The sequence below is a fragment of the Bidens hawaiensis genome, unplaced genomic scaffold, assembly GCF_021521415.1.
Source record: "Bidens hawaiensis isolate Kalapana, Puna unplaced genomic scaffold, B.hawaiensis_p1.1 tig00004817_1, whole genome shotgun sequence".
NCBI classification, from domain to species: Eukaryota; Viridiplantae; Streptophyta; class Magnoliopsida; order Asterales; family Asteraceae; genus Bidens; species Bidens hawaiensis.
In genome coordinates, this window is record NW_027491300.1 from 1799009 (window position 1) to 1871097 (window position 72089).

The 72089-nt window shown below is 36.7% G+C and overlaps 2 protein-coding genes across 2 annotated transcripts; both read right to left on the bottom strand.

Annotated features, from left to right (window-relative positions):
- Positions 1-27871: 27871 nt before the first annotated feature.
- On the bottom strand, positions 27872-30628 carry LOC143628123 (mitotic checkpoint protein BUB3.2-like). Its single transcript, XM_077097789.1, has 9 exons — positions 30473-30628; positions 29652-29782; positions 29389-29471; positions 29049-29315; positions 28896-28971; positions 28730-28810; positions 28576-28654; positions 28393-28493; positions 27872-28207 (listed from the first exon to the last, which is right to left on the bottom strand). Exons 1-9 carry the CDS (start codon positions 30575-30577, stop codon positions 28120-28122), a joined length of 1011 nt encoding a protein of 336 aa, XP_076953904.1. The 5' UTR covers positions 30578-30628; the 3' UTR covers positions 27872-28119.
- Positions 30629-44412: 13784 nt separating this feature from the next.
- LOC143628130 (vacuolar-sorting receptor 3-like) lies at positions 44413-48544 on the bottom strand. Its single transcript, XM_077097796.1, has 11 exons — positions 48479-48544; positions 47190-47971; positions 47023-47092; positions 45933-46016; positions 45768-45844; positions 45605-45686; positions 45407-45489; positions 45261-45327; positions 45062-45190; positions 44871-44980; positions 44413-44774 (listed from the first exon to the last, which is right to left on the bottom strand). The coding sequence occupies exons 2-11, from the start codon at positions 47877-47879 to the stop codon at positions 44676-44678; spliced, it is 1491 nt and encodes a 496-aa protein (XP_076953911.1). The 5' UTR covers positions 47880-47971; positions 48479-48544; the 3' UTR covers positions 44413-44675.
- Between the last annotated feature and the right edge of the window lie 23545 nt (positions 48545-72089).

Consider the following 72089-nt stretch of genomic DNA (forward strand, 5'->3'; position numbering starts at 1 on the left):
CAAGGTTCTGGAAGAAATTCCATGAAGCTATGGGGACGAGGTTGAACATCAGTACGGCGTATCATCCTCAAACCGATGGACAGTCTGAAAGGACGATCCAAACCCTTGAGGATATGCTGCGTGCTTGTGTTTTAGATTTTGGTGGAAGTTGGGATGATCATCTGCACCTGGCAGAGTTCTCCTATAACAACAGTTACCATTCAAGTATTGGTATGCCACCGTTCGAGATGCTTTACGGTAGACGATGTAGGACCCCGGTGTGTTGGGGTGAGATTGGTCAGAAGGAAATGGGAAGCCTAGAAGTGGTTCAAGAAACGTCTTCAAAGTTCGATCAGATCAAAGCAAGAATGAAAGCCGCTCAAGACAGACAAAAGTCTTATGCAGATAAGCGGCGACGACCAATTGAGTTTAACGTTGGCGACAATGTGATGCTTAAGGTGTCGCCTTGGAAAGGGATTATCCGTTTTAGGAAAAGAGGGAAGTTGAGTCCAAGGTACGTTGGACCGTTTAAGATTGTAGATCGTGTGGGTGAAGTAGCTTATAAGCTGGATTTACCCGATGAGTTAGAAGGAATTCATTCAACCTTCCATGTTTCTCATCTGAGAAAATGTCTAGCTGATGACACATCCCACGTGCCATTAATGGACATTGAGGTTGATCAACAGTTGAACTACATTGAGCAACCGATCGAGATAGTTGACCGCAAGGAGAAGCAGCTTCGTCACAAGGTTATACCGTTAGTGAAGGTGATATGGAAGCATCGCAAAGGTTCAGATGCTACTTGGGAAGCGGAGGATGAAATGCGCAAGTTTTACCCAAATTTGTTTATGTAATAGTTAGGTTTCGGGGACGAAACCTCTTTAAGGAGGGAAGACTTGTAACATCCTACTTTCGGTTATTATAATAAAAATAAATTTCGTTATTTCATAGTGGATCGTTATCGGTTTAGATAAATAGAATACGATTTGGGCTAGTGTTGGGTAAATGAATATGGGTTATGGACTTGGGTTAGGAAAGAAAGAAGGAAAGACCATGGGCTTAAGCCCATGATCTATAAATATATAAACCCTTAATATCCATTTAATCCTCATTCACACATATTCCATACACCACCCAAAACACACACTTAAGATTTCTCTAGTTCTTCCTTATCTCTAGCCGAAATCAAGAAGGAAACCGAGCACCGACCTGAGGTAATGATAGTTTAATATTGTACGAGCCTAAACCGTTAGTTATAGTCGCGTAACGACGAGCTGACACCATTAAACCGTTTAAATCACAAGATCCGGGTGGAATCGGGTATAAACCGGACCTAAGATGAGTTTAGGGATCACCCTAGCTCAAATCTAGATCAAACGGGACGAAAACGATGAAAACGGTGGAAGAACGAGTGAGATCTCGTTTTTCCGGCGAAAACGCGGTTTTCCGGCGATGACGGCGCCGGAAAGGCGGCGCCGGAAAAGATAAAGGTGTCAGAGAATGTTCCCTGACCTAACCCTAGTTCGCTAAGGAAACTTAGAGAACTAGAGGGTGATTCGTTAGCTAGTTCGCTAAGGAAACTTAGCGAATCAGAGGGTGATTCGTTAGCTAGTTCGTTATGGGAGCTTAGCGAATCAAAGGGTGATTCGTTAGCTAATTTGTTATGGGAGTTTAGCGAATCAAAGGGTGATTCGTTAACTAGTTCGTTATGAGAGCTTAGCGAATCAGAGGGTGATTCGTTAGCTAGTTCGTTTTGGGAGCTTAGCGAATCAAAGGGTGATTCTTTACCCAATTCGTTAAGGGAAAAGTAACGAACTAGGAGTTTAATATAAAGACAGAATGGTCCCTGGACTTAGAAAAGAATTATATAATTACATAACAGCCCTTGGAGTTTGGCAATTTATGAAAGATACCTTTAAAGGTAAATGAGTAACGATTAACTAACCAGGTAATGATTTAATGAAGTAAAACAGCTTAGACGTGTAAGACTAATTAAGTAGCAATGAAATGACTAGAGCGGTACTTAATACTGTAATTATTATACAGTTAGTCGTGCACAGCTCAAGAAGAGAATAACCGTAAACGGTGAACGCAACCGCATTGAGGTGAGTTTCTAGCCCCAATTATGTGTCATGTTTTCGGGGCTGTGTGCATACTCAATATGTTTGTTAATACGCTTATCCTAAGAGATAAGTGTATGCCTTATGTGAATAATGTGAAATGTATGAATGATTGCTTGATGGTACGTGAACGATCTTCGGATATTGCACGTACTGTCAGGTTGTAACGCTATGTATAAGGTAAGTATGATACGTATGCTTATGTGTATGAACGTGATAAAGTTAATAAAAGAAGGAAAGGATGGTTGTATGGTTGTATGGCTACGAAAAGGGTACCGAGCCCTAATAATACTCGAGGTATGATGTATGGTTGTATGGTAACGAAGAGGAAATCGAACCCTACTAATATTCGAGAATTAAGGAACCGAACCCTACTAATATTCGAGGAAAGAGGGTACCGAGCCCTAATAATACTCGAGGAAGGAGGGTACCGAGCCCTAATAATACTCGAGGAAGGATGGTACCGAGCCCTAATAATACTCGAGGAATGTAGGGCGTAATGCTCTTTATAACGTAAGATATGAAAGTAAGTTAGTACAAAAGAAAGTATGAAAGTATGAATGAAAGAATATAAGTTTGTGTGTATTGTATAATGTATGATTAACTAGAACTCACTCGGCGTAACTGACTTTTAGTATGCACGCAGGTGAGTAGGATGAGACAGCTCGCTTGAGGAGACACGTGGCACTGAATAAGAGGCTGACATCGGAAGACTCAAGACGTTTAAGTTTAATGTTTGTTTATTTTGAAAGACAAGATGACGTTTTAAGACAAGATGTGTTTTGTTATGAAATATTTTATGAAAGCTTTTATATTCCGCGAATGTTTTAATTAACTCTGATATTTAGAACTGCGTTTATGAGTAAATCCAACATGAAAGTAGAGCTACCGGTAACGAGGCCTTACAAAAAGTCAATATGTTTGTTTGAATTTCTTTATGTATACTGAATTATTATTTTAACTAAAGGGCTCACTATTATTTTATTATATTATTATATTGTTTTTCTTTTATTTAGCTTATTATAAGGAATTGTACATCATATCCTCTCTCGATTCATTTCCTTCTATCTAGCTTATTGTTTTTCTTTTATTAAATTTTATTTTTATCATTGTATTAACTTTGTTTAATATATTAATAGCATTTGGGTATGAGCTTTCTCTTTTTATGTTGTACTTTATAATTTTATAACAATTATATTATTTGGTTTGATAACTAACTTTAGTTTGTAGAAAAAAATAAAAATATAAATGACTTTTTTGAAAAGTTAATTTGTGAACATCCTATTATTATCAAATCGTGAAGTATACACAAACAAAAAGTATATTGTAACTCATCAATTAAAAGTTTTTTGTTTCGATATTGAAAGTCGCAATAATGATAGTGGCCCGAAAATACCAGTTTATCATCTCATTTGCCCCCAAAAGTTCATTCAACTACGGGCCATTAAATTGGTTGGTTGGCCGAGTTCTCTTTGACCCGGCCTATTTTTTACCCTATTCATTTTGTGCCCACCCTAACAAAAATTTCTAGATTCGCCACTGCGCGCATGTCACGCGGGCCTATACCCTAGTGACATAACATGTTATTAATCTCTTGGTCATGAGTCTGTACACGTACGTGGAACTTCAACTATAATGCTAATTATTAATTAAGGAAGGTGCACGTGGGACCATAACTAAACTGAATTGCAGTATGTAATTTTATAAGACAAAATCTCATAAAGGTAGCAAGTAGCTAGCTACACTCAATCTTTTAAATATATTGATAACAATTAAACAATCTTCCAAAAAGTATATCTAGTTTGCCTGTCTCAAATATATGGTCCTTCTACATGCCTCATAACTTGATACACGAATACATATATAGGTAAAAAGTGTATAAAAATACAAAAAGAAAATGCTCACATTTTTAATACGAATCAAACATATTTATTATTACAAAAATATGAATACCTAACTAGACATGGATTTTATACGACTTTCAACACATTTGACGAGTATTTTCTAACTTGACTTGTCCAAGAAAAGACTGTTGGAAATATGGACCGGTCCGTTTAAGTCAACGCAGCCGACCGGGTTATGACCCATAAGAGTTACACCTTGGGTAACGGATATAGACCGCTTACACTAGTTAACCAGTTATGACTAATAAACGAGATATGGACTTTAATGAGATTGGGCTTGATATGGGCTTGGAGGCCCGACATGATTAACTAGTTAATATGTCATTAGGTCATGATTATTATTATTATTCAAGTAAAAAACCCTAGCCACCATCTCTATCACCTCTCTCTCTCTCTCTCTCGGCTCCATTAACCGCCGCCGGACAGCAGCAGCCGGACAACAACCGCAGCCAAGCCGCGACCTGCCGTAGCAGGCCGCCGCCGTCCCGGGTTGTTCCACCACCGCTGTCGGTCCACTCGTGCACTGCCACCGCTGTTCGTCCGTCTCGTTTGGTCACCTAGCGTCTTCCGTTAGCCCTCGGTGTCTCAACCGGTTATTTATTAACCGAGGTAAACTTAAATATTGTCAGTTAATATTTATGTTTCTTTGGGTGTTGTACTCGTACTCGTAACGTATGTAACCGGATCCTGTACGGTTCCGTTTTTGGTGATTACTCGTTTAATATTCCGCTGTGTTTTTCTTATTTAAGAAACCATTAAAACCGGGTTTAATCGTTAAACCGTTGACTAATCACCACTGGAACCCAACAGTGGTATCAGAGACGCGGTTACAACGTACGAATCGATCCCGGTTCGTTTAAACCGGATCTACATTTCAAACTTTACATCGTTTAAAGTTTGTAGATCTAGATTAGTTTTCGGGTAATTTTAGATTTGGTCAAAATTTTTGTTTATTTTATTTGACCAAGTCAAAACGACCCGAAATTTATTTATTTTTGAATATGTAAATCCGGCCCCGACCTATGTTTGTTTGGTTGTGTTTAGATCTTGAGTTTGTTTTTTGGCCATATAGATGGTTCAAAATTGTAATCGGTTATTTTTTATTTTCGGTTTTCTTTTGGCCATATTGGATGGTTCAAATTTGTAATAGGATAATTATTGTTAGTTTATAAATTTGTAATAAAGAAGACGCGATGATAACCGAGGACGAGCTCAAGGATTTCTTAGAGTTAGTAGGAGTTCGGACAAGATGACGGGATGCACCTAGAAGTCCATCCTTATGGTTGTTTTGTGTTATGAACCCCTTGACCCGATCGGTCTCCCTAATTGGCTCTAGCGAGACCGATCATCTTTTGGCCATAAGGATTTACATATTATGATTTCTTATTTTGGTTGCTTGATTTGTTTATAATAGGATTATATTATCACCAACTTAATACCAAATAAAATTGGAAAATAAACATTTTTAATTAACCATTTATGTTTTGCAAATTAAAAGCGTTTTGATTTCCAAAACTAATAACTTAATAGTTTTCTATTAATTTAAAATTGTTTAGTCATATCACGACAAACTTAGTTTTATTAGGTTATTTAAAACTAAGTGTCCTGAGAGATGAAAGGGTTCATCAATTCGTCCCGATAATAAATACAGTAAAATTTGACTTTTACTCTATTTGGTAATTTAAAATTAATCCCAATTTAAAACCAATAGTTTATGTCAATCCTACTACAAGTCACACTTGAGGCATACTGCGAAATTTCGAGTGTTTGGAGCTACAGCACCGCACTTGTTTTCTAGCCTATCCCATCAAGGTGAAAGCGTTCCGTTGACACATCCGACCCTTTTACACGTCTCTATACTAGGACAACTATTACTTTACTCTCATGTTACGTGCTAAAGCTGTCTGGAGACTTAAAGTGGGCAAAGATGAGGCTAAACGTATCTATACAGGCAATCGTTGTCTCTATAGGCCTCATAACCGAGAGTTGTGCTCTATTCACAATTGACAATCGTTGTCAATCTGCCTAACCACTTATTAATGTTGTGTGCTACAGCTGCCTTTAATAACTGGAAGCCAAATTCTCAGACTCCTATTTCATTAATGTTATTGGGTCATTAATAATAGGATTACAACATCAAAAATACTAATTAAATTTACTTTTGCTTTATTAATCAGATGTCTTCAAACAAAAATTCACCCTACGCCCTTAAGTCTATCCTTGAGAAGGAGAAACTAAACGGTACCAACTTCATCGAATGGCACCGCAACTTAAGAGTAGTTCTTACAATGGCAAAGCGCCTGTATGTTCTCGATGGACTTGTTCCAAGCGAGCCTAAAAACAACACAGTCGCTTCTTGAAAAGATCTTGACAAGCATAGGGATGACTCGGCTGAGGTCTCCTGTATTATGCTAGCCACCGTGACTTCTGAGCTTGCTAAAGGCTTAGAAGACTTTGGTGCCTATGAGATGCTGGAACAACTCAAGGGCATGTTCCAGAAACAATCCCATCAGGAACGGTTCGATACCATGAAACAACTCATAAGTTGCAAGATGGCAGAAGGGTCTCCCGTCAGTGCGCATGTTCTTAAGATGAAGGGGCACATCGATCAACTCAAGAAACTTGATTATCCCATGCTTGATGAGATGGCATCGGATTTCATCCTCAACTCTCTCCCCAGCTCTTACGACCAGTTCGTAATGAATTTCAACATGAATGGCTGGGTAAAAGACAGTGTCGGAGCTGCACAACATGCTCAAAACGGCTGAGATGAACATTCCTTCAAGGACCAATCAAGTTTTGATGATCCGATCTGCTGGTGTAAAGAAGCCTAAAACCAAGAATCAGGGTTATAAGGGAAAAGGCAAGAAAAAAGTTACTGTTGCTGCCAAATCTGCCACCAACACTAACAAGAAAGTTGCAAAGGCACCACCGCCGCCTCCTGAGGAGCGCCAGTGCTACAAGTGCAACAAGATGGGGCACTGGATGCGTAACTGTCGCGAGCATCTAGCTGAGCTAGCAAAGAGGAAGGCCAATGGTGAAGGCCCTTCTCGAGGTATTTCCATATACGTTATTGAACTTTTCACTGTCTCTAGCAACACATGGGTATTTGATACCGGATGTGGTTTCCACATTGTTAATGTCTTGCAGGAGCCTGAGAAGTGGAAGAAACTAAATAAAGGCAGCATGGAACTCATCGTTGGAGATGGGAAGAGAGTACCAGTTCTGGCAACTGGAGTTTTTCATTTTACTTGTCCATCTGGCCTAGTTTTTCTTGAACAATTGTTTGTATGCTCCTGGTTTGACCAGAAACATCATTTCATTTTCATTGTTGCTTGAACAAGGTTTTAAGTACGTCTTTAATGGCATGGCTATTTCTGCTTACTTAAATGATATCTTTTATTTTGAGGCTAAACCTCGAAATGGTATTTATGAAATTGATGTTCAAACTGATAATAACGTATATCATTTTTCAAAACGTATCAAGACTAGCATCAATGATACTTTTCTATGGCATTGCCGACTTGGCCACATAAGCAAGGCAAGAGTTAAAAGACTCCAATCCGAAGGGATTATTGAATCCACAGGACCGGACTCATTTGATGATTGCGAATCTTGCTTAGCTGGCAAACCCACCAAAGACTCCTTCACTCATAAAAGTGAACGAACAAGTGATCTGTTAGGACTCATACATTCTGATGTATGTGGACTTTTCAGAACCATGACTAGAAACCATGAAAGATACTTCGTTTCTTTTATCGACAATTTTAGTCGATACGCTTATGTGTATCTTATGAAACACAAGCACGAAACTTTTGTAAGGTTCAAAGAGTTTCAAAGCGAATTGGAAAAACAACTTGGTAAAACCATTAAAATGCTTCGATCAGATTGAGGTGGAGAGTATCTCAGCTCAGAGTTCATCACTCATCTAAAATAGCATGTAAGTGTTTCACAGCTCACTCCGCCTGGCACACCCCAACATAATGGCGTGAGCGAGAGGAGAAATCGAACTTTGCTAAAGATGGTTCGATCGATGATGTGTAGAACTAACTTACCTCACTCCTTTTGGTGTCACGCCCTTATGACCACCGCCCGCATTATCAATGTAGCTCCAACCAAGAAGATAGACAAAACCCCATATGAGATATGGCATAAGGGAAAGAAGCCCAAATTGTCTTACCTTAGAGTATGGGGATGTGATGCTTACATCTCAAGTGAGTCTGATGACAAACTTGATCCCCGCCGCGTAAAAGTTGTTTTCGTCCGATACTATAGCCAAAGCGATTATTACTTCTATCATCCTGATACAAATACGATTTCTATCAAGAGGAAAGACCACTTTTTTGAGAAAATCAAGGAACTGGAGATAACATTGTCGATCTTGAAGAAATTCAAGAACCAAAAACAACCGCTGAGGAAGTTGGAGCGTCTGATCTACAAGTTGTTGTTGCTGATATATCAGACGTGAACACGAGCGTTCGCAGAAGTAGCAGGACTCCCGTACCAAATTCTAGATACCTATGGCATTTAGATGGTCCCGAAGTCTTATTAGTAGCCGAGTCTGGCGACGAGCCTACTAACTACAAATATGCTATCTTGGATCCAGAATCCGATAAATGGTAAGATGCTATGAACGCCGAGATGCAATCCATGCATGATAACCAAGTTTGGAACTTGGTTGAGCTACCCCCCGATAGTCGGGCAGTAGGGAGCAAATGGATTTTCAAGAGAAAACCGACATGCATGGAAATGTGCAAACCTATAAAGCACGGCTAGTCGCGAAAGGTTTTACTCAAACTCAAGGTGTTGACTATGATGAAACCTTCTCGCCCGTTGCTATGACTAAGTCAATAAGGATATTGCTTGCCATAGTTGCGTACTATGACTATGAGATATGGCAAATGGATGTCAAAACCGCTTTTCTTAACGGGCATCTTTCTGAAGATGTTTATATGGTTCAGCCTGAAGGTTTTGTCAATCCTAAATATCCTAATAGGGTTTGCAAATTGAATAAGTCCATTTATGGACTTAAGCAAGCATCTCAAAGCTGGAATCTTCACTTTGATGAGAAAATCAAAGAGTTTGGTTTTGTCAAGAATGAAGATTAGCCTTGTGTTTACAGAAAGGCTAGTGGGAGCACTATATCATTCCTCATCTTGTATGTGGATGATATACTGATCATTGGAAACAACATTCCTATGCTTAAGGAAGTTAAGCACTGGTTGGAATCTTGTTTTGCAATGAAAGATCTTGGAGAAGCCGCTTATATTTTGGGAATAAAAATCTATAGAGATAGATCTAAGCGAATTCTACGGCTAAGTCAAAGTACTTACATAGACAAAGTAATGGCACGCTTCTCAATGGAAAACTCCAAGAAAGGAGCTGTCCCAATGACTAAAGGAACAGTGTTGAGCAAATTGCAATCTCCGGCAACGGACATTGAATCTAAGCATATGCAAGTAATGCCATATGCTTCTGCGGTTGGTTCTATCATGTATGCTATGTTATGCACCATACTTGACGTCTCGTACGCCTTGAGCATGACCAGTCGTTTTCAACAGAGTCCTGGCATGGCCCATTGGACTGCTGTAAAGAATATTCTAAGGTACTTGAATAGGACCAAAGATATGTTCTTGGTGTTTGGGGGAGTGGAAGAGGAGCTCACTATAAGGTGTTACACTGATGCTAGCTTCCAGACTGACCGAGATGATTCTCGCTCACAGTCAGGTTTCGTTTTCACTCTCAATGGAGGAGCTATTTATTGGAAGAGCTCCAAGCAGGGTGTAGTGGCGGATTCTACCACTGAATCCGAATATATAGTTGCATCGGATGCTGCTAAAGAGGCTGCTTGGATGAAGAAGTTCATCACCGATCTCGATGTGGTTCCGAGTATTCGCAAACCAATCGAGGTATTCTGTGATAACACATGTGCTATTGCTCAGGCCAAAGAGCCCAGATCTAATCACAGAGCCAAGCGCATTCTAAGGAAGTTCCACCTCATACGGGAGATACTGGAACGAGGTGACATCACAATAAGCAAAGTAGACACAGATCAAAACCTAGAAAACTCGTTCACTAAGCCGATGACTCAGGACAAGCATGACCATCACAGGGATGCTATCGGTCTTAGATTGGCTAGTAATTTGTTTTGATTTAGTATTTGGATGTATGAACATTTAAACAGTTATACTTTTGAGTTCACTTTTGATTTAATGGTTAAATGCAAACGTTGAATATTATAACTGTGTTCATTTTAATATGTTTAATCCATGAATATTGTATTCTAAATTATCCGTAGTCGGTCAGACTCGTGGGAGCGATTCTGAATTAAGACTATTCTGACTTTGGACTCAAAGGGTTGACTTCCAAACTCACAGACCTCTTTATGAATGACGTTGGATGTAACTCGCATCAAATCATCTTCATGGATCTTAGTCATAAGATGCATTTTGATATTGGTATGCTCATTTAGTATCCTTAGACCTGAGATACATATTAGAACTTTCGTTTACTAAAGGTATTCTTTGATCAGTGTCAAACGCTGTCGCGTAACTGCCAGTCATAAAGACATTGGTTGGGAGTATTCTGAAGTTCAGTGGGAGTTGTATGTAATCAATATGGGATTCTGTACTCTTACATGAAATGTAACAGTTAGACATCATGGCGCCTTCGTTGATTCAAACTGGTAAAGTGTGAGGCCTCACCCAAACTTACTGTGTGTTTGATTGGACCACTTTGACTCGAGAACGAAAACGATAATGATTGAACACCATATGAGATTGATATGATCCATGTCTCATTGTTCAATTGATGTCTTATACGGAAAGGATAGATGACAACGATTACTATATTTTCATTATCTTGCAATAGTGTATTCCAAGATCATTTGGTTAATGAATTTAAAAATGTCATAACCTGTTGGGGGCATCCATGTGTAGCTAGAGCACCGCTGGTTGTCAGCGTTGAGAAACTTAACCGAATCCGTCCAAGTGGGAGACTGTTGGAAATATGGACCGGTCCGCTTAAGTCAACACAGCCGACCGGGTTATGACTCGTAAGAGTTACACCTTGGGTAACGGATATAGACCGCTTACACTAGTTAACCAGTTATGACTAATAAACGAGATATGGACTTTAATGAGATTGGGCTTGATATGGGCTTGGTGGCCCGACATGATTAACTAGTTAATATGTCATTAGGTCATGATTATTATTATTCAAGTAAAAAACCCTAGCCACTATCTATATCACCTCTCTCTCTCTCTCTCTCGGCTCCATTAACCGCCGCCGGACAGCAGCAGCCGCAGCCAGCCGCCGCCGGACAGCAACCGCAGCCAAGCCGCAACCCCTGCAGCAAGCCGCCGCCGTCCCGGGTTGTTCCACCACCGCTGTCGGTTCACTCGTGCATCGCCACCGCTGTTCGTCCGTCTCGTTTGGTCACCTAGCGTCTTCCGTTAGCCCTCGGTGTCTCAACCGGTTATTTATTAACCGAGGTAAACTTAAATATTGTCAGTTAATATTTATGTTTCTTTGGTTGTTGTACTCGTATTCGTATCGTATGTAACCGGATCTTGTACGGTTCCGTTTTTGGTGATTACTCGTTTAATATTCCGCTGCGTTTTTCTTATTTAATTATTAAAATGATTAATAATTATGAACCATTAAAACCGGGTTTAATCGTTAAACCGTTGACTAATCACCACTGGAACCCAACAAAGACAACCTCAAATAGATTTGCTCATATACGTAGTAGGATCAAAATTGTCACCTCTAAAATTAAAAAATGACTATATAGTTCTTCATCCTTTGAGTTGTTCTGACAGATTTGTCACTAAAGATATTTGATGTCTATTGGACCCTCTCAAAAAAGTGGTTTGGGAAAATGCTTGAAAACCTAAAAAAGGTCAAAAATGAAAAGAAAAAAAGTAAGACAAGTGTTGTTAGAGGAGTTTGCGTTCGAACAATGTATCGACTATGGATGCATGTGTTGTGCTTCGTTTGAAAACTGACTTTTTCATATTAGTTAAGCAAGCATTATCCCCACACTTGACTTCACACTCTTTCACATTAACATCCTAGACTTTATATTCCAAGTGATTTCCAATTTCTTTAAATTGATTTCATATTAGGACAGATCATCTACTAGCAAAAGAAGTGGTTCATTGTATAATTTCTTTAAATTGATTTCGTGATTATGAACAAGTGGATATAAGATGGCTTAGCTAACACTCACTCGAGCAGTCGGGCTACTATACATGATACATTTTTGTGTTTTGTTTGTTAATTTTCATAGTGTTTTCACACTAAAGTTCTTTATGACGAATAAACAATCCCATAGGTTCTAACATATTGACGAATGGTAACTTGCAGCTTGAAAGACACGGTTAGCTTGGCGTTGAACTTAAGCCAAACTAAACTTGGATTGCGCGAGCTGGGGTTTTCAATTCGACATTCACATTCGATCTTATTAGGTTGCAAACATGCACGATTAATTTAACTACCACCTCGTTCTTAGACAAACTTGCGCCCATTTACATATTTTTTTAGATGTTATTATAAGCACCCAACTTTATGCATTAACAACTCAAATCATCTTTAACTCTATTTGTACACAGTAAGTTGGTGTACACTAAAAAAAGAAAATATAAACCCATAAACTATTAATTTCACTCGAGCTCTCTCTTATAATTTATATATTCAAATTTCAAAATAAAAATGTACTTTTCCTACTAATTTTCATACATGCACACCAAATAATACTAAAAGACCACAACATTATTACCTTAAGAAGTAAAAGAGAAAGATGCAGAATCCCATTTTTTTTATCCTACTCAAATCACACCTAATAACTAATGTGTAGATGAATAAGAAGAAAAGTGATTCACCTAATAACTAGTTCATAGTTTTTTTTTTATTATTTAGTTAATTTCTTTAAAATGGATTTGATCCAAATTTATGCGAGACACGTGTGGTGTTTTTTAGGTGAAAGGATAAAATACTTTACAACAAACCAGTTGTGGGAAAACACTAGACGGAATTAAGGATTAAATTATAGTGCCACGTAATATATAGTTTGGTACAACGTGGATCGATGTAAAATCAATCACAACTATTGTATGATGTCATGTCTTACGTTGTCTCTTCAACTTAAAGGCTATAGCTTATCACTCAATCTCACAACTATTCGCCTTAACTTAAAAGCCAGTATTCTATTCTATTATATTCTTATGTATATGATTTGAGTTGGCATAACTACATCCCCAAACATATTAAATTTTCATTAATAATTAAAATTGATCCATTTTTGAGTTGGCATATAGGATAATAATCAACCTTTTGGGACGTAATGTATAACTCGTTTAATAAACATATCATGTTCGGGTGACCTGGTTAACTTAAGTACTTAACCAGTCTAACTAAACAAAACTAAACTGGATTGATTTGTTTAACTTGTTTAATTAAGCAACTCGACCCGTCAACTCATTTAAAGTTAGAATAAAATAAATATTTATGTTATAAGCTCAACATGTCAACAACCCGTTTACAATCCCTTTTAAAACATTTATTACAACTTGTTTAATTAATCCGTATTCGACCTCTTTAGGTAAATGGAATACACGGGTCATGTTTAGATTACACGATTTCAAGATGTCTTCGACATGAATAAAGTTTATATGAAACGTGTTCGGGTTAATCAATTTACACGAAATAAAAGTATTAATTTTGTCGTATTATTGTAACTCATTTATATAAAGTTGGTTGAGAAGTTATTATGCAGTTGCACCAGACGTGCAGACAAAATAGAAGTTTTAAGTGATATAGCAAAAGAACACAACATGAATTGGGATCCAACTTCATTTAAAAAAGAAAAGAATCCAGTCCTCCTGATATAATCTTGTAATTATGTTTACATTCATGCATGATAACTGATAATAGACCAACTTTTTCTAGTAATGACTTATAGAAACTCAGACCGTGACAACAAAGTCAACTATTAGCGAGTCAAAAAAGTCAACTTCAAAATCCCGAATCGAGCTGAATGATACTTTGGTAACGAATATGATGATTTTGATACTGGGAAAGATTTAAAAATTTAGAACATTGACAGGTTGCCTTCGAAATAAAGGTGGTCTTAAGTACCCGCTCTACACGAAAGTCCGTTAGAGTTGACCCGACAACAACACAGAGTTCTTTCAATTCGAGAGCAAGTAGTCTAGAAAACAAAAATATAAAGAAAAAATCATGTGTTTCGATATCGAGTTATAAATCGGATCCGGGTGATTACAATGCAACTTTACGTGTACAATGAAACCGACTCTAAAGAAGAAGTTTCACCAGTTTCAAAACAAACGTCCACGGGTAAGATTCATTTGGGCCCGTGCTTGTCTCGCTGTCTGTGGGCAAACCTGTAATTTCCAATCATCTACTTAATTAGTATATTTGATACTAGGTTATTGACACGTGAGAGAATATACAAAATATCAACCGGTAATATGAAAGTGGAAAACAAAATTTCATACATACATATGGAGACGATAAGAGAATATACAATTGTTAATAACGTTGGTAACAAAATAAAAACTTTAGTAAACATAACTTTCAAACGAAAATAAAATGCATTTTACAATGATTCGATAGATTAAAAATAACAACTTCATATATTACTAAATAGTTCCTTATAAACCACATTTGTAGTTTTATTTGTAACTTTACTCTCCTTATCTAATATAAGCATTTTAACACCGCTTCTACTCTTCACTCGGGATAAAGCCACATATAACTGACCATGTGTAAATACTGGCTGTCGGAGATATATTACAACTCTTGCTATGACTGGCCTTGACTTTTATACCCTGTTACATTATTAATATGACAAACATTATAATCTATATCTATATTACATTATAATAGGGATATGCAACTTTTCACCTCACTGTATTCTCTCTAATGAGACGCCTTAAAATTTATTGCCGCCTGAAAAAATTGATTGTTCTCTTGTCCGGCGACTCTTACTCTCTGCCTATTGTAACGTCCTCCCATCAATACTCCATTCATATCCATTGATTGATATTAACAATTGTATGTCGTTATAGTTGTTGTTCATTATCCATACCCCCACCGTTACCTTAATTATCTGCCTCATTAGGGATGGCAAAAAAGCCCGAGCCCGACGGGTATACCCGAAACCCGAAATAAATGGGACGGGTATACCCGAAACCCGATGGGTATGGGCCGGGTATGGGATTAGGATTTTAAAATTTTCGCGGGTACGGGTCGGGTATGGGATTAGATGAAACCCGGCCCGATTACCCGAAAGCACACACCCGTTTACCCGAACCTTATAGCCGAATCATATACCCGAAAAATTCTTTATATTTCATAGGTTGTGAAGCATATATATATATATATATATAATTATATACAAATTATAATTATATTTTTTATTTATTGTCACACTTATATATATAGAGTGTAATTATATTTAAAATTGTAATAATTTTTATATGAACAAAAGGTATAAAATAATTATAATGATAAAATAAATGTACTTAAAACACCCAACGAGTATACCCGATATCCGCGGGTATGCTCGATACCCGACGGGTAATGGGCCGGGTATGGGACACAATTTTACAAACAGGTATGGGTATGGGATTACCAATACCCGGCGCGTTGCCATCCCTATGCCTCATCTACATCGCTATAAAGCCTAGACGTGCACAAAAAAACCGGTTCCGGAACCTAACTGGTGGAACCGAATCGGAACCGGTTCCAGTTCCAACCCGGTTGGTACAATACCCGGTTTGGGTATTTTTGTACCCGAAAATCGTACCCGGTTCTCATATTTGTATGTTAGTATCAGTTCCAACCCGGTTCCTACCCGGTTCTTAATTGTAACCGGTTCGGTTCGTACACGGAAAAACCGGTTCCGGCGGGTTTTTTTTGAAGAGTCAAACAAAAGTCAAACTAGCCGTTGGAACCGGTTCCAACGGTAATATAGCCGTTGGTACCGGTTTTTTAGACACCAATTAGCCGTTGGAAGGTTCCAACGGTAATATAGCCGTTGGAACCGGTTTTTGAGAGACAATTGATCCGTTGGAACCGGTTCCAACGGTAATATAGCCGTTGGAACCGGGTTTTGATGCCCAAACCTATATATAACTTGTTTTCCACCACTAATTTCACCACCAAACTCAAAAACAAACTAAAATACTACTCCTTTAGCAAACCCGTTCCGTTACCCGACCATCCAACTAAATATTATTATGGCACCCATCAAAAAAACTAACAAGAAGGCTAAGAAGAGTGTTTTTGTTGCCCCCGTTCCTGTTACGGAGGACCCAAGGGTTGTTACGGTAGTCAAACATAACCGCAACCAAGACATATGGAAGAATTGGGATTTGATTGTGGATGACGAAGGTTATCAAAAGGCTCGTTGCAAACTATGTGGTTCAATATTAAAGCACGATTCCAACTCTACTTTGAGAAAGCACATCGAGAAGCCATATTGCAAGGCGTTGAAAGGGATTTGCGCGACCGATCAAATTGACTTGGGTAAAGATGGTACACTATTTCGTTACAACACGACTCAAGTTCAAGATAGAATGGCAAAGTTCGTTATTCAACGAGGTTTGCCGTTTAACCACTTTGATGACCCGGAGTTGACGTCGTTGATTCGCGAAACTCTACAACCGAGATACACACATGTAAGTCGTACTACCTTAAGACGTCATTGTATCAGGTTGTGGGAGTGTGCTAAAAAAGAGTTAATCGAGTCTTTTCATTCTTTAGAAGCCATGGTTAGTTTAACTACCGATGTTTGGTCGGCACCACACGGGTTGCCCGAATCATACATATGTGTCACCGCTCATTGGGTTGATCCGGTGACATGGCAATTGATGAAACGCACCATCGCTTTTGAAAACTTCCCGTTCCCACATACCGCCGAAAAATTGTTTGAATTACTTGATGAAGTTATAACGACTTACAACTTGAGAAATAAAATATTTTCGATTTCGTTTGACAACGCTTCAAACAATACTAAGGCGGCTGAAAAATTTATCATTAAATATTCACCACCTTGTTTCGGGGATTTTTTTCATGTCCGATGTGTTGCACATATCATCAACTTGGTTGTTCAAATAGGTCTTGACAATGAAAACATTTATAATGATTTAAAATACTTTAGACTTATGTTACAAGATGTCTTCAAAAGTGGTAAAAGAAGACATCTTGAATATAAGAACTATTGCAAGTCGGTTGAAAGAAAGTATTTGGGGCCGAATTGGGACGTTCCAACCCATTGGAACTCAACTTGTCATATGTTAAAGTGTGTTTTTGCCCAACGCCAAACTTTACAAGCTTTTCATAACAATCTTGTTGAAGAACGCGAGGCCGATATGTTTCCGGAAAGTGTTTGGGTCCAAGTCGGTTATTTGTTGGAGTATCTTGACGTGTTCAAAAAGTCAACAACAAAATTATCGGGAGTCTATTACCCTACTAGTTGTTGGGTTTTGCAAGAATTGTACTATATGTCTTGTGTTTTTAAAAGCTTTGCGGAGAAGAACAAACTCTTCGAAAATATTGTTGCGGTGATGAAAGAAAAGTTCATAAAATATTTTGAAAACATACCGCCGGTCTTTACTTGTGCCGCCGCATTAAACCCCTATTGGAATGTTAATGGGGTTGAAACAACAATTGAGGAAATATTCGACAACTTAGGTATGGTCCAAGTTGTCGACGGAAGCGAAGGACAAGTTCAACAAAAACCTTCAAGACCTTTATGACCATTATTTTCAAATGTATGGTCCAAGCACGAGATCGTCTTTTGTGAAAAAAACAACAACTAGTAGGCCGTGCAATGACCCACTTATAAACTTGATGAATGGGATTCGTGAATCGGCATCTAAGAGGCAAAGAGGAAACACACCAAGTAGCGAACTTGGTCGATATAGTGGAGCAAACTATGTTGAGGGCGCAACGGTCGACGAAATTCGCAATATTGATTTGTTGGCTTGGTGGAAAGGTAAACAAAACGAATTTCCCATTCTATCCGCCATGGCTCGTGATTTGCTTGCCGTACAAGCCTCAACGGTTGCTTCCGAATCGGTTTTTTCTCTTAGTGGGAGGGTGTTATCTATGCGAAGAACAAAACTAACTCCCGAGTCTCTAGAGGTTTTCATTTGCCTAAAGGACCATTTGGATGCGGTGGATCGTGTACAACACAAGGCGAACTTTTAAGACGAAATACCAATAGAGCGTCATATTCATGATGAGGAGGCGGAGGACGGGGTTTCTTCCGATAACGAAGACGAGGGTGAAGACGAGAATGAAGACGAAGAAGAGTTATAATTATTTGTTTTGGTAAAATTATTTGTAACTTGTTCAACTAATATTTTTGTTACTTTTTTAATAACGACGAACATTTTATTTATTTAAAAAATAACTATTACAAACATTATTAAAACATAAACGATACTAAACATAACAACTAAAACATAAAAAACAAAGTCCGTCGTTTTAATCCGGGAATACTTATTTTTGGGTTGTAGAGCCGGACGACTCTCCCACTTTCGTTTTTTTAGCATTCAAACTTCTTTTCTCTCGACAATACTTATTCGTATGTTTTCGTAATGTCGAGTTGGACCCTGCTTTAAGAAACTTCGAGCAATATTTGCAACGTGCCAACTCATGTGAGTCGGTCATGAGACACAAATCATAATGAACCCAAACATCGGGGCATCTTGTTGTTTCGATAACCATAACAACGTCATCATTAGTTGCCATTTGTTGTCGGTTTAAGGTTAATTGTGGTTTGGAGTGTGTTTTATAGTTTTGGAAGTGGTTTAACAAGTACACAAACAAACCTTGCTATTTAGAGTAAAAAAATAACCTATTTATAGTTAAAAAACCGGTTCCAACAGTCAAAAACGGCTATATAGCCGTTGGAACCGGTTCCTAACGGCTATAATATTTAAATTTCAAAAAAAACCGGTGGAACCGGTTTTTACGTAAAAACCGGTTCCGGTTCCGGTTCCGGTTCATACCCTACCCGGTTCTTAAAAGTTAGCATATCTGGGCATCGGTTCGGGTCGGGAACCGAACCGGTTCTTGAATGGAACCGGTGCCATTTTACAACCCGCTGTGAAAAAACCGGTTTCGAACCGGTTTGGGTTTTCCGGTTGAACCCGATTTGTGCACCTCTAATAAAGCCCTAACCACAGCAGCATATGCAAATCACAAAACCCTACCAACATCCAACATCTCTGAATCATTCAAAATTGGTGCTCCATGATTTAGGATGAGGATTGGGGAATTCTCTTCATCCTTCAAAACCCACTTCCCAATTAACCAATTTATCGTTCTTATGGGTCCGGAGCCGCCATTGCTGTAGAAGAGAAGAAAGATTCGGATGAGGGTGGAAACGGAGCTCCGGTGGCGGCCGACGTAACGGAATTGGGTGTGAAATTTGAAGATCCGAAATGGGTTTCGGGTACTTGTGACTCAATTCTCAATTCTACCAACTTTTTTGTATGTCTATTTAATTGACCAATAAGTACTGAGTTTCTTCATTAATTATGTTCACCAAAGGTTGTATTTTAGCCATAATTTACCAAACACATACGTTATTCATGCTAATGCACATGTAATTTACTACTTTTTAATGTACCAGTGATGCATCGAATTGTTTAGATCAAATTTACAATATCACAGAACGCGTTTAAAAATACAAGTAAATTGTAAAACGGGTCAGCCGACGAACCCACAGGGCTGACGGTTTAGCTAAACATGTAAGCGAGTTCGACACGAGGTTTGGTATAGAAAAAATTTAAATCGTGTTCATGACTAATGAAGAATAAAATTATGCATGGAGATGGTAACATTATGCATTTAGTACAAGCGAGTTCGACACGAGTTTTGGTATAGCAAAAATTTAAATCGTGTTCATGACTAATGAAGAATAAAATTATGCATGGAGATGGTAACATTATGCATTTAGTACAAGCTAGTTCGACACGAGTTTTGGTATAGCAAAAATTTAAATCGTGTTCATGACTAATGAAGAATAAAATTATGCATGGAGATGGTAACATTATGCATTTAGTACAAGCGAGTTCGACACGAGTTTTGGTATAGCAAAAATTTAAATCGTGTTCATGACTAATGAAGAATAAAATTATGCATGGAGATGGTAACATTATGCATTTAGTACAAGCGAGTTCGACACGAGTTTTGGTATAGCAAAAATTTAAATCGTGTTCATGACTAATGAAGAATAAAATTATGCATGGAGATGGTAACATTATGCATTTAGTACAAGCGAGTTCGACACGAGTTTTGGTATAGCAAAAATTTAAATCGTGTTCATGACTAATGAAGAATAAAATTATGCATGGAGATGGTAACATTATGCATTTAGTACAAGCGAGTTCGACACGAGTTTTGGTATAGCAAAAATTTAAATCGTGTTCATGACTAATGATGAATAAAATTATGCATGGAGATGGTAACATTATGCATTTAGTACAAGCGAGTTCGACACGAGTTTTGGTATAGCAAAAATTTAAATCGTGTTCATGACTAATAAAGAATAAAATTATGCATGGAGATGGTAACATTATGCATTTAGTACAAGCGAGTTCGACACGAGTTTTGGTATAGCAAAAATTTAAATCGTGTTCATGACTAATGAAGAATAAAATTATGCATGGAGATGGTAACATTATGCATTTAGTACAAGCGAGTTCGACACGAGTTTTGGTATAGCAAAAATTTAAATCGTGTTCATGACTAATGAAGAATAAAATTATGCATGGAGATGGTAACATTATGCCTTTAGTACCTGGTTGATACATCGATCTTTGCTTATCATTTATGCTTGTAGAGATTGTGTATTTTTGTTTGCAACAATACAAACAAAAGCCTCTCAAGAGTTTTTTATGACTTGAAGAATGGGCAAACGCAACAGTTTAGGGCTTGCAAAAACTTCAAGTTGTCATAGTTTCATATTTGAAGAGGGTTAAGTTTCACATAACCAAGATATTGCGGAGCTCTAGCCTGCTTCTGAAGGGAGTCCTTTGTTATGGTACTTTAATTATTATTGGTGAATTTTTTAAAGAATTGATGCTTTTTTTATAAAACAAGCAACGAAACATAAATAAACTATCTTTTGTTTTAATGCTGGAAGTGATGAACCTCTCCCTGTATGTTTTTTGATGAAGTTGTCCCTAAACTGTATCATAATTCTGCAAATCCGCTTTATTTGGTAATTCATTCGATTTGTCACTGCTGGAAAATGCACACTCTTTTTAGCTCTATGCATATTCTTGTTTTTGCCATAACTGATTTGGAAGACACTGAATTTTTCAAGTAACATTTTGGTGTTAAGCGTTAAGATATTGTTAGTAAATCGCGTTTCTAGGTTTGCAATTTAAACTTGCAGTTTGCTTTGTTTATTTTATATTGTTCGAAGTGTGGGTGGCTTTGGGTGATGAACTTCATGTGTTTGTTAACGTGTTTAACCACACTTAAAACCCATCCCAATTGTTGCTTGATTTAAACTTTTTATTAACTTACGTTTTGACTTGATTCATTGCCTTGTTTGTTCGTGCAAAAAATTGACAATATTGAAGATGCAAGTAATGATAATCTGCTTACATATTATTCTACTTGAACAAGTGATTTGACTCATTTTAGAAAATGGTTGTTACGGAAATTGCCCTGGTGTGGGAACACTGCTTGCTGGTGGTGCACTAGCTGCATATGGAGTTTACAATATGAGTATATGACATAGGGTCATGGAGCTCATGAGTTAAAGATCCTCATTTTTATTTATGTAAAAAAAAAAATGTTACATTTTCAAGTTTAGTTTCAGGCCAGAGAGCAGTTAATTAAAAATATATATAGCAGTAACATAATGAAACATTTGTAGGGGATTATGTTAAATTTACATAAGCTTCAAGTAACTGTACCATGATATCGAAGCTTCAGTTGGCAATCGAACAAACTAAAAACAAAGCCAAAAGTACTAACTATAAAACTCATCAATAAAACTGAAGCGAAACAAAACCAACAGCCAAAAACCTGAAACTGAATCGAAACTAAAAACCATAGAAAACCGTAAAAAATTGAATTCCAACCGAACTGAAGCGAAACCAACAATAAAAAAAATCAAACCTGAACGAAAAAAACCCAAAGAAAACAGAAAAAAATTAACCGAAACGAAATCTAACATAAAAAACTAAATCCTAAAATCCAAAAAACTGAAATCACATCAAAACAAAACAAAAAATCGAAAACCTAGAGCCGAAGCAACACTCGATATGGGTCAACACGGTATGCAAATTGTAATTTTAGTTAATTACTTATTGTAGTTATTTTAATTTACGTTACATCTAATCAAGTGATTCACCATTTGTTTGTTTTCATGGCTACATGAACAAGAGGAAATCTGAAGATGAAATTTTGGAGATTCGTGTGGCAAAACGCACCTGTACATATAATAAGAAACAAATACATTTGAGAAAGATGGCAACAACTTTTCGGAAGATGCAAATTTGGTCATGTCACCACTAAATCATTGATAAAGACTTTGAGTACTATTTTCAATGCTTATGCTACAGGTACCCCGGCCTGATGAAGCTTTTAATTATAACTCATTGTTGTCACTTTTGTTATGTTTCTATTTGTTGTTTTGTTTTTGTATAGTTTTAGTGTATATTTCCCCCTTGCATTAAGCCTCTATGCTACAGGCATGATGTGCAACATAATGTGTCTTGTTGATAATTAATATTTGGTATTTTAGTGAGAAGAAAGTATATTTATGAAGTTATATTTTAAATCAACTATATTTACCCATTCTTTCTGCTTTATTAACATGAGCTGGAGTCAAGATTGCAACAAGGAAAAGGAATTTACCTGCAAATATGCAACATGACAAATTAGTATAATGTTAATAGGTGTTTGTTATATTACGCTTTGAGATCTTTATCATTAATCGTGATGCCTTGTCTTTATCCATTGTTATAGTGGACTCGTAATGTTGTTGAGTTTCTCTACCAGGTGACACGTTTTAGATAATAAAAGTTTTTTTTAATATGCATTTCCAAAGTGATTATTGCTACTTGGAGATTCAGAATAACATATTCAAAGCTTACTGATGGATTTACATTTATCTTGATAATAACATATGAATTTGTGATGTAGGTGTGATTCTTTTTCAAACTTGCTACGGCCTCAATTCAATCAAAATGATGAATTTCATCAATATTTTTGGCAAGTTCATATCAACTTTCTGATGAAATATCCGAATGAAGTGATGTTTGTAATAATCTACTTTCTTGATTAGCTGATTGTATAATGTGCTTTGAATGATGATTTAATTGTGTTGGTATAAACATACTATGTAAACATAAATAAGTTGCTTGTATTTATGGATCACTTACGAGTCAAACCATGTTTTTCAATAACGAGTCTAATTTAACCCCTGGTTACACTTTTGGTAATGTTAAGGGGTTACTGATCAAAATTTCTTCAGGTTTATCATTTCGTTACAGGTAAAAACCGTGTTCTTTAAAAACGGGTCTAAGTTGATCTATAAACGGGTTACAATTTTCTTCGTGTTTACTCGTGTTATATTTCACACCCGCTGCAAAGCGCGGGCTCTTTGCTAGTTATTACATATATATAATGAGGAATAAAAAAAAGGAATAAAAACAATTATATTTGTATATAATAATACCATCTCATTTTGCAAAATTATTTCTATGGAAAATCCTCTCCGGGTTTATTGTTGTCATTCAAATGTCATAGTCTCAGTATACGAACCTTCAGTACACAGTCGTTGTAAGTTACATCCAAATTGTTGAGCATGGTAATGTTTGATGCTTCTATGTTGCTATTTCAGAAACAATCAAATTCAAGCAAGGATTAAAGATTCAATAATTAATATTTATACTTTGAACAAAACAAATAAAATTTAAAATAAAAAAATTATATCCATATGAAGAAAATTATAAACCTTGAAAATGACACAAATATGAATTTTGAGTAAGGAAGTGAGAAGTGTGAGAATTTGTGTATTCGGATTATAGTATATATAGATAAACAGATTTTGTTAGAAAGTTTGAATTGTACTATAATAAGGAAATGTCTAAATATAGTAAATTTAGGGATTACAATTAGGGATCTTTGATAATTGATGTAAACTTATATTGTTAGTAATAAATATAGTAAATTTAAAGAATGTAATTATGGATTTTTGTATAACCGAATAATAAATATAGTAAATTTAGAGAATTTAATTAGGGATTTTTGTATAACCGATTAAGAATAACTAATATAAATTAAATTATATTATAATTGATATTTATAAACTTAGACACATTAAGTTGACTTTGAATTTAAATTTAAATCCGTAAAAAGTTGTTAGGTTCTAATAATGATATGAATCAATACAAATCAATCACAATTCATCTAAAAATAAGCCAAATAATGATCACTTCAAAATTTAAATTGTAATCAGTGTTTAGGATCTTTTATATTGAATCGTATATATGCAATTTCAATTTCAATTAAACATTATGCATTAAATAAAAGATTAAACATACATTACACATTAAACATTAAATGCATATAAATATACTAACCTAAGAATGTAAAATACTAACATAAGTTACTAATCTAAAATACAAATATTCCAAATTTAACAAATACTATAAATGAAATTTGAAATCAATTAAACATTAAATATAGGAAACATATCAATTAACAACATGAATTAACATTAACAATTAAACATTAAACATACTAACTTAAGAATGTAAAATATTAACCTAGGTTAATAATCTAAAATACAAATAAAATTTTTTTAAGATATACTGTAATTGAAATTTGGATTCAATTAAACATTAAACATAGGAAACATATCAATTAACATTAAGAATCAAATATTAAACATACTAACCTAAGAATGTAAAATACTAACCTAGGTTAATAATCAAAAATACAAATAAAAAAAATTTAACATATACTGTAAATTGAAATTTGGAATCAATTAAACATTAAAATCAATTAAACATTAAATAGTAAACATAGGAAACATATCAATTAACATTAAGAACTAAACATTAAACATACTAACCCGAAAAAACTTCGATTGACGGGAAAACAGCCATGGATGTGAAGATATGATTAACAGTATACTTCCACATGCTGAGCAAATGTACATCATTATGGATCTACTGAAATCAATTGCCGGATCTAATCAAATCAATCGTTGTCTTCAAATAATGGAGCCTTACGCTATCGTCGATCACACTTATTTAGCCAAACTCCGGTGTCGATTACATTTGCAGGATCTAATGAAATCATCATAGGATCGATGTAAAATAATGGTCGACTGAAAGAGGGATTTGGGTGATTAGGTTAAAAGGAATTGAATATGAAGGAAACCGGGTATTGAAGTTGAAACAATTGAATATTGAAAAGTTGGTTTTGAAACTTAAAGTTAAATGCTTACATTAATTATTAGTAATTTAATTTCTTTTTGATTTATTTAATTGTTAAGAAAATTAGAGAAGTATAAGATATATTTGGAAACAAAGGGAATTGACCAATAGAGAAGGGTCATGTGGAGCCAATCTCATTTGTTTTAATAGTATAGTAGGATAATTTATTTTGTTTGTTTCTTGAGCAGGAGATTCCCTCTTTTATTATACGGATGGGGTACCCAGGCCTATGGCGAGCCCGAGCTCAGACCTATCACTCCAGATTGTGAGTGGTTGGACTGAGATTGAGCTTTGCAGGGTTCATTTGGTTCAAGTCATGTAGCCTTATGGTATTTGATGACTATAAGTTATTAGTCTTGTATAGGGCTGCAAATGGTACAATTCTCAACTTTACTAATACAAATACTGGTGAATACACTCAAATTATTCTTGTGGGTTGAAAGTTGTTAATCTTATAATAGTTGTTAACGACCATAACCGTTGTTTGCTGCTACCACCACCACCTGCCTCACCTCCTCCGAACCAAATTTAAACCTTTTAAAACATTTTGTTTTGACCCAAACTTAGGTTGCTCTGAAACTGTTTAAAACAGTATTTTATAAACTTAACTTATTTAGCTAAGAACATATTCTTGGTTAGTATAACACTCTCTAGCTTTCTGAATAAAATAAACTTTTGTGAATCCCAGTTAAGTGAAGTAGCAATTTTCAACTTTATTAATACAAAACCTACAGTTTCTTGCAAGCCATAGTGCAAACTGCAAAGCTATCATACAAATCCTTAAAACAATACGAACATAAGTTATGTAACTTATACAAGGCAAAATACATAAAGTTTCACTATATCAGATATTTGTAAAGGCGTCAATCCTGACTCGTCTTTATTTAATATAGTTCTTATGTTCATAAACACGCTAGATAACTACTTCAGCAAACACACTCTTTAAAATCAAACTTAACACGAGCATTTATTTATTTATATTTAAATGGAAAACCTTACACAAGAAACTAAGTGTGAGCTCAACCCAAGATATTCTGGCATGAAATTTAAATTCAACCATTTGAAGCGATCTGATTTTAAAGGGTTCCCCATCGCCACTTCAAGTAACCAAGGCCAACAAGCCATACATTGGTCCAACAAATGAGAAATACAAGAGAAAGTCGACGACAGCCCAACTAACATCAAATATCCACAAACGTCCCCCTCCCAAAAAAAAAAATCCAAATTGTCCCAAGCTTCTAGATCCAAATAAGCACATATCAACACTATATTTGGAATTCTATAAAACTTAATATTCTAATTTCTTAAAGTTATAAAGTGAAAACCGATTTTTAAGTAAAATTAATTATAATGATATAACATTTAGGGCATGTTTGGCTAAGTTTATGGAGAGCTCTTTATAACTTATGGAGGGGTAAAAAGACAAAAATGCCCCTCCATAAGTCACTATAATTTACAAATTTGTAAATTATAGTGACTTATGGAGGGGCATTTTTGTCTTTTTACCCCTCCATAAGTTATAAGGAGCTCTCCATAAGCTTAGCCAAACATGCCCTTAGTATTTAAATTTCAAAACATAAAAGTGGTCAGGGACGCCTACTAAAGTCCAGACACCAACTTGTTTTTGAGGTTTTGTTCCATTTTGGTGACATGAGGATTATGCACATAGACAAAATGCCATCAGTCATCGGGTATAATAAACAAGTCGTCCCATACAATAAACAAGTCATCAGTCAACACCGACACGTTTTGAGGAGACGACTGGAATTACGAGTTTTTGAAGATAAAAGTGGAATCTCTCATTTAAAACTTAAAAGAATATTTTGGGAATTCTCCCTTAAAAAAATATGATACCCCGCAAAAGAGAAACACTTACCTATGACATAAGTTACGTAATATTGAAATAGTAACATCAAAGCCAAATTCAATCTCAACATTTGACCAAATAGATGCATCAAACATCATCATCATCGTACTCAGTATATCCCACCAATAGCAAAGCTATGTTAGGGTCTGAGGAGGGTAAGATGTAGACAGCCTTACCTCTACCCCATAGGGATAGAGAGGCTGCTTCCGGTGAGACCCCCGGCTCGATAGTAGTTTTGCATCAAGCCTTGTACATAAAGCACATAGCACTCAATCATCGGGATACCGGCTGATTGGTACATGTACCCTCGTCTTTCGGCTATCAACGCCACCACATGATGCCTGATTAACCTTCCGCCGCTTTTAACGTTATTTTCACGAGATTAGTAAAATAACGTCAAAATTAGTGCAATTTCACTTTTGTCCACCCGAGGGTTTACACATATATACATAATATGCGCGCACCTCAAGCAGAGCGTATAGATGCATCAAACATAAATCTGCTTAAGTATTAAACCAGAGTCCACAATCTTTTGATGATGCCAATTCAATCTAATAGATATAAACATATTAAAAAACATCACAAAAAACAAACCCATTGAGTTTTTAGACATCTTACACTAGTACCAATTGCACAAGTATCATAACATCCAAGACTTGAATGACACCTGACATCAGTCTGCAAAGATGTTTTACTAAACACGATGACAGGTTATATTCAAATCATAAAAGAGTTTCCAATTATGACGCGGGATTCAGGTAAACTTTAGGTTTTGGCTTCACTTCAACTTCATTCACACTACGAACAAAGATAGCATCCGGCTCATGACTGCAAGATAAGTGAAAAAGTTACACAAAAGAACATATAAAAACGAGTGTTGACCCAAAACACATTTATCATGTTTTCCAGCTGACCCTTTTTTCTTTTAACAAAAGGCTACCAAATTCATAAGTAAATGTGTTAAAATCATAAAATGAGTTTAATAAAGTAAAACTTTAAAAAAAGAGAGTTACGGTTTGTCTCCCTCTTCATAAGTATAACTCGATGCAACAGCCAACAGTCGACCATCTCGGCTAAATGATAAAGCAGCAACGCTTGTTGGGTACTTTGAGTACTGAAAAAATAAACAAAAACAAAATAAGAATCTTGAAAATAATAATCTAACCAATAAATATTTGTGGAGTGTTAAAATATACCTGATATAGTCTCTTTTTGTTGTTTCCATCCCAAACATTGACAAAACCGTCACACCCGCCAGTTGCAAATGTCCCATAACTGCAAGTAGTTGAATAATATTACAAAGCGAAGTTCTTTTTCATAAAAACATATGTAAAAACAAAACAAACTTACACAGGGTGAAACGCAATGGTGTTTACAGGGTAAACAATGTCTCTTCCAGCTTCTGACTTTCTGTGACACTTGAATGCATATCTAAAGATAGCATAAACGCAGCAACAATTAGAAAAGTATATTTAATAATGAAACACATAGCCATATAATTTTTAAAACTGCATACTTTTTGGATTGACCAGCCTCAGAAAGATCGAAAAACTCCATTGCAACACGACCCTCCACAGAACTAATAGCATATCCTGCAAGTTAACATCTTTAGTTAAATAAATTAATAACAATGTCAATAATAACACATGAAACGAGTCTACAAACATACCGGTTCCATTGGGATAACATTGAACACATCTGGTTTGGTACTTTAAGGAAGATTCTCTTTGTTGTTCGGGATGAGACATGTTCCTCAAATCATAAACATTAACGTGTCGGCCAGCAGTTGCAACCACCACACGATTCCCAACAAGAGACAGAGAATACACGCGTTCTGGTTGAGTGTAACTTCCTACTAGAGTCCGCTCCTGTGAACTTGCACCTCTTGGATCCCAACATTTTAGAGTTTTGTCCCAACTGCCACTTATCACTTGCCCTACAAAATGTTCACATAACATATATAAATGTTCATATAACTAATTAACCTTATGTATATGTAAGCTTTGTACCTGTAGCATAAGAGTATTCAATGCATCTAACAGGCGCATCGTGGCGACCAAGAATATAGTCTCTCTCCTGGTTGAAAACAAGCCTGTGATATGTGTGCAGGACAAATATAAATCAGTATGTTTCTATATTCAATATGTTTTGACAAAATAAGTAGCAACAGCAACAAAGTTTATGATGTTGCTTAATTGCAACCAAGTATGGTTTTTTAGGCACTAAATTTAAACTGGTAGACCACAATTTGAAATGAAACAATCAAACTCACCTCCTGACGGTATTATCAGCGCTAGCACTGAATCCAGAATTATCATCATGAAAGCAACAATCAAGAACAGCGCCTCCATGTGTGAATTCACCTCTCAACACATTTTCACTTGCGTCATACAATCGAACAATCTGTAAACAAAATTCCACATGATGTATATTAAACTATTAATCTCACTAAGGATGCACAAATCTAGCTGCTCGTGAGCTACTCGAGATCAGATTGATAAAAACTCGAAACAAGCCGTGCCTTATCAAAGCCGAACCTCAGATAAAGCTCGTTTAGTTATCGACCCCAGTCTCGTGGGAAGATCATTTAGGCTCGCCATTTCGTCAAGCCTTATCAACCCTAGTGTATTTATAATTTGCAATTCTTTTGGCTTTCTATGTATTAATTTCACAAAGGAAAACCGAGCTTTGGCTAGTTGATTGTACAGCACACGAGCTTGAGCCGAGCTTAGCTTGGTTAGAATTTTTCTCAAAATGTATAAACGTGTATTGGAATAAGTACTCAAGATCGGATCAATCGAAGCTCAAAACTATCCAAGCCTCAAAGAAGCTTGTTTAGTATTTGAGACTTGTGTGAGAAGACTGTTTATGGAGCCTAGTGTATTTTTTTAAAAGTTTTAGACTTGTATGCATTAATTTCACACTGCACAACCGAGAATTGGATCGTTTTAAGACATTGCACAGAAGCTCGTTAAGGTTTTTCTCAAAAACATATACAAATAATTAAAGTTATATAATAATAATAAATCAGAGCTTTAAAAAATGATGATAACTAATAAGTCAAGTAAAAATGAGGTAGGAGTGAAGAGTTACTTTGTCCCATGAGGAAACGAGTAGATAGTCGGAGTGATTGGAGAAGCGGAGGTTGGAGATGCCGTCGGACGGAGGATGAGACACTTCCCTGCCGGTGGACGCCATTCCAATTAATTAATTAATTAATTAGGGTTCAGATGTTTTGCCTTTGGGGGGATTTCAAATTTATTATTTTGATTTTCAAACTATTATTGGGGATTCGTGGGTGGGTTTAAACTTTAAATTCAAATTTTGGGAATATTTGTTTTTTGGGTCTCATTAGGGCTGTTTTGGGCTCTTTCGATTTTGAGTTACATTGCAACTTTCTTAGAGCATTCACGTTTCTTCCTTTAAGTTTATGTGAGGAGAGTATTTAAATTATAGGGTGAAGTTCTGAATGGTTGTGAGCGTAAATTATAAGGTGGAGAGAAAGATGTAGTGATTTTTTGTAAATTTGGGGAACATTGATTGCCCCTATTTATTTTTTAATATTTGTTAGATTGGTTGTGAGTAGAGGAGAGAGAAAATTATAATAATAAAGGTATAAAAAAATATTATTTAATATAACAGGAGAGAGAAATGTAGTGTTTTTTAGTGTAATTATAGATATAATGATAGAAAAATAAAGAATGGGATGAGAATGCTCTTATACTTCCATACATCCTATTCCTATGTATTATATTAAACCATTCAGTTGCTCGCGCGATGCAACGTTGTATGCGAAAAATCAACCAGTGTTAGCATGTTTGTAATCTAGCAACAGTATATGCGTAACCCGAAGGTGATATGCATTTAACGTGGCTTCGAACGTGTAACCAATGCCATTAAGCGCGCCACATAATGCATATACGCGAGCAACCCTGTATGTATAAAAATTATCCACGTAACTGATGCTTGAACACGCGTAACTGGTGGCGACAAGCAAGAAGCAAAGATGAAATGTACAGTAATTTCAAAACCCAGTCTGTTCCGATTCGAAAACATTTTAACCCGAAGCCCATTTTGACATGAACCTTTTCGATCTAAACTCATCCCGACATGAACTAAATTAACCCTTTTTGTATTAACATGTTCCAACGCTAACCCGTTCCAACACCATTAGTCGAACATACCCGACCCGTTGTCAGTAATAACTGATCACGTAACATGTTAGTTTTTTTAAAAGTAATAAACTATAACAATGTTATACTCAAATTTAAGAGAACAAAATGCTCGTTTTTATGGTGTACATTTTTAGAAAAAATATTAACGTATGAAAAGGTTACACCCATTAAAAAGTCGTGGGGTAGGTGATTTATAATTAGGGGGAATGTTTAACTATTTAATATATTAACAAACTTGATTGAAGTTGAAGGATCATTATTGTATATTATTTTGGAATAAGCCAAGACTATTTTAACCCTACATTCTTAAAAATATATGCATTGTATATGTACTATAATAAGAGTGCTACCTCTTAAAATTTAGGTATATTGGTTTTTATTAGTCTCAACTATCTCCTTTTGGTCGATGTCGGTCCCAACTAAAAATTGGCTGTTGACGTTCCCAACTTTTAACGTATTTGTTCCTAATGGTCCGCGACTAACAGAATCCGAACACCGCTAGTTGCAGGTCGCCGGAAAAAAGTTTTCGGTCAGAAATGTTTCAGTTTTTTTCCAGAAAACACCACCCGAACATTGCCACCACCACCAATTGACTCACCACCAACCAACCACCACCACCACCACTTGAGCACCACAAACCATTCCCGACGATAGTTCTAGGGTTCGGGCGACCTCAATAAAAATTGAGGCTTTTACTATAAAAAGGTTTATAGCTGTCCGATATGAAATTAAAAAGATGTTTGGGACAAAAATGTTGAGTTTTTTCGGGAAAAAATGTGAGTTTTCCGGCCAAAAACGTTTTCCAACGACCTGCAACTAACGGTGTTATGATTCTGTTAGTCGCGAACTGGTGGGAACAAATACGCTAAAAGTTGAGACCGTCAACAGCCAATTCGTTAGTTGGGACCGACAACGACCAAAAGGCAATAGTTAAAATTAATAAAAACCAATATACCTAAAATTAAAGAGATCCCTCACCTCCTATATTATATATAGTACAAAAAATTATACCTTTTTTCTCTTTTTAAATAAATAATGTTTTTTATATATTTATTATTACATGTTTTCATTCTTTCATTCACAGCTACTTTCAACAAATACTAAAAAATTATAAATGATGAACAATGTTTATATCCAAATTTACTAACATTTTATCTATTTTCTCAACTCACAATCACACTCTAAAAAATAAAGGACCCTCTCATATAATTTGGGTAAAGGTGTTATGCTATAATACTTTTTAACAATTTTTTAAAATAAATTAATTTTATATCAAGGTCAAGTGTGGTGGGCGACAAACGACGAGAACACCCCACCCCCATAAGCTACATATCAAGTATTGGACATGCTGATGTGGCAATCAGGTATTGGGGTGGGGTGATTTGTGGGCTACAACATTGCCCCCATAAGCTACGTGTCGCTCCCTTGACCACGTGTTAACAATCTTCCTTATTTTATAGTCATTTCACTACACATAGTCTAAGAAATGTGGTCACAATGTAATCTCTACTAAAAACTAAAGTTTAAAAAAATCAACTTTTTTTGAACGGTTTTTGTATTTCATTTTAAATATATAATTAGTTTTTTTCTATTTATAGAATAAATAATACGTTTGATATTTTAAAAAATTGCATAATTCATTTAGATTGCCTTGTTTCTATTAATATTTAGAAAAAAAATTAACGTTTTAATCAAATTTTGCATTTCATCCAATACTCTAATATATGGTTATTAAATAGTGATTTATATATCCGGATTTTTAATCACTCTTTATTTTCATTCTATATATTATTTGGTGAGCTGAAGAAAGAAAAAATATAATAGAAAATAAATAGCGTTTAACATGATAGAGATAGTATGAAAAACTAGATGTTAAAAATGTTTAAAAATAAATAAAATCTGTGAATAAATATATTTTTTTAGTTAAATATATGAATAAAAATAACCATTACCTGTTTATATATATGACTAATTTATCGTTACTACTAAAGGATAAGAGGTGTAAGATAACTTTTTTTATGTTTCATTCTTATATTTTTCTTTGTACTCTATATATCACTTTAATTATATCTAAAGTTTTACTAATTGTTTAATCAGTTTTCTAAATACAAATATTGTTTTGTTTTAGAATATGCTTGTTTTCATTTTCTTATATCATCCGTAGTCGATGGCGTTTCAGGGAGTTTTGAGGCCAAAACGCCAGAGAACAAACCGCGCGTTTTGAATGGCATTTTGGGTTGCAAAGTTATGTACATAAAACTGGTGATCAGAGAGAGCTTGAGAGAGGGAGGAGAGAGACATTTTTGTTGTTTGGGGGGGGGGGGGGCATTTTCACACTACACCCGCTTTTTGCAAAACACCCAAAAGCTGACTAAGCGCCACATAACGCAAAATGTTTGGGCGTGCCTAATTTTAACCACGCAAAATGTTTTCACTAAGCAATTATCTTTTCTTCATTCATTATCTTTGATCATGTTCTCTCTCATTCCCCTCATAACATACCAAATGCATGCCCTAGACCATACAAAGTTGAAAAGTTATGGGTGATATTTTTGCCCAACACCCCCCCCCCCCCCACACCACACACACCTAAAGTCGATTACATTATGGATACTCGCTTACAACTACCAAAGTCGATCACATTGTAGTCGATTACAATTTGTGTTCGATTACAACCCACAGCTAGTCAATTACTTTCAGGACTCGATTACAATTGGGGTCGATCACTTCATGACTCGATTACAATGATATTAGTCGATTACATGGTCTAAGTCGCTTACACGGGACAAATCGATCACAATACTCTAATTCGATTACAATAGGGCATTCAACTTAACTTGATTACAAATGTATGGTCGATTACATACAAAGAATTTGCATACAATGAGAACTCGTATACATGGTCCACTCGCTTACATGTAAACTCGATTTCATTATACCAGTCGATTACAATGGAGCATTCGATCACAACACTTAAACTCGAATACATATATATATATATAATGTGCATCCATGTAAGACCGATTACTACATGGGTCGATTACATGTAAATATTCGATTACAAAGCATATGGTCGATCACAATTGAGACTCGATTACAATATGTTCGATTACATGCAAGAACCCGAATACAATAACCCACTTAATTGTATACAGGGTTGTATTCTAATCGAATAAAAATAAGGAAAGATTAACTTAGGACTTAGTAATGATCACAAGAGAATAAAGAAAAGAAAGAGAGGAATACTAAAGAAAGAAAGAAAGTACAATACAAAGTACTTGAACACATGAATGTTTAGGTGTAAAATATCTTAAGTAAAATGTATTCTAAAACAAGATCATTAGATTAGACCAGACTTATCCATTTTTGGCTGAAATACAAATAGGATACGCAGAGCTCAATTAAACAAGGGATTAACAATTAACGGAGAAATAAACAGGATCCAGGTGAGTTTCTAGCCCCATTTCCTTGTTATGGCTGTGTGCATACTCTATTTGAATGTTAATACACTTACCTTAAATGGTAAGTGTATGCCTTATTGATGAATGTGATATTTATGTTTATATTATGAATTAATACTTGACAGTACGTGAACGACCTTCAGGTATTGCACGTATTGTTAAGGAAGGTATTATGTAGTAAGTATGAATGAGTATATGAGATAAAGTATGCATGAATAACGTATGTATGATATGTATGTATATATGTATGAATGTAAGGTAATGTATGGTTGTATGGTAACGAAAAGGGAACCGGGCCTTAATAATACTCGAGGCAAGAGGGAACCGAACCTTAATAATATTCGAGGCAAGAGGGAACCAGGCCCTAATAATACTCGAGACAAGAGGGAACCGAACCCTAATAATATTAGAGGCAAGAGAGAGCCGGGCCCTAATAATACTCGAGGAAAGTATGGCGTAATACTCTTTGAAACGTATAGTATGAAGGTAAGTAAGTGTATGATAAAAGTATGAATGTATGAACGAAAGTATGTAAATATGAATGTGTTGTATGTTGTATGATTAACTAGAACTCACTCAGCGTAGCTGACTTTTAGTATGCACGCAGTTGAGTAGGATGAGGCAGCTTGCTTGAGGGGAACACACGACATGAAATTGAAGATACTGGCATCTCAAGGAAATGTTATGTTATTTTAAAGCCTATGTTTATGTTTAAACGATTTGAATGATTGTTAAGAAAATATTTTGATGGTTATGTAATATAATTTGTTTGAAGTTTTATATTCCGCGTAAAGTTTTAATTACTCTGATATTTAGAACTGTGTTTATGAGTAAATCCAACGTCCAAAGTAGGGCCCCGGTAACGGGGCCTTACATAACGTTTGCCACGTGTCACCCCGATGCGACACGTGTCACTGAGTCATAATGATCCATCGTGTATCGCGATAGCCTTGTTTTCAACTCATTGTGTATCGCGATGGGTTCCTGAATTCACATTTTCACTTTTGGTCCCTCATATTTGGTAACTTGTCATGTCTTGGTCTAACTCTAAGTTTTCAAAAATACTAAGGCGGCTCTCAAGCGGATTGCAGCGATGCGAGCCTGCGAAGCGCACCATCAAAGCGCCACATTGCGCCTATCGCCCGAGCTTGTGCGTGTCGCGTGCTTCGCACCATCCGTTAGGATCACTATTGCATTTTGGCATATAAGAATATCATTATGGAAACTCTTTTCTTATAAAGAGCCTCCAAGTTTTATAATTTTTCCATGTGGGAGGAAATTCTTTTTTTTATTTATACACATGTGAAATGCTTCACTTTATTCCTTTTTTCCATGTGAGATGAATTTACTTATGGGATACTTTATTTCTTTATCTAATTTTCCTATTAATTATGTTGAGGATATTTTTGATCCTTCAATTTTAATAAATTGTCAAATTTGAATCGAAATTTTGGGGATGTTACAGTGACTATGCATGATCTTAGAGTATCCACAACAACAAACATTCACAAGCGGACGCATTAACGTTGCATCAGATTCCAAACTTTTATCAAAATCCCCCAACTTTCTTCAATAACAATAAACTTCTACAAACCCATTAAAATATTAGTAAACGATACATACTATATGTATGTATGCATGCATCTCGGAGGGTGGAAAATGGGTCTATCGCCCCTTTGTTTGCTCCTAGTACGTAGAACAAAACCATCCATGCAAACTTTGATCCCACAACAAAGATGTGATCCCATCCTTATCCGTCTCTCTTGTCAGCTGAGCCAAACCTTGGGCATTGCACCCCGTTGTGGGTGCTCTTAGCCAAGAATTTTCCCTTACTCTTTATATTTTCTCTCTTCTCCGACACATTATCCATGTCATAAATACAACCTAAATGCATTGAATTGGATTTGGTCTTAGTATAGAGTTTAAAGAAGAGATAGCTGATGTGCAAAACGGTCTATTAAAAACCTAACCTAACCTAAACACTCTAGTTTTAAATCTATAAACCTAGAATCTTCTAATGTTAGACCACTAGACAGGCAAGTATACCTATCGACAGTAGTAAAGCCTAACAAAGTCCGTGATACCCAAAGGAAACTAGCAGCACCTAAACTAGACTCTGACTAATAACTTATATAAATAGATGTAATTGATTTTTGTGTTTTTTTAATTATTAAATATAAACTAAATAATACTTACACTAAAACTATACACGAAAACTAGACACGAACAAATCGGACTGGAACATAAATAGGGGAAATAACTACCTAGGTAAGGAATCCTACTAGTCAACTCGTAAACTTTCGGAATTGGATTTATGATTGGTACCATTTTCTAAAAATATGAATTTAAGGAATAACTAAAGTATGCTAGATCACCTCCCGCCCTCACCAACAATACATAAGAACCCTAAATATCATGTATGCTCAACGGTTTAATGGTTCGGATCACTTCCTGGTCTCCCCTTACCTAACTATGCTAATGTACCCAAAGACTAAATTACCTCTCGGTTTCTCTAATCACATAACACCCTAAGGCGTAATGGGGTATTTCTATTGAATTCCGTTATAATTCGGATATGTAAGAATATAATGGAATCTAGGGTAACTCACTCCCGTGCAATCACTACCTAAACTTGCAAAAGACCAAAACAAGCGACATTTAATTACCTCCCGGTCTCTCAAGTGGCAGAATATAAGGTATCTCTAAACTCTCAATTACCGTTCCTATGGAATACGTTAACAATAAACCATAAACTAGTTATAAACACACAGTAAACAACCTAATATGCATCTATACATGAAAGACATTCACAAAAACGCATATGGAACAAAAATTGATCATAAATTAATACCAAATACGCATAAGCATCATAACCAAATAAAATAAAAACTTTACCAAATCATGAACCAATCAATCAATAATCCAAGACCAAAAATAAAACGAGTCTAAAAAGTATCATCCAAACCCATGCAGTATAACAGTTTAACCAATCATAATAATCGATGAAACAAAAATAAAATAAATATTACGGTTCATCGAAAAAAGATATAAATATGATTGAGCTACTAGCCTGTGAGCTTAAATTATTGAGATGTGTGCCTGGTAGCTTAAATTAATTCACCAGCCTAGTAACCTGCTTGGATAATTCCCTTTTATGCCGTGAGACTTATTGAGCAACCTACCTTCTTGCTAGCTTCAATTCTTTTTATTTGCTTCATGCTTCCAAAATCCAACCGCCATCGTAGCCTAGGGGCGGCTCCCCTAAAAAATCTTTATACGATAATGTTTTTATTTCCTCTTGTGGGCTCGTAAGATATGGACTACTATGATTTTTTCATCTTTCATTATGTGCCTGATTTAAAATCTTACAATACTAATAAAAGAAAATGCTGAAGCTTAGGCGCGAAGTCTGCATTTCTCTTAATTCTTAATATCTCATCTCATTCATTCTAGCTATTCATGAGTCATGGATCAAAACCATTTTGTCCAGTGGGTTATAACATAGTGTGGATTTTATTCATTATTGAATTAAGTTTCATTTTCATACCTGAGGTTTGACCAATTACGCAACTTTAGTACTTTTTTTTTAATTTCTTGCAGATCAGCTGTAACATCCTACTTTTGGTTATAAGAATAATATAAATTTCGTCTATTTAATAGTGGGTCGTTATCAGTTTAGGTAAATAGAATATGACTTGGGCTAGTGTTGGGTAAATGGGTATGGGTTATGGACTTGGGTTATGAAAGAAAGAAGGAGAGTCCATGGGATTGAGCCCATGATCCCTAAATATATAAACCATTAATCACCCATTTAATCCTCATTCACACATATTCCATACATCACCCAAAACACACACTTAAGATCTCTCTCTAGTTCTTCCCTTTTATCTAGCCGAAACCAAGAAGGAAACCGAGCACCGACCCGAGGTAATGATAGTTTAATACTGTATGAGCTTAACCCGTTAGATATAATCACGAAACAACGATCCAACACCGTTAAACCATTTAAGTCACGAGATATGGGTGGAATCGGGTATAAACCGAACCTATGATGAGCTTAGGGATCACCCTAGCTCAGATCTGGATCGAACGGGACGAAAAACGGTGAAAAACAAGCTAACACTCGTTTTTCCGACGTGTTCGCGGTTTTCCGGCGGCTTTCCGGCAATGGCGGCGCCGGAAAAGTTAATACGAGGTTAGGGGTGTCAGGGAATGTTCTGACATTCCTGACCTAACCCTAGTTCGCTAAGGAGTAACTAACGAATTAGAAGTAATCGCTAGCTGATTCGTCTAAGGGAATATAACGAACTAGCTTCAGTTCGTTAAGGAGGAAAGATAGCGAACTACCCTTGATTCGCTATAGTTAAAAGATAACGAATTGGAAGGTCCAATTCGTTGCATAGACTGGTTCGCTATGGACGGATTCGTTAAGGGTCTAGTTTGTTAGAGGGTTCAATTCGTTACAAAGAACCAGTTCGTCATGACAAGTCAATTCGTTAAGGTTAAGTAACGAACTGGAAGTTTAACAGAATTACAGAATGGTCCCTGGACTTATAAAAGAATGGTTTAATTACAAAGAAGCCCTTGAACTTTTAAGTTAGCAAATTTAATAATGATTCAAAATTCTAATGGAAAATGTGTTAAGACAGTTAATGGAAATAAAATTTTTCCAAGCTGACCTGGCAACTCGACCCCAGCCAGGGGCTCTGCCCCCCTGCTAGGGGCTGCCGCCCCTAGACCCCGCTGCCAGGGGCGCTGCCCCCCGGACCCCCGTCCGTTGAGGGTTATAATTAGAATAAAAACGTGATATGGCTAGTGATAGATAATTGATACAAGTAATTGTTATACAGTTAGCCGTGCCCAACTGGGGAAAGGAATAACTATTAACGGTGAACGTAGCCGACTTCAGATGAGTTTCTAGCCCCATTCCTTGTTATGTTTTCGGGGCTGTGTGCATACTCAATGTGATTAGTTAATACACTTATCCTAAGTGATAAGTGTATTCCATATATGTATTTTGTGAAATGTGTGAATGGTTTCTTGTCGATACATGAACGATCTTCGGAATTGCATGTATTGCCAGGAAATGGTTGATGTTATATGTATGTTGTAAGATGAAGAATGAATGACGTATGTATGAAACTTACGATTATGTATATAGAAAAGTATGTTAAAAAGGTATGGAAGAAAGGGTACCGGACCCTAATAATATTCGAGGATGAAGAGTACCGGACCCTAATAATATCCGAGGATGGAGGGCACCGGACCCTAATAATATCCGAGGATGGAGGGCACCGGACCCTAATAATATCTGAGGATGTAGGGCACCGGACCCTAATAATATCCGAGGATGGAGGGTACCGGACCCTAATAATATCCGAGGTATGTAGGGCGAATGCTCTTTATAACGTAAGGTTAGATATGTATGTGTATGAAAGATTGATGGATAGGTTAAGTATGTAATGCGTACCTACGGGCACGTGTATGTGTATGTAAAGTAAGTTATGTGATTAACTAGAACTCACTCAGCGTAGCTGACTTTTAGTATGCACGCAGGTTAACAGATTGAGACAGCTAATTTGAGATGGACACATGGCAGGATTGAAGAGGCTGGCATCCGAAGATTGTCATGATGTTTTGAATGTTATGATTTATGTTATGTTTTGAAAGACAAATTATGGATATATGTAACGAATGATTGATGTTTTATATTATTCAGCGAAAGTTTTAATTAACTCTGATTTGTAGAGCTGTGTTTATGAGTAAATCCAACACCAAAGTAGGGCTACCGGTAACGGGGCCTTACATCAGCACCTGACGTTTCCATTAAAACCATGCTATTTTAGAACTTTTTGTTAACCACCCGTTTGTTTTTTTCCATTAAATCTACATTAAATTAATTTATAAGTATTTTGATAATCACAATTAAAATGACGAATCTAATTTATTTTTATTATTTCAAATCCCGTGTAATACACGGGTTCAAAAGCTACTATAGTCATATAAGAAATAATGAATTGAGTTTTACTGCACATGTGAATATAATACAGATTTGTAGCTTTTGAAATATTTTGTTTCATGTGCACTTTATTTATATTCTTTTCAAAAAACTTGTACGTGTAATATAATATTACAATTTTCTTTTTCTTTTGTTTATTTTATTTTCATCAAGCACTAGTATTATTGAGAATTGGTAATAAACGTATCAAAACAATACGTTTGAAGTTTTAATCGTTAGTCTCGAGATTAGAAAGCGTACCTCATTTTAACTCATTATCTCTTAAAATCTTATAAAATACAAATATGAGAGAAATGAGACTAATATTTTATTGAAACGAACTCAAAAACCACTCATAGTGTAGGAAATATTTGTATTATTAATGTATTTTTTAGAGCATATCAACAGCACGAGGTACAAACCCATATTATCACACTTGAAAAAAAAACTTCAAAGATTATTTTAACATTTATCATGCTTCTTAAAACTAGTTTCGCTTATTACACAACTTTCAATATCAATGGGCCTTTCTTATGCAAGAAATATAATAAAAGTGAATTCTTAGTGTGAGTTATTTTAACGGTTAACTTAAATACCCACTAAACTTATTTCCAAGGTAGAATATGTCAATGTCTGTTATAGAACTATAGTAAAGAAATCATATGCATATATGACTAGATTCCTTCACGTATAATCGTCCCCTCTTACATACATATGCATTAAGACAAGAAGCCGTTTGTAGCCTATAGTCGGTACTAATTTGAACATACTTTATATTTATGAGCTCACTCACACCTCAAAAGTGTAAGACCATGTGAAATTATTGAATGCAACACCGATCATGGTGCTTTAATAAAGGATTTCAACTTTATACGTACTACAAAAGTTGATATTTTTATGCCATTTGACATTATTATTTTCCTCCTCTTGCTGATATATTTCTTGATAGGAAAAATGCTAGATACGTTATATCAGATATTTAGATTAAAAAAAATCGCGTGAGAGTTTTTTTTTATAATATCAAAAGTTATTTTTAAACGTCACATATGATGATATGAATCTCTATTTATAGTCAAACGGAACATTTAGCTTGGCCAAAGTAACCTACATATTAACTAAATAATTTAATGAAATAAAGAAGCGTGGACCAAATAAACAACATATAGACGTAACCAAAGAAATAATTAAATCAATAATCTAAAATACAATCGAAATTACTAAAAAGGTCTTATTTTTTTATTTTTTTATGTAAGTTACAGAGCGTTTTTACATTCATTTTCCACAATCCCGCCAGTCCACTAACGAGTCACTCATTCATATGATCGATCTCCTATCACCTTGAAGGCTGCTTTGATCATGTAACTAAGAGGGTGTGCTACAATTGTATGTCAAGTAGAATTTTGTTATCATGTTGAATTGATTATGCCTCAACATGCCAAGTTGCCAAGATACGAGAAAATTCATTGAAAGGTTACCTCGAGGAATGCCAACTTAGATTTCGCTCGTCTTTAAGGTAAAAGGGGCGCAAGCTGGTTCAAGGCCCGGGTTTATAAAATTCCATTAGGTTGGCCGGGGCTAAGTGTCACAAGTCACACAACCCATGCGGGGCTGGTTGAAGTCATGGTTAGTAAAACCCGTTGTTGAACTCAAAGGTTGAGAGGGATTTTGAGGCCGGATGATATTGTGGAGGTGTCCCCTTTATTTTGAATTAAATTGAGTTGAAACTAGCATTTTTACTGGTAAAACTCAATTCAGTCGGTTTCGGTTGTGTGTTATTATACCAAAACTAAAACAAATAATAAAACAAAAAAAATATAAAAGTTGAGGTGGATCAATGGGGTGGTGTCGACCGGTATAACTCGAATGTTGGTAAAACCCGATCGTTGTCAATCCCAGGAGTTGAGGCGGTGAGTCTACACAAGTTCAGTTGGTTTCCGACACGTTCGTTACGGTACTAGATATAAAACATAAAAAAACAAAATCGACATTCAGTTGGTTTCCGTTACAACGGCGATGGATCAGTGAAACCCATGCGTTGTAAAATAGGAGCTTTGTCGCTCCCGGTCGTGCGGTGGTGTGTCGGCGCGCATTTGGTCATTTTCGGTTACATTCGTTACGGTAACGAAACTAAAACCCAAGTGTTGTATGTACCAGGTTTTGCGGCGATGAGTCAGCAAAACCATAACATTTTCACTCCTGGGTGTTGTGACGACAAGTTAACGCAAATTCGGTTGATTTCGTTTACATTCTTTATGGTACTGGAACTAAAACAAAAAATGTCAGTTAAACCCGGGTGTTGGTAAAACCGAGCGTTGTCAATACCGGGCATTGCGGCGGTGAGTTGGTAAAACCCGAACGCTTTTTTTGTCTCAAGCATTACGGCAGTGAATCGACACAAATAACCATTTAATTATTAAAATTAAAAAAAAATTACTTAGCCAATCCCACGATGCCAAATGGACCAATAATACTCTTACGTGCCAAACTTTTCTTTTATATTATATAATAATAATAATAATAATAATAATAATAATAATAATAATAATAATAAGGTGGCATTATACTAGCGTAGAAGTGCCGTCTCTAGGGGTGTTCAAAGTCGGATATTTGGACTTTTGGATATCCGAACTTCGAATGTCTGGACTTTTCGGATTGCGGATTGCACTATCCGAATCCAAATCCAAAATTTCGGATATCCGATCGTATAGTGAACCGGATATTCGAAATATTCAAAAAAATAACAGTTATATAAAAATTTAAAGAAATACTTTTAAAAATATTTCGGATATCCAAAAAATTATCCAAATTACACAAAAATAATCCGAAATATCTGTAAATTATCTGAAATATCCAATTATTATCCAAAATATACGAAAAATTATCCGAAATATCATCCGAAATATCCAAAATATATAAATAATAATTAGTATTTAATAATTAAAAAATATCTTGGATACCCAAAATATCCAAAAGTTTTCAAAATCACTATCCAATCTGAATCCGGATATATGAGATTCGAATATCCGAATTTTCAAATAATTTGGATTCGTATATTTCGTATACGGATTTGAATTCGAATTTTGTTAAACACTCCTAGCCGCCAACACCCAAAAGCATTTTTCTGGTCAAAATCCCTATGTATTTACTTATGGCGTACGTGACATATAATCGAAGATGAACCAATGCCAATCTAGCAGTATAAGCATATTCCATGCTTGTTTTGGACATAATCATCCCCAACCTACATTACACCATGATTTGTAAATCACTTTGGACTAGATTGTTGTGCAAGTATCATAGTATCTAATATACCCTTAAATGTTATTAATTAATCATATGAGAACTGTTCCAAGAGTAAAAATTTTAAGTAACATTCCTTCCGTTACACAACCAAAGATACGCCACAAGATGATCCACTACGAACCCTATTAGTCAAGGACTATCACGATGGTCCGCCACAAAACCAATTAATCAAGCACAAATACAAGTGACAAACTTAAACCAACATAAAAGAAGGCTCACACTCCCAAGTTTACAAGCTTTCTAGACTTCTCTAATGTCTATCATAGTACACAAATGTGCATAAACAACATCTTATGAGTTCATCGGTCGGATGCCAAAACATCTCCATATTCCCGACAAATCATTCACAAATCTTGACTTCAAGCTCGATCCTCACTCACATGATTCACAACTTCACTTTGGTTGTCCAAAGGCATGTACTGTGCCATTATAGCTCTTATCTCCGAATCCATGTACGTCTAAACATACATAATATACGCCATTATTCCACTTTACTTAATAAACAGCATAAACACATGAAAAGATTAACACTCATAATAATAAGTTGCACTTACCCTTATTCTATACTTGTACACAAGATATGCACCGGCTCCAGCCACGGCTAAACCCAGCATAATAATCCAAACTGCAGTCCATGCAGATTTAGCTTCAGCAACCCTTTTACCTGAACCCAACCACAAACAAGATTAGAACCATATGAAAATAATGGATCTAGCCAGTTAGCTTTATAAAGGTTTATAGTTACTTATACATGTATCATGGTCTCTCATATACAAAAGGTCACCGCTACATGTACAATCATAGCTTCCCCATGTATTCTTGCAACTGCATTCAGGACACTGGCACGCTTTCTTCTCTTTGCATTCGTCAATATCTGCGCTCGTCAAAATTCATGAATAAGAACATTGACTTCCTTGACCAACTACTTGAAACCAAATACTTACCTACACAACTATTGACGCCGTCACCTTTAAATCCAGGTGGACATGCACATTTACCATTCCCGCTATCCTGTTTAACAAAATGTTGACCGTTATTAACATTTATTTTAAAAAATGTTTCAAAACATATGAAAGTAAAGAGTATATACCGAGCAAGCAGAGTACGAAACCCCGTCTTGGGTTCCATGCCAACATCCACCATTATTGATCTTGCATCGTCCGGGTCCACTTGCTATAAACAGAGTCCAAAGAAGTTAATTCATTATAAAACAGCACATTCTTATTCAAAGAAGTTGTTCATTATAAAACAACACATTCTTAATAATAAAGTTCATAAAAAGTATTACCTTCACATGAGGTATAACCGTCTCCTTTAAACTGTACTCCATCAACCAAGGGACATTCACAGACTCGCCCACGAAAAGTATCCTACACGTACAAATGGATCCATTAGTAACATAAATAATAATATAAAAAGAGTAATATGATAAGCTTAAAGATTGTATGTACCTTGCATGCAGTTACATTGGCGTTTTTGTCATACCAACAGCCACCGTGGTTATCCAAGCACTCATTTGTTTCCACATCTGAAATAAAACAAAACTAAACTAACTAATCCAATATTAAGTGTTGTGTAATTAACTAATTACATATAAATTGATGATTATAGGTTACCGTCACTAAGACAGGCAGCTGGCTCGGTTGTTTCTTCAAAACCTGCACAAATGGCCTTTAAAACCGCACCTTTCTCCAACTTTCCTGTAACCACAACATTTATAATATGATTAAAAAAGCTATATCATTTCAAGGTTTTATGTAGGGGCGGCAATTGCCCACACGACCTGAACACGACATGGAAATAATCAGGTTTTGGGTTTATGTATCTAACCTATATGAAAAACGAGTCATGTTAGGTTGGCCTGTTTGATTAAACGGGCCGTGTTCATGCTGGCCCGTTTAGGTAAACAGGTCTACTCGCCAACCTGTCCGACCCACTAATCAGTTCAACCCATTTGTTTACAACCCACCAACCCGATTACCATGTTTACAACTTGATTATTACCCGCCAACCTGTTTTGACACGATTAAATAAATGGGTTAAACGGGTCGTGATCAGGTTTACATGTTTAGCCCCTTTGGTTAAATAGGTCAACCCACTAACCTGTTTAACTAAATAAGTTGATCCACTAACCCGTTTATGACCCTTTTAACCCATTTGCTTACAACCTACCAGCCCGATTAACAAGTTTACAACTTGATTATTACACGTCAACCCATTTGACATGTTTAGATAAGTGGGTTAAACAGGCTGTGTTCAGGCTACACAATTTTCAGTTGGTTAGAGATCATCTTTTTGGTACGAATAAATATAAGCGCTGGGTTTGGGTTGAAAAAGTCAGCCCGTCAAGCTGTTTTGAGTTTTGACAAGTTTAAATAAATGGGTTAAATAGGTCACGTTCGGGTTACAAGATTTTAAGTGGGTGCAGGTCAGAGTCAAAAAAAATTTTGCGCGAATAAAAATATGAGTCGTGTCCAGGTTGAACCAACTTAACTCATCAACCCACCAACCCGACTTAGTATTATGTAATACGTATTACAAATACAGTTTGGAAGACTTTTGACACAATTCCTTTTTTATGCATTTTTAAATATTCTCATTTGACCATTACATAGAAAACATAGCCCGAATTGACCTGTTTATAAACAAACGGGTCAAAACTGGCCCTTCCAATTTAAACATACGCACGCATGCATAAAAACTAACCTCGGTATTGTCGATTATTAACAACCAACGTAGGCAATATGGTCACATCACCTCTCGATCCTTTCCCAATCTGAAACACACAAACAAAAACAAAAACAAAACATTTAGTTTATTCACACGATTAAAATCCAACAAACGCTCACAACATATAAACCACATTTTCATACTTGTGCGTCTTGTTCTTCCTTAAGAAGTGGATAATCCGCATCCGCATTCGGATCCCCCATACACTTCTCAACTTTCTTCAAATCAAGCCCTAATGACTTAATAACCGCATCCGCACACTCCCTATTATACTTCTTATCTTTCATCGGGCACCTTATTTGAAAATCTGTCACATAATCCCACCAAACCCATCGTTTATTCGTCTCATTCGCCACTTTAAACACACACAACTGCCTCAAATTCTCAATCACCACATCTTTCCCCTCATAACCCGTGCTAAAATCTTGCTCAGGATCCGGAGCACAATACCTTCCATGATTAATACACCGCGACTTACATTGTTTACTTATCGTAAACGCTTGAGGACAATACCATGTTATATAATGAGGTGTGAACAACGTGTAACCGCCTTTTTCAAGAATTTGAGCCGCCCCTTTGAAGTTCTTAACAAAATCCATTAACATGTCACATTTGACGCCACATTCATCGTTGCTATTTGTCCAAAGCTCATATTCTACACGATCATCGGGATGCGGGACCGATTCACGCCAATCAAGATTCACATTCACCATCTCGCCATCGCTTATTGCTTTCTTTAACTTCTCACCAAAACTTTTGGAAATTAAAGCAGATGGGATTGTTATGTTTTCTATGTATTTTGCAGATGCTGCATCTTCTTCAGGCGTATCCATCGTAATTAGCGGCTCTTCAATGTCGTCTGCTACAAGAACCGCCGATGCACCCGCGTTTTGTGCGTTCCAAACCTTTAATGCGAAGAAACAATCTGGATACCCAAACATTACAAATTACTAGTATGAATTTGAGTGAAAAATTCAGCCTTTAATCCTTTATAAAGATCAGCGTTCAAAAAGTCGCAATTAAGTGCCAATTAACCAGAAACCAGAGGGCCACTGATTTGATTTCACCTAATCAGCTCCTAAAACCGTTACCAGTCAAAATCCAATCAAATTCTTTAAAACCGGTCAAAATTAGTCAAAAATCGGTCAAAATTGTTCATGATCAGTCAAAATCTGACATAATTTTGAAACAATACGAATAAAATTCCAATCCGATTAATCCCTATTAGTCGCTAGCACGCTAAGGATTTGATCAATACAGTTTACAGTTTGTGAATAACTGTTGTCAAGTTCTTAAATTGGTATTGACCGATTAATTCAAACACAATTAATAAAGTATGCACAATTAAAGAAACTTACCAAAACCACAAAAACAAACTTACTCTCAAATATAGAAATTAACAATACCAACAAACAAACAATTGAATGATTACCTCCACGATCAACCAAGACAAAAGTGGGCAAAGTACCCGGTTTGGCCTTAAACGAAACCCCAAACTCATCGACTCTTTCGGGTAGGCGACGGTGCCAGCCATACTGCGGAATCCCAAAGTTACCGATTGCACTGTCATGGTTACCCTTTATGCTGTCAGGTGATGATACAGTCAGGCTGTTCTTTTCCACTACGGAAAAGAACACATGCAGCTCAATATTAGAAACCCTAGGATTGATTTGATGGGTGGCATAGCGTGGCGTGTGATTAATTAAATTTATTTGGGATTGAATAGAATAGAATAGATTATTAGAGTTGGAATTGGGGGTTTTGTGAAGAACAAATGTTGAACCGAGTGAAGAATGGCGAATTTGATTGTTGTTTTTATCTTTTGGTTACCCTCTCTCTCTTTTGTTGACTATTCTGCTTTGCTATATTAATCAACAATAACCGACATGTTACTTTTAATATTTGAGGTCTGGATTCAAATGTTTAATTAACCAAAAGTGAAGAACAATGATTTCATTCTCTTTAAACATATCAAACCCACCACCTCATGATTTGTTTAGAGCATTCATATCAATGCATCACCCCGTTACTTGGGCTAAGCCATACGAGCAACAAAAAAAAAAAAAACATATTTTGATATTAACGGGGAGATGATGGATGACACATTGGCTCTTAACGGTGAATTACAACTCAAGTGTCAAATACGAGAAATGATGTTAAGGGAAATTGTGAAGCTATAAATAAATAATTATGACATCATCGGTTTAAGGGGAGATTGTTGGACAATAAAAGAACTGATGAGCCATTGACCAAACAACTTATATGCAAAACCAATTGTTCTTCACTGAATTTAAGAATAAAGTGTAAAAGGATTGCTCCCAATACGCAAACGACGAATTCCTAAAAGAAGAACTGCTACTAAATAAAACAATATAGAAGAACTGTCGATGACAAATAAAAGCGTTGTATTGAATAAAGAACTTATATTTGTCATATTAGTTCTCATTTGTATAGTAGTTTAACTAGTATTCATTGTAATCAATTGTTTTAATGTAAAAGTGTTTTGTATGATGATCTACAACTGAAAATCAAGTTTAGATGTCGCTTTCATACCTTAGATCATTAGTAGTTCCTAACCTTGTATAAATAAAACATTAAAGTCTCATGATCTAACACACTTTTCGGTCCAACTTCACGATAGATTGATTTGTACTTGAATTGATGAGCTAAGGCTGAGGAGAACATGTGAGTCTGTACACACTATTCCGGATATATGAAATCCGTGATGATGAAGTTACCTCTTATTCATATCTTAACTTAATTTACTTATTCCTCTGCTATGATCTATTTAAACTAAATTGAACTTGATCTTAATTGAATTTTAATTACAAAAGTTCGATTGTTATAACCCACCAACATGTTGACTTGTTAGGTAGAGTTTCACACGTCGTGTTTAAATTACAAAAAAAATAGACATGCCAATATATTGAACATGATTAAATATAAAACTCATGTTTTGGTTAAACAATAAGCATATGTGGGCTAAGATTGATATCTATGACATGAATAAATGTGCGATCATGTTTGAGTTTATTTCAACGCACTAACACAAAACCCGTTAATTTGATAGAATTTTCACTATTTGTTTTAACTAGAACACATACAAAGCTACATTAGCCAACCACTAGGTTGAGCATAACAATTGAAACAAGATAAGTACAAACCACAATAACTTAAAACAATCAAGGAACCAATAATTTTGCTATGTGAATATTAATAATATTTTTAGTGTTTGCTATACAAATCTTTTGTTTAATGTTTACCTCTATAATCTTTTTATTGGAATCATACTTTTTGAATCATCTAAGGTGTTTATTAAATACTTGTCCAAATATAACACCAATGACATTTCAAAGCTATCGTATAGTCTCATCACCGGTATGCAATGTATAAATATCATTCTTTACTTGAACTTCACATTTATTGGAAGTTTTCTTCTCATCGGTATGAAAGAGACAATTTAAGTTTTAGGCTTCTAAACAAGTATTAATTTCAAAACTGAGAAGTGACAATAAAAATCAACATACATCTAAAACATAAACGAAATCATAGCGATTATACCCAACACAAAACAACATGCAAGTTGTCAAATATCATATTTTTATATTTTTAGAAATTTAATTAATAATGATGTCTTCATATCTTATTGATAAGGATTCCCAATAACGTCAATCAATATAACACCAATCCAAATAATAGGGCTTTTTTAAATCAGCGAGTTACCTTCTGTTATGTGGTTCAAACCTCACTATCACCAACTTATATGGGAGATATGAGAGTCCTGATCTCACCCGGTTTTACCGGCTCCTCGCTGTCGTACCATTAGGCGGGTGTGGGGGTCGGGTTTTATCCGGTGAATCCCTCAATAGGGTGGACCGCTAGGGGCTTCGTCCGTCCGGAATAGTGGCCGGCTCGGGCTACCTTTGGCTAATGGGGGCCGCGTACGAAGTATCCGGCGTTACTTAGTTGGTCGTTCAAAAAAAAGATAATCAAATGCCACAACATGTTTTTCTTACTCAAAATATTAAATTAATTATTAAACTAATATTACTAAAATTATTTGAAAGCACCTATAATGAAAAAATTAAATCATTGACGGTGATGCATTTATTGTTATCCTTGATAAAGAAATAGAACTTCCAACGTGTTTGTCGTTCCAAAAGCCATCTACCATACTAATTAGTATATTTGGTACTATACCATGTTGTATTATTTATAACTTTTTTATTTACAACTACATTTTATGATTTAACCCACAATAATGTTATTGTGCAATATATAAGCTTAATAATGTGAATGGAGTTGATAAATTCCTTTTAACTACAACCTTTTTTTTAACATTATTGTGGGTCGTGTATAATAATTCATCGACGCTGAAGAACGATAATTTTGTTTTCAGTAGGATCGGTTTTGTCATTCAAAAGGGATGGCGGTGCAACTTGTTGCCCGCTTACCTGCCTCTTTATTGTAATTGGATACTTTTATTTGAAATGAAAATTTTCTTGTCGTATTCAAATAGAAACAATAAATCAATGTTCTTTTTTTTAACCGAAAATTCTTTAGGCTAGGGAATTATACATGGCTCACCAACAAAGTTAGGTAGCGTTAGGTAAGTATGAATGAGAGGCGGAATGGAATGGACCATTATGATGGAATGAATGTGTTTGGTTGGTCAATTAATGGAATTACTCATACCATGTTCATTTCATTCTCTCTAAAATACCAAAAATTCATTCCATCCAACTTCATTGTTTTTTTTTTTCCATTTCATCCCTCTTTCACACTATATCACCTCCACCACTACTACCCATTGCCCTCTCACCACAACCATCACCCACCACCGCGCCCGCTACCACCCACCACCGCCTCCGCCGCCGGCCATCACCAGTTCACCACCGTCTCCGCCACCACCACCCACCTCTGTTGTCACCACCCACCACCGCCACCACCACCCATCACTCCCGACCATCACCACTCAACACCACCATTATTGCTCGCCGCCCACCACCCCATCGCTCCCGCCCATCACTACCACCGCCCACCACATGCCACTTACCACCGCCACCCCCACCCAATATCCACACCACCTGCCACCACCAACAATCGCTCCTGCCCATCGCGATCGTCGCCCGCCACCACCCACCACCACCATTACTGCTCGCCGCCCACCACCACCTTTCCACCGACACTCACTACCATTTTTTTATTCCAGCTTTTTCTAGCTTACTAAAAAATAAAAACTAATAATTCATGTTATTCCCACATGGTAACCAAAAATGTCAATGGAATGATAATGAGCCATTCAATTACCTCATCCATTTCATTCCTCGCTCATTCCATTGCCCCATACCAAACATACCCGGGTTAGCGGACATAATCGCTGAACCCAAATAACACCCATATATTTATACACATTTAAGACACCAACCCCACCTAACCAGATGTATGCACTTTAAATGATGTAATATAAACACGATATTACTCGTTTATCTAAACATGTCAAATAATTAAATAAGTTGATGGCTTATAGTCAAGTTGTAAACGTGTTGAAAAAAATGTGTTAACGGATCATAAATAGGTTAGTAGGTCGACATGTATAATTAAATGGTCTAAACATGTCAACCCAAACATGACCTATTTATTAAATAAATGAGTTAGTCATGACAACCTGAAATCTAATCTCATTTAGTGTCAGGAACTGTAGGTCCTAACAAGGACAATGTTGTATCATGTGTTGAGTATATTTATGATTAACCTAAGCCGATAAAAACTGCACTTTTGGTAACCAGGAGACCTATATGTTTTCGAAATTAGCAATATGTCATGAACTTATGATAATTTGGTAGCAAAATGTTTTAATTCTGGCAGGTAATTAACTACAAGATTTGAGGGTAATTAGTCACCACTCATAAGTTGCATATGCACCATGAAAAACTGCTATAGGGGCCGAGGCTAAAAGTGGTGCACCTGCAGTTGTTTGTGTTGTTATGGCTGGTGGTCCTATTGATGTTACTCTTGCAAATAAGATGCATACAAAAGCATTCATTCTATTTTATGGGTCGGGTATATGGGTCAAGCTTGCAAAACCAAATACTTTGGATGTGGACGTTCCGAAATCCATATGATGAAGTGAGGATTGATGGTGGCGGCTAGTGGGAGGAGGGTAAATATGATTGTGGTGGTATCAAGTGAAAACAACTGAACCATGGCATCACCTAGTATTGGTGGTGGTTTCTTTAGTTAGTGGAATAAAAACTTAATTTTATGGTAAAAAAATTAATAAAACTGCACGCTAGAAGGAGGGCTTGAACCTCCGACCTTGTGGTTAACAGCCACACGCTCTAACCAACTAAGTTATTCCAGCTTCTTGTTTATCAATTTAAGTTTAATATATTTAAATCAATTTTGTTTCAAGAAATAAACAAAAAAAAAGAATAAAGATCCGTGTCATGTTTTCGTGATAATTATGTTATGTATTAAAAAACAATGATGTTACTATCTTATGAGTCACGCAATTGAAAGAAAATAAATGACCATTTAACATGAAAAATGAAACACATGGTACAATCAAATAAATAAGAAATATTTAAGTCACTTATCAAGTATTGAATAAACCAAACAAACTTTTAGACGTGTATATCATTGTTTTCGTTTTTTTTTTGAACAACGTTTTTCCATTCTTTTTTTAGATTTATACAATTTTGCGGTCACATAGAGGGTTCATGAAAAAAAATCTTCCTTTATTTTTCTAGAACATTTATTGTTCTCAGACAAAACTATTTTTTTTTAAAAGACAAATATATAAAAAATGAAAAAGGAAATCTTCTCGTCAGAAGTGATAGGCCCGAACAAACAGACTATAATAACTGACAAAATATAAAAGAGTTAAACTGAACCAAAACAAATTAGTTAAAAAGAGAAATTTTCAAAGTTGAACCGGTACCAATTAACCCACTCTAGGTTAGCCCATTTGCTTCTATTTTTAACCCAAAGGAAAGACACCATCTTTAATGTTACATAACAACTTTGTGGATTGAGAAATCTTTATTCTTGTAAATCTTCGCATTCCTTGCTTTTCAAACTAAACAAAATTTGACCGCTAGAATTGCTCAAATAAGCAGCTCGACTCTTTGGAGACTTATTGCTTCTTTGGGAGTTCTAAAGACTCTTGGACCGACCACAAGTATCTTGTTTATAATAATTTCACCGACCACAAGTATCTTGCTTATAATAATTTCACCCAGGATAGTATGACTGATAGTGCATTCCTTGCATAGCAACAATTTGGCATGAGGTGTTAAAAAAGTTTCTGGAAAGGAGCCACATAAATCTCAATCCACATCCACTATCCTAATGCCTTGTTTAACCAAAGAAATCCTAGTAGGAAAGCGATCTACAAGAACTTGCCATATGAAACAATTAACTTTAATAAGAATATAAGAGTTTAGTGCCATTTTAGTACCTGTGATTTGTCTAATTACGCAACTCTAGTACCAATTTTGAATTTTGTGCAAATGGCTACCTCAGTTTCAAAAAACTTGCATTTTAAGTACATTTTTTAACCCCGTTAATTTTCTTCCATTAAGTCCGGGGATTTGCGTAATTATATTATTATTTGATTTATTCTTTTATTTTTCTCACCCTTTTTATATTGTTGAACCAGAATAACAATCAAGACAATACGTTACATCATCATCACAACCTTCATGTTCTTCCTCAACCTCATCTCTTCTGCTTTCGATTCCGGTGGTTATGGTAATGCCGGAGACGGTAGATTACAAGGTGACACGTGCATCGCACTAGCTCTTCATCATTTACTCGCTATAGTGAACGAGATTCCGATGAGGAGAGTTAACGTCGTCGAGCCGTTGGTTGCAGTACGAGCCGTCACGGAGAGTTAACGCCGATGGTTGCAGTACGAGCCGTCGCGGAGAGTTAACGCCGTCCAACTCGCCGACGCGTTTTGATGGATGCTTGAGAGAACTAATCAAACTGGTGATTCACCTGTATACCGTCGTCGTCTTCGTAAATTTTCATCCATTTTCTTTTCCGCTGACTGGGCTTTGATTCATCTGATTCCTTTTCGTCTTCGTCGTCGCAGGCAGTTACGTATCTCCGACTATGTGTTTTTTGTGTGATTCTATAGTGGAGAGCATGGGCTGGGTTGTCAACTGGTGATTCACCATAATTCCTTTTTATATTAGTTTGAATGAATTTGAGGAAATTGGTTAATGGAAGAAAGAAAAGGAGAAAAGAAAAAAAAATATATATATATATAATAATGCAATTACCTAAATACCCTTGATTTAAATTACGAAATTACGCAAATACCTCGGACTTAACAGAAGAAAATTAACAGAGTTAAAAAAAGTACTAAAAATACAAGTTTTTTGAAACTGAGGTAGCCATTTGCATAAAATTCAAAATTGGTACTAAAGTTTCGTAATTGGACAAACCACAGATACTAAAATAACACTTAACTCAGGAATATAATAATGCCAAACACTTGAAATCAATTTATGATATTCCAAAATTATCTATTTTCCATCTAAGGCTTTCGACCAAGAAACCTCCTTGTTTTCCCTGTATTTCCAATACCAAGTATTCCTATCCTCTGTTAAGAGAACAACTGAGATTAAAACACAAATTGTTTCTAGCTTTTGTTTCTTTATAGCTGTGTTTAGCCTCATTTTCCGATTTCAAATAAGATCCATCATTCCATCTCGCCATCGAAATCTATCCACAATTAGCACATCTTTTTCGGATTCTAGAGCAAACAAGTATGGATACATTAATTGGAATGAGTTGCCTCCTACCAGCGGATCCAACCAAAACATCATTTTATCTCCTTTCCAAGTACCACTAAGGGACGATTTAGACGGTACTCAGCCCCATTTCCGAGGACCGTTATTTAAAACTTGAGATCGTTTTTACCCATAGAGAAGATCAGTTACTTTTAAAAGAGTGTACTATCCCACATCAATAGGGGGAGGATAACGAAACATTCTTTATAAGGAGGTGGATACCTTCCTATCATAACATGTTTTGGACACTTAACATTAGTAGAGAAAGGATAAATCCACAATCAACCTTAAATGTGCTAAGGTTGGAGTAGTATAAGGATGGGTAACCTCCTGGTAAGTCTTCACCTAGGCAACGAAAAACAAATCTGTGAGGCAATGGTGATTCATCCCGATCAAAGCGGACAATACTATGGTACGGTGGTTACATGAGATGTTACATTGAGGTTCACCGTTTAGCAAGTAGGGTCGTGTTAGTATCATGAAGGTTACGACAACCTAGCCTAAGACCACTCCGATCCTTGTCTGAGATCATATATCAGTTGTTGAAAAAGATAATGGTTATTGTTTCGCGACAAATTTAAGTAGAGTTATATGTGGTTTTTGCGTTACTGCATTCAGATTTTGGGAGGGTCAATTTGAGGCATTTTGATATGCCAGATATTTTTGTTTTGTTTTTTTTAATAAAAAAATAAACTTACATGACATGTAGGTCCGCCACTTTTATCCACAACTTAAACCCGACTTGAGAAACATTTAACCCGAATTCATCAAACCCGAAACCAAACTGTTCTAACTTAGGATGAATACTGGTTACTCGCTTAGGGTTTTCAGGCAAACTTGAAAATCCAATTCTACGTTTTATAACATAATACTATTGGTGTGCGACACGTTTTATAATTTAGTATTCAATCACAAAGTCTTCGGTTGATATTCCATATATTTCAAATTCTATTATCATTCTACTTCTAAGTTACAGTTGCTTATTTATTCTACTAATTCTATGAACTATTTTAAGTTTGTTCGATTTTACAGGTGTTGTTCGATCTATTCTACAACTTTACAAATGAAGATGATGTTGCTTTAATTTTAGCATCTTATTCATTATTTTTTAGTATTATAGGTAAAATAATGTACACCCGACTAACCCATGAACCTGAATAACCCGAAGATAATGTTTAGGTTTCAGCTATAGATTTAAATGTCTCAAATCCGAAGAACCCAATCGATAAACCCGAAAATGCAATCCAGAGAACACCACTAACGACAGGGAATTACAGATGTGGTGTTTTTAAGAGGTGGTCGAAAACTACAAGTGAAGGTGTGCATGGGGATTAGAGTTTTTTAGTATCTTCGATAAGGCTATATGTTGTGTGCTAACTAATAAGTGCTAGTAAAAGCGTCACACCAGTGTCACGTAAACAATTTCTTTAACTAACCCATCATTTAACAAGCGCATTGTGGTTTAACAAAAAAAAAAGTGAACGTATGTGTGCCTGCGATTGATGGAAGGTAGTGGACCCCACATTTTATTTGTGTTTTTGGGCGCTAACTCGGTAACACCTCCCCACTTAGCATCCCGTGCTTAACTAGTTTTTTGGTTGAAGTGGTATGGGGCTTTATGATCGTCAATCCACCACGTATAGTCTAAAAGGGTGGAATAGTAATTATATATTGATTTAGTTTTTTATTTTGATGTGTTGACCAAACGTTCTATGGTTTGACAAACCGTACATACCATATAGTATTCAGATTTGTATGTCCATTCTAAAATTATTTTGCAACCATGAACCACCAATGTCTAACTAAAGGAGCTTGATTAAAACAGAACGACTTCTTCCTTTATCCAATCTCCCCATATGATTTTGGAAATCTACGTCTTCTGAGTGTAAAGAAATTGCTAGCAACCATATATAATCTTCAAATGAATGAAATGAAACCCAAGATAACCTATTTTAGTATTGAATTTCTCCCATTTTAAATTAATCTCTTATTGAAGAGGCTAACTTGGAAATGGGCCTCACAAGGAACAAAGAAAACTGGTCCAATACAGTGGCTCATGGCCCATAAAGTAATCAAAGGATCCCAACTAAAGAAGAACTAGAATATATGGAGAAAGTAACTAAATGAGACTAGAAGGTTTCAAGTGTGAAAGATATGTCTAAGAAAGAAAAGAACTTATTAAAGATGAAATACCATAAAAAATCAACATATTTGTTGAAGACTTATGATCATATAAAATAAGGATCCAAACTAGCATGACGGTAAATACTAGCTAGTAATCCTAGCTCGAAAATGTTTCTTATCAATGACCTAGAGTTCATAAAATGCTTAGAATAGTAATATATTAAGATATATCAATCTGCCTTGATATTTTAATTATCCACTAAACATATTCACATTATCTTGAAACAGTTAAAAGATGCAACAATTCTAGAGAGAAATCTTGTAAATGCTAATCAAATAGTTGATTAAACTTAACTCAATCTTAGTCATGTGGAGAAGTACTTTAAGGGGCTGTTTGTTTTTCCTCAAAAGCTCTTCCTGATCACTTTTGTCTACGCCGCGCAGACCACGCGCAGACGTTGTGGTTTGCACTGTGTTTGGTTTTTCGAAAACATTTCATTCAAAAATTTATGCGCGTCCTCTTCTTCCAGAAGACATGGACTTGTTACTTATAACCTCTTCTCCTCTTCTTTTTTCATTCACGTGACATGACAAAAAAACATAGTTCTCTCCTCTCCAACCCTAGCCTTCTCCTTCCCCTCCACAACTAACCACCGCTGCTCTCCTCCTACAGAACTGCCACCGCCGGCCTCTACTCCTCCACCTGAACCGCCGCCGGCCTCTCTCTCTCTCTCCCCAACAAAGAGCCACCACTGCCTACCGTCAGGTTATTTCTAAAATTCATCTTGCTGCATATATCTCTTTCAGTTTTAGATCACGTTCTCACTAATTTCAGATACATTTTTAATTTGATTTACCTATGTTTGAGTTGAAGTTCACTAATTTTCTCACTAGAAGTTGATACAGACAATTTGCATGAATTTTATTTGATTTACTTGTAGTAGTTCTTTACAGAGATTCTTGATGTATATTTTATACAACAGCCGTGCGTGTTGTATAGAATTCATCTGAGCCCGGATGTATTTTATATTCTTGAAAAGCTCTTTGAGTATGCTACGTTTCGTATTTGAACATGAAAAGCTGTTTCAGAAGATAAAATGGTCAAAACAGTTAATTTCCGGAACAATGCAGCAAAATCAGCATGCTATTTGACAGAAAATAGGCTGATGGCCTGCTTTGCTAAAAATCGCATATAATAAACCGTAGCTCCGATAATGGTGTACTTTATGTGCTCGGATACCTCTACGAGTCTTCTACGTTTTACTTTTGATCATATTAAGGTAGTTCTGATTTTAAACTGGTCAAAAGTTAAGGTGAACATCAGCTGCACAAAAAGCGCAACACTGAAAATAGCTTTTTCACAAAAATAAATGGTGCGTGTACACTTGTTTAGAAGAGATTACAATAGAACTAATTTAATATAAATAAATGTCATAATGTGTGAAGTTGCTAAGTACAAGCTAGCCCTATATGTAACAAGTGAATCGTTAAACGGTTGAATTGAATAAATGATTTGAAAATGGATTAAATGGTAACCTTGATGAAAACATTGATTATTCTTTGGTTGTTAATTATTCGGTACAAATGAGAGTTGTATGAAAGTATAAAGAACACTAATGTTGAGTGTACACGTTATATGTTCTAACTTTTTGAAAGTTGACTTTTAACAAGCTAGGTATATTGAAGCTTGGAAGTCAACGAGTCAAATGGACGAAGTGCAATCAAGCTCCTACGAACAAATATAAGTTTTTGCTTACATCCAAATATGCTAAGTAGCGGGTTATATTATTATAGATATACTTATTCGTGTATTTTACTCCCTCCGTCCCTCTACAAGTGTCATGGTTTGAAAAACATAAAATTTAAGAAAGTTTGAATGATTGCATTTTTTTCTTAATAAATCACTATAATGCCCTTGACATATATAAAAAGACAAAATTTTAAAAAATATTAATGACTGCATTTTTAAGGGTAAATTTGGAAATTCATTAATTAAGTTTGAAAGTGAACATTTGTAATGGGACAAACTAAAAAGGAAATGTGGACACTTTCAAAGGGACAGAGGGAGTAACAATTTGAGTTTTGGAAGTAGTTTGATTGTATAACATTACGTGATGCGAGCAGTCGCTTTGACCCATTTAAAGAATATTAGAATAGCTTTAAGTCGTGGATAGGATCGTTCCAACTAGTTTAAAAAAGTAGTTAATTATTTTATTTACTTTGTAGAGGGAGAAGAGGTCGTTCTAAATCTGTTACAAGTTTAAGTTGGTTTATCATGGATTAGTAAGTGGGTCTTACACTATAATTATATAGACCCACTATAATTATATATATAGTGTTATGCTTGACATTTTAGTGTTAATGTTATTCACGGCAATCAAAGTGGTAAGATAGATTTGTTGTAAAATGACTAGCCATGAGGTTGGTGATCGTATGGTGTGAAGTATTATTTGGTATATTAGCAATTACCTAGTTGACCCGATTGTTAGTGTTCCCTCGGGTAATATATTTAGTCTAAAATAATGACCCGTTAGTAGATGATCAATATTGGTATTTGCCATCATTTTACACAAGGTAAAATACTTATTCCACTTAATACATGTGTATAAGTTGAATACATTATTACAAATACTTGTGTAAGGCCCCGTTACCGGTGCCTCACATTTGGACGTTGGATTTACTCATAAACGCAATTCTAAATATCAGAGTTAATTAAAACATTCGCGGAATATTAAAACTTCAACCAGAATATATTACATAGCCTTCAAATCTCATCATAATAAACATTCAAAGTAGTTTAAACATAAAACACTGTCTTTAAAATAACATAACACTTCCTTGAGATGCCAGTATCTTCAATTCCATGCCATGTGTTTCCCTCAAGCGAGCTGCCTCATCCTACTCACATGCGTGCATACTAAAAGTCAGCTACGCTGAGTGAGTTCTAGTTAATCATACAACATACAATCGGTTCACATACTTGCACACACGCCCGAAGGGGTGTACATTATTCATACTTACCTTTCATACATAACTATCCATCCTATTTAAAGAGCCTTCCGCCCTATAACCTCACAGATATTATAAGGGTCTGGTCCCTAACATCACAGATATTGTTAGGGTCTGGTCCCTACCATCACATATATTATTAGGGTCTGGTCCCTACCATCACATATATTATTAGGGTCTGGTCCCTTTACTTCTACATCTTCGTACCATACATATACTTTCTTTTATCATTCATACATACTCATATGTTATACATATATCTAACATGCACATTCAACTATCATATACATACCTCCCTTGTCAATACGTGCAATATCCGAAGATCGTTCACGTGCCGACAAGCTTTCATTCACATCCAAAATATACATACATAAATAGCATATAAATCATACATGGCATACACTTACCATTTAAGGTAAGTGTATTAACTATCACATCGAGTATGCACACAGCCCCGAAAATATAACAAGAAAAATGAGGCTAGAAACTCACCTGAAGTCGGTTACGTTCACCGTTTATGGTAATCCCTTTCTTGAGCTGTGCACGACTAACTGTATAATATGTACATGTATCAATTAACTATTGCTACTCATATCGTATTTCTATCTTTATATAACCCACAACGAACAGGGGTCCGGGGGCAGCGCCCCTGGCAGCGGGGTTCTAGGAGCGGCAGCCCCTAGCAGGGTCCAAGGGGCAGAGCCCCTGGCTGGGGTTAAGCTACTTTTATTTTCATTAACTATCTTAACACATTTTCCATTAACATTTTAAGTTATTTTCTAAGTTGGGCTTGCGTGTTAATGCTTAAGATAATGGGCTCAGTTTGTTTAAATTGAACGTGGGCTTAGCTTCATGTGGACTTAGCTGATTCAGGCCCAACTGTCCATTATGGCCCAACTAAATTCAGCCCAGAACCCAATAGAGAATTGGCCGAGAACTCCTTGGCAGAGAACTCGCGGCCGAGAACACGATGTTGACCGAGAACCCTTACTTAACCGAGAACTCTTGTTTTCGGCCGAGAACTCCGACCAAGAACACATGGCCACCGAGAACTTTGACCGAGAACTCTTGGTGACTGCATGTTTGACCGAGAACCACATGGTTTGACCTAAGATTCCCAAATTTGGCCGAGAACCCCCAGGTCAGCTCATTTTCCATCTTATGATTCTACCCTACCTAGATTACTTGTTCCATGGTTTAAATCATGAAATTTTAACCCTTAATCATCATCATTCACAACCGTTTTACACTCATTACTATCACGGCTTCAAGATCTATCCCGTTTTAGGCATAAAGCTTAGACCTTTACAGTTTTAAACGTTCTAGGCTAGATCTAGGGTTTATATTTGAGCCGTATGTTGCCATAGGTCCATTAAGTTCATTTTAAGCATCAAGTTTGCTACTTTATGAATTACTAGTCCCGATCTACTCTAGGTTTGGGTTTCATGATTATTCGTTCATAAAAACGTAATCTTTAAGATCAAGAACATACCTTTATGGTGTTCCCAGGTTACGGCTTGACTTGTTTGTAAATATTTATCTTGTATCAAGCTTGCGTATCAATGATCTATCCGGATTTAGCTAGGTTCGATCTTGGATTCTTGTCTTGCTCTATTGCGGCCGAAAAGGGAAAGGGTTGTGTGTGTTATGGAGGTGTATGGAGAATAAGATGGATGGAAATGGAAAGATTTAGGGTTTAAGGGGTATTTATACTACCTTAAGCCCATGGACCTAAGACCCATCTTTCCTTTTTAGTCCATGTTTAACTTCTCTAATTAGCCCACTTATCTATCTATCATTATTATTTATAATCTACTAACTCGGGTAAAATTCTCGTCCGTTAAAACGAATAATATATTAAAATATTATTATTGAAATATTGGGATGTTACAAGTCTTCCCTCCTTAAAGAGGTTTCGTCCCCGAAACCTAACTATTACTTAAACAAATTCGGTAAAACTTGCGCATCTCATCCTCGGCTTCCCAAGTCGCATCCGATCCCTTGCGATGCTTTCATATCACCTTCACCAAGGGTATAACCTTATGACGAAGTTGCTTCTCCTTGCGGTCAACTATGTCGATTGGTTGCTCAATATAGTTTAACTGCTCATCAACCTCAATGTCCATCAATGGTACGTGCGACGTGTCATCAGCTAGACATTTCCTTAAGTGAGAAACATGGAAGGTTGAATGGATTCCTTCTAACTCATCAGGTAAATCCAGCTTATAAGCCACCTCACCCACACGATCTAAGATCTTAAACGGTCCAATATACCTAGGACTCAACTTTCCCCTCTTCCTGAAACAGATGATTCCTTTCCAAGGCGAGACCTTGAGCATCACATTGTCACCAACATTAAACTCAATCGGTCGTCGCCGCTTATCAGCATACGACTTTTGTCTGTCTTGCGCGGCTTTCATTCTTGATTTGATCTAATAAAACTTCGAAGATGTTTCTTGCACGACTTCTACATCGTCTAACGTAAAGCATCTCAAACGGTGGCATACCAATACTCGAATGGTAGCTGTTGTTATAGGAGAACTCTGCCAGATGCAGATGATCATCCCAACTTCCACCAAAATCTAAAACACAAGCACGTAGCATATCCTCAAGGGTTTGGATCGTCCTTTCAGACTGTCCATCTGTTTGAGGATGATACGCCGTACTGATATTCAATCTCGTCCCCATAGCTTCATGGAACTTCTTCCAAAATCTTGAAGTAAACCGAGTATCTCTATCAGACACGATGGATAACGGTACTCCCTGCTTGGTTACAACCTCTTTTATGAACAAGCTTGCTAACGTTTCTGACGAGATAGCCTCTCGTATGGGCAGAAAGTGAGCACTCTTGGTCAAACGGTCCACAATCACCCAGATGGTATCATGATGCTTAGCTGTACGAGGTAGCTTAGTTATGAAATCCATGGTGATGTGTTCCCATTTCCACTCAGGTATCTCAAGCGGTTGCATTTTTCCATAAGGTTTCTGATGTTCGGCTTTGACCTGTAAGCAGGTTAAGCACTTACTAACATAATCCAATACATCGTTTTTCATTCCTGGCCACCAATAATCTCTTTTCAAATCTTGGTACATCTTTGTAGCTCCAGGATGAATCGAGCATCTTGATTTATGAGATTCATCTAAGATTCGACCTCTAAGATCACCATGGCGTGGTATCCGCATACGGTCAAACCTAGTCTTAACACCATGAGTGTTTTCCATCAGCTCATCTTGCTGGCCATAAATCCTTTCTTTCTTTACTAACCCTTCATCTACTAACACCGCTGACTGTACCTTGATAATTTTTTCAAAAAGACTTGAGTTCATAATCAGCTGGTATGACTCCACTGTTGCAAGGACTTCCTCATTCTTACGACTTAGCGCGTCAGCGACCACATTAGCTTTACCGGGATAGTATTTAATGTCGCAGTCATAATTCTTAATTAACTCCAACCATCTTCTCTGTCTCATGTTCAATTCCTTCTGCTCGAAGAAGTACTTTAGACTCTTATGATCGGTGTAAATGGTACACTTAGTACCATACAGATAATGTCTCCATATCTTAAGAGCATGAACTACAGCTGCTAGTTCTAAATCACGCATCGGATAAGTACTCTCATGGACTTTCAACTGTCTAGACGCGTAAGCTATCACCTTTCCTCATTGCATCAACACGCAACCTAACCCACGATGGAAGCATCAGTACAGACAACCAAATCCTCGTCACCATCGGGTAGGCAAGGATTGGAGCTTGCGTGAGTCTCTTCTTTAACTCCTGAAAAGCCTCTTCTTGAAACTTACCCCAACTGAATACTATCGACTTTCGGGTCATACCGGTCAATGGTGCGGCTATCTTGGAGAAACCTTCGATGAATCTCCTATAGTAGCCAGCTAACCCTAAGAAGCTTCGTATATCAGTCGGATTCTGCGGAGTCTTCCAATTCGTTATCGCCTCAATCTTAACTGGGTCCACGGTAATCCCTTCAGGGTTTATCACGTGGCCTAGAAATTGAACTTCTCGCAACCAGAATACACATTTCGAAAACTTAGCATACAACTTCTCTTCCTTCAGAATTTCCAACACTTCCCTCAGATGCTCGGCATGATCAGACTCACTCTTTGAATAAATAAATATGTCGTCGATGAAAACGATAACTGACTTATCCAACATGGGTCGACACACCCTATTCATCATGTCCATAAATGCTGCGGGAGCATTCCTTAGACCGAATGACATTACGAGGAACTCATAGTGTCCATAGCGCATTCGGAACGCTGTTTTAGGAACGTCTGCCTCTTTCACTTTGAGCTGATGATAGCCTGATCTGAGATCTATCCGTGAGAACCAACTTGAACCTTGTAGTTGGTCAAACAGATCATCAATCCTTGGCAAAGGATATCTATTCTTTACCGTAAGCTTGTTCAACTCGCGGTAGTCTATGCACATTCTCATACTTCCATCCTTCTTCTTTACGAATAACAATGGTGCGACCCACGGGGAAACACTTAGTCTAATAAAACCCTTGTAGAGGAGTTCTTGCAGTTGGGACATCAATTCTTTCATCTCGGACGGTGCTAGACGGTAAGGCTCTTTGGCGACGGGTTGGGCTCCTGGTACTAAATCTATCTGGAATTCTATCTCCCGCTCCGGTGGCAACCCCGGAAGATCCTCAGGGAATACTTCTGGGTAGTCGCGCACGATAGGAACATCTTTCATTTCTTTCATCTCGGCCGTAGCGTTGACAACATATGCTAGGTAAGCACCGGCACCCTCGCCTCAATAATCCCTCGGCTTTTATCATCGAAATGACATTAAGCCCAGAACTTTCCTTATCACCATAAACCGTCACCGCACTACCATCCAAGGACTTTAACCTTATTATCCTACTCTTACACACTATCTAAGCTTCATACTCAGACAACCAATCCATTCCCAAAACCACATCGAACCCTCCTAAGGTCATAACATACAAGGTAACAGGAAACTCATGTCCCTCTAACTCTATCTTACAATCCTTAACCATTCTCATTATTTTAACCGAGGTGTCACTAGCGGTTTCTACAATAAAAGTTTCGGACACTCGGCAACAGTTCATTTTAGCTAATTTACTAAAGGGCGTGGCTACGAAACTTTTGTTTGCGCCCGAATCAAACAACACGGAAGCGGAAATACCGTTTGCTAGAAACGTACCTGTGACGACATCAGGAATCTGCTTGGCTTGTTCTTGAGTCAGAATGTAGGCTCTGGTCTTTGGCCTTGTTGGTTCAGCATCCTTCTTCCCACTACCTCCAGCCTCACCATCGGTGCACTCTCTCGCCATATGGCCTGTCTTGTCACATTTGTAAAATGCTGGCTTCGCACTGCACTCATTGGCTTAATGTCCTACCTTCCCACACTTATAACACGTATTAGACCCCATCCTGCATTCTCCACCATGAGTTTTTCCACATTTGTTACAAACATCAGAACTCATACTCCACTTACACTCACCACCATGCATCTTTCCACAGGTCTTACACGATCTCTTCTCCCACACTTTCTGCTTCTTATCCTTGGAGTTCCACAACTGAGTACCAGGTCGTTTAACAGGAGCGACCCACTTCTTATCCTTCTTCTCCTCCACCACAACAACATCATCCGTAGCTAGGTCCTCATAAACCATCTCTGCGAGTTCGACAACAGAGTCAAAGGTAGCAGGTTTATTTGCCCTGACTAGTAGGCGGACTTTCTGTGGCAATCCCCTCACGTAGCACTTGATCCTCTTAGCCTCAGTGTTGACCATTCGGGCACCAACCTAGACATTCGGTTGAACTCGGTGCTGTACTCACGATGTGTCATCGCCCCAGCTTTCAAGTTCAGGAACTTCATCTCCGCCTTCTCAACCTCAACGTCAGCACAAAATCTCTTCATCACTAACTCTTTCAGATCCTCCCACTTCATGGCCTTAATCTCGTCCCGAGTATTCCTCTGCTCCACACTTTCCCACCATTACATCGCCTCCTCTTCAAATGATTGGGTGGCATAACCGACAGCTTGATCGGGACGACACTCGCTAATGCGGATAATTTTATCCATGGCAGTTATCCACTGAAGGTGTTTTGGATAAAAATCTGCTAAGGATCAAGTATCCAAATTCGAAAAGTGAGGTATAGTGCTAACACAATAATGACAAGTGTGTAATCGTAATATTGGTGAACACAAAGGTTTGATCACGAGGGAAAAAACCCTTAATCACGATAATCTTACTACGATCAAAACTTAACAAGGTAATCTTTGGACGAATTGCTTCGGTCAAGGATTAACGAGGTAATCGTTGGTCGAATCTCTTCGGTCAAGGATCAACAAGGTAACCTTTGGTCGGTTAGTACGTGATTATCGTAATCTCCGGCACAAAAAACCCCCGGATGGTGAAAACTATCACCGTTAAGTATATTGATAATAAAAGGTAGTTACAAGCGTTTGTGGAGTTGATGATTGAGAATACAAGGTAAACTAGTGAGTAGAGATAATGTTTGCTTCTGCTCTAGCGTGTGTGATGATACATGTGTCCCCTAACTGATAACAATATCCATTCTATATAAAAGATAATAACCCAGGGGAGTTATGATTAATAAAGACTATTAACTAATAATCCCTAAAAATCCGCCATGTCTTCAATATAATCGTAACAACCACTTTGACCACGTGCTCCATCACTCAGGCTGCGAAATAGGTGGTAGACCAGGTCTTCTAGCTGTTACACTTATTAAATATCAGCCTTCATTTAAGATACAACCGTTAATAGCAGCAAATACCGAGGATCCATGATCCTGACATAGCTCTGGAACTCTTCAGAAGGATAATTAATCCAGACACGTCAATATCTTCTTCACTGCAATTTAGTGGATAGACTGAGTCTTCTAACAGTTATACCTGCTAAATATAAGACCACACATGAGAACAAACGTTAGTAAATAATAAGTACTGTGGATCCTTGATCCTGACGGGATCTAGAACACACGCTAAGGATAATTGATCCAAAACATATGCCAGGATAACATATCTACAGTGTCAAATTTCTGTGCACTAACAGAAGGGTAGCGATTGCGTCTCCCAAACCAGTCAGCTTCGGCGGGTCACAACCCTTAAAGGACTTAAAGTTGCAACCACCTCGGCCCCTCTTCCTCTCATCAACTTTCACAGACCTTACCACACTCGAAGCCTCCCTCTCTCCTTCATCATCTTTCCTACCACCTCCTCCCGCTCCTTCAGCTGTTCTTTCACGGCCTCCAGCAGACCCCTCTGGGTTCAAGTTCTTCACTGTAGTGGCTACAGCTTGTACAATAGCTGCTTGGATTAAGGGGTCGAGTTGGACTCCTTCGTTGTTCTCAGGGTTTCTTCCAGTTGCGCTTCCTTCAACTCCGGTGTTGGAAGCTGTTTCTACCGAAGGTCGTTGGACACGACGAGGCCTGCCACGACGTCCCGTGCGGCCTCCTGCCCCCAACAACTGCCATAGATCCAGCCATCGTATTCTGGAAAGGAAAACACAAAAGTCATCACTCAAGAAACTATTTAGTACAACGATAGTAAGGCTAATAGGTAATAACAGTGGCCAGTTGTAATTAGCTGATCACGTTACTTTCCGTGTCCTATACACTTCCCCTTGCGAGTCTATTTGTGCTGGTTCTACTTCAAACAGTTAATCAATCAAACAATCAGTTAATCCTATCCCTAACATTCACGTATCCTTTATTTAGCAATTAAGTTAACATTATCATACATATTTAACCATACACCTTACCTTTACTAAGCTTGCTTGAGTGACACATGACATTCTTGAACTGGCATCTTCTTTCTTTACTTATTAAAATCCCATTCTCTGTTCGAGTCTAAGCATGTAGGATGCTTAAATCTCACTTTGCTCTGATACCAACTTGTAAGGCCCTGTTACCGGTGCCTCACATTTGGACGTTGGATTTACTCATAAACGCAGTTCTAAATATCAGAGTTAATTAAAACATTCGCGGAATATTAAAACTTCAACCAGAATATATTACATAGCCTTCAAATCTCATCATAATAAACATTCAAAGTAGTTTAAACATAAAACATTGTCTTTAAAATAACATAACACTTCCTTGAGATTCCAGTATCTTCAATTCCATGCCATGTGTTCCCCTCAAGCGAGCTGCCTCATCCTACTCACCTGCGTGCATACTAAAAGTCAGCTTCGCTGAGTGAGTTCTAGTTAATCATACAACATACAATCGGTTCACATACTTTCACACATGCCCGAAGGGGTGTACATTATTCATACTTACCTTTCATACATAATTATCCATCCTATTTAAAGAGCCTTCCGCCTCATAACCTCACAGATATTATAAGGGTCTGGTCCCTAACATCACAGATATTGTTAGGGTCTGGTCCCTACCATCACATATATTATTAGGTTCTGGTCCCTACCATCATAGATATTATTAGGGTCTGGTCCTGTTTTGTAAATATATCTGAGTTTAAGGTTGTGAAGCGGAAGTTTTTAATTTAAAATATCAATATATTTCAAAAGTCGGGAATTAAACACCCGATAATTGGTACAAAAGTCTTTGAAACATAAAAACCATAATTTACATTATTTTAATAACAAAACTCCATCTAAGCCATCAGATCATCTAATGGCTATTCTTCATCTCCAAACACCTAATCTTTATTACCTGAAAAACAATTATAAAATACGTCAGCAACGCATGCTGGTGAATATGTTGATACAAAATATTTTGATACTTAATTATCCCCTAGAGACATCGTAGGCCTCGACCCAACGTGGCTTAGGAAACAATCAAGTTCTGAAAGTCTGAGTACTACTACAAAATCCAGCTCAACTCGAAACCGCTCAGCGAACACCGCAGCGTTCGAGATCGTAGCCACTACCTATATACACAAGATTATCCCCACTCGAACATCGTAGGCCTGGCCCAACGTGGCAGACATAATCAAGCGTGGTGCGGTGTGCCCACCGTATAACCACATATGAAAGGATCCAGACAAACGTATACGATAGCCTGAGGGCCAGCGATTACCTTTGTTTATAACGTTTTAGGGATACGCAATCCCATGTAATCATTTATAAGACTCGATTTATAAAGTTGTAAAAAGTTGGACATATTCACCTTTGTTATGATCAGTTAAACCCACTGATGAAATCTTCTTGTTACCTCGGACCAATAGTACGAGAATAACCTTTTATAAATATTAGATCAACGATCTAGCTTTAGACCTTTAGTCTAATTGCATAATCATTACCTTGATAGTCGTTTCTCTTTTATAAATTACTTGGACCTTTAGTCCAAGAAGTTTTATCATTTAAATACTACGTTTCTTCTTTATGAAGAAACATATATATATATATATATATATATATATCAAGTTTCTTATTTCTTAAGAAACAATATAAAATCTTTATAATTATAAAGAATTAATATATATATATATACATACCCTCGTCTTATAAAAACTGTGTTTTACTTTTTATATAATCAAGGTTTAGACTATCCCATCGACTAGGGTCTAAGCCATATATAATAAAATATTCGAGCAGAACCCCTACCTTGTATGGCTTGTAATTCTAGAAATGCCTAAGCTTGATGCGGGCATCACTCCTACTTGTCGGCGGGTAAACAAAATACAACTACCAAAGCTTCAACTCTTGCACGTACTTCGAGATCGGATCGTTGGAACGTCGGGATCATGACACGATTATCGAGAAAGTGAGTTATGAATGGATTTTGGGATGCAATAAGAAGAGCCCGACTCCCCTATTTATAGGGCTGAAATTGTGACCCATCGCTATAGGCGTTGGGTCAAAAAGGGATCCATCGCGTGTCGCGATGAACCTGTTAACCTCCTCTGATTATTTTATTCCATCGCTTATCGCGATGGAATTTTAGGTTCTTACATCGCGCCACTAGGCTTGATTGGTCACCTAGTAGACCAGCCACGCGTGGACATGTGACAACATGTGGCTGGACATGTGTCACGATTGCTTCGCCTAATCATCGCGTATCGCGATGACCCAATAGGTTGGGCGATCGCGTATCGCGGCAACGCCCATTTTGGGGCACCGTGACGTATCCATCGCGTAGCACGATGGGTTACTCCCCTGACCCATCGCGTATCGCGATGGGTCTTGAAATTAAGATTTTTCATTTTAGTCCTTGAACTTTTACATCTTGATACCTATTGACCTCGCTTCCACTATCCAAAAACAATAAGGCAGCTCTCAAGCGGCTCGCGGCGATGCGAGCATGCGAAGTGCGCCATTAAAGCGCCACATTGCGCCCAACGCCCTTCGCCGTCGCCGTCGTCCTCGCCCAAGCCCGTGCCTGTGCGCGTGGCGCGTCGGGTGCTGTGCACCCTCCGCTAGGACCACTTGATGCATGCTATGCATAAAAGAATATTACTATGAAAACTCTATCACTTATAAAGAGGTTCCAAATTTATCCCACTTTCCATGTGGGATGGAATTTATCTTCCTTATTTATACCCTTGGAAAGGAATCCCATTTTCTTCCTACTTTACATGTGGGATGGAAATCCTTTCACCATTTTCTTAATATGAATTCTTCTAACTTATTATACTCCATATATATTACTTCTTTACCATATTTATTATTAAATTATTTTGGGTCCTTATATTTTCAAAGTTTGACATATTAACCTAAGAATAAATATGGTATTTTTCAAGATGTTACATCCTTTCCACCTTGGAATGAATCTCGTCCTCGAGATTCGTTAAAACAGGTGCGGGTATTTCTTTCTCATCTCCGATTCCAATTCCCAAGTAAATTCTGGTCCTTTTCGAGAATTCCATCTTATTTTGACTAACTTCAGTTTTCGCCTTTTAAGATTTTTAACTTTAAAATCTTCCACTTGTAGAGGTTGTTCTACAAATTTTAGATTCTCGTTGATTTCAACATCTTTTAAAGGCATGGCTAAAGTTTCGTCAGCCAGACACTTACGTAGGTTGGAAACATGGAACACATCGTGTATTCCTTTCATTTCTTCGGGCAACCGTAAGCGATAAGCTACAGTGCCGATTCGCTCGAGTACTTCGAATGTTCCAAGAAA

Coding starts and splice junctions, on each gene's coding strand:
- LOC143628123 (XM_077097789.1), bottom strand. CDS start 30,577: ATGGCGTCCACCGGCAGGGAAGTGTCTCATCCTCCGTCCGACGGCATC. Junction 28,972..29,048: donor ATGTTATCCCAATGGAACCG/GTATGTTTGTAG, acceptor GTTAACTTGCAG/GATATGCTATTAGTTCTGTG. Junction 28,494..28,575: donor ACAAAAAGAGACTATATCAG/GTATATTTTAAC, acceptor TTATTTTTTCAG/TACTCAAAGTACCCAACAAG.
- LOC143628130 (XM_077097796.1), bottom strand. CDS start 47,879: ATGGATACGCCTGAAGAAGATGCAGCATCTGCAAAATACATAGAAAAC. Junction 46,017..47,022: donor TAATAATCGACAATACCGAG/GTTAGTTTTTAT, acceptor TTGTGGTTACAG/GAAAGTTGGAGAAAGGTGCG. Junction 45,328..45,406: donor TTTCGTACTCTGCTTGCTCG/GTATATACTCTT, acceptor TTTGTTAAACAG/GATAGCGGGAATGGTAAATG.